The sequence below is a fragment of the Myxocyprinus asiaticus genome, chromosome 2, assembly GCF_019703515.2.
Source record: "Myxocyprinus asiaticus isolate MX2 ecotype Aquarium Trade chromosome 2, UBuf_Myxa_2, whole genome shotgun sequence".
In the NCBI taxonomy this organism is placed as follows: domain Eukaryota; kingdom Metazoa; phylum Chordata; class Actinopteri; order Cypriniformes; family Catostomidae; genus Myxocyprinus; species Myxocyprinus asiaticus.
Window position 1 is genome coordinate 47,468,509 of NC_059345.1, and position 72,089 is coordinate 47,540,597.

At 37.6% G+C, this 72,089-nt stretch overlaps 3 protein-coding genes and 1 pseudogene across 9 annotated transcripts; 2 read left to right on the plus strand and 2 right to left on the minus strand.

Annotated features, from left to right (window-relative positions):
• Nucleotides 1–6,771: 6,771 nt before the first annotated feature.
• On the minus strand, nt 6,772–30,847 carry LOC127410037 (protein C19orf12 homolog). 6 transcript variants are annotated; one of them, XM_051645049.1, is made up of 3 exons: nt 30,001–30,609; nt 28,640–28,934; nt 24,527–27,132 (listed from the first exon to the last, which is right to left on the minus strand). In XM_051645049.1, the coding sequence occupies exons 1-2, from the start codon at nt 30,254–30,256 to the stop codon at nt 28,669–28,671; spliced, it is 522 nt and encodes a 173-aa protein (XP_051501009.1). In that variant the 5' UTR covers nt 30,257–30,609; the 3' UTR covers nt 24,527–27,132; nt 28,640–28,668. The 6 variants fall into 6 exon arrangements, with proteins under 6 accessions (XP_051501019.1, XP_051501009.1, XP_051501046.1 ...); XM_051645086.1 differs by lacking the exon at nt 24,527–27,132 and adding an exon at nt 30,618–30,847 and having other exon boundaries at nt 27,199–28,934; nt 30,001–30,181; XM_051645076.1 differs by lacking the exon at nt 24,527–27,132 and adding an exon at nt 30,618–30,830 and having other exon boundaries at nt 27,199–28,934; nt 30,001–30,207.
• A 1,227-nt stretch (nt 30,848–32,074) lies between these two features.
• LOC127410070 (tumor protein p53-inducible nuclear protein 2-like) lies at nt 32,075–36,760 on the plus strand. Of its 2 annotated transcripts, none has more exons than XM_051645108.1 (4): nt 32,075–32,239; nt 33,658–33,800; nt 34,120–34,252; nt 35,846–36,760. In XM_051645108.1, the coding sequence occupies exons 2-4, from the start codon at nt 33,671–33,673 to the stop codon at nt 36,072–36,074; spliced, it is 492 nt and encodes a 163-aa protein (XP_051501068.1). In that variant the 5' UTR covers nt 32,075–32,239; nt 33,658–33,670; the 3' UTR covers nt 36,075–36,760. The 2 variants fall into 2 exon arrangements, with proteins under 2 accessions (XP_051501068.1, XP_051501079.1); XM_051645119.1 differs by lacking the exon at nt 32,075–32,239 and adding an exon at nt 32,269–32,749.
• LOC127410095 (uncharacterized protein F13E9.13, mitochondrial-like) lies at nt 36,488–43,268 on the minus strand (annotated as a pseudogene).
• Nucleotides 43,269–45,212: 1,944 nt separating this feature from the next.
• On the plus strand, nt 45,213–55,720 carry LOC127409944 (G1/S-specific cyclin-E1). Its single transcript, XM_051644939.1, has 12 exons — nt 45,213–45,639; nt 46,105–46,140; nt 46,284–46,371; nt 46,488–46,550; nt 46,908–47,071; nt 48,161–48,296; nt 48,984–49,130; nt 50,690–50,785; nt 50,914–51,048; nt 51,186–51,297; nt 51,452–51,609; nt 54,641–55,720. Exons 2-12 carry the CDS (start codon nt 46,124–46,126, stop codon nt 54,755–54,757), a joined length of 1,233 nt encoding a protein of 410 aa, XP_051500899.1. The 5' UTR covers nt 45,213–45,639; nt 46,105–46,123; the 3' UTR covers nt 54,758–55,720.
• Nucleotides 55,721–72,089: the final 16,369 nt, after the last annotated feature.

A 72,089-nucleotide genomic window follows, 5' to 3' on the forward strand; every position in this document is an offset into this window, starting at 1 on the left:
AAATAAATAAAATACAACATAACAGAACTGAACATACAGGTGCATCTCAATAAATTAGAATGTCGTGGAAAAGTTCATTTATTTCATACTTATTAGAGAAGAAGACTAAGAATGATTCTTAATCAACATATTTGAATGTATATCATATGCACGTCAGAACTAATTTATGATTCTTCTACTATGTAGCTGTCATGCAGTAGTGAACTTTCAGTATGCTGAATTGATGATGTTATGCTTTCCATGATCAGTTTAACTGATAAGATAAATAGATTATAACACAGAGATCAACATTTTGCTAATAGTGCCAAAAGAGAAAAATTACATTGTGTGTGTGTGTGTGTGTGTATTTTTTATTTTTTTGCTTGTTTGTTTTGCAACTCTGACTTGTTCTACCAGTTTGGACAGTGCTCAGAGGTTAGAATTGGCTGGCCTGTGCAAAGCCTATTGAACACTTTTGGAATCAATTGGAACAGCGAGCCAGGCCCCATCACCCAATTTCAGTGCCTGAACTCATTAATGCCATTCAGATACAGGCATCACTGAGATCAGACACTAATTTTGGGCGAAGGAACCTGCTCACAGACAACGGTCCAATTAATCTCAAAGGTGTTTAACAGGGTTCAGGTCTGTGCTTTCTGCAGGCCAGTTAAGTTCTTCACACTAGACTCATGTGGACCTCGCTTTGTGCACAGTGGCATTATCATGCAAAAAGGGCCCTCTCCATGGAAACAGACAATTCTCTAGAATGGTATGGTGTAAGAATAAGATTTGTTCTCACATGAATTACTGGAAAGGCAAACCTCGTTAATTAGAAGGAAGTGTCCACATACTTTTGGCCTTATAGTGTACAGGTGCATCTCAATAAATTAGAATGTCGTGGAAAAGTTCATTTATTTCAGTAATTCAACTCAAATTGTGAAACTCGTGTATTAAAGAAATTCAATGCACACAGACTGAAGTAGTTTAAGTCTTTGGTTCTTTTAATTGTGATGATTTTGGCTCACATTTAACATAAACCCACCAATTCACTATCTCAAAAAATTAGAATACATCATAAGACCAATAAAAAAACATTTTTAGTGAATTGTTGGCCTTCTGGAAAGTATGTTCATTTACTGTATATGTACTCAATACTTGGTAGGGGCTCCTTTTGCTTTAATTACTGCCTCAATTTGGCGTGGCATGGAGGTGATCAGTTTGTGGCACTACTGAGGTGGTATGGAAGCCCAGGTTTCTTTGACGGTGGCCTTCAGCTCATCTGCATTTTTTGGTCTCTTGTTTCTCATTTTCCTCTTGACAATACCCCATAGATTCTCTATGGGGTTCAGGTCTGGTGAGTTTGCTGGCCAGTCAAGCACACCAACACCATGGTCATTTAACCAACTTTTGGTGCTTTTGGCAGTGTGGGCAGGTGCCAAATCCTGCTGGAAAATGAAATCAGCATCTTTAAAAAGCTGGTCAGCAGAAGGAAGCATGAAGTGCTCCAAAATTTCTTGGTAAACGGGTGCAGTGACTTTGGTTTTCAAAATCATTTGTATTAGTACACAATGGACCAACACCAGCAGATGACATTGCACCCCAAATCATCACAGACTGTGGAAACTTAACACTGGACTTCAAGCAACTTGGGCTATGAGCTTCTCCACCCTTCCTCCAGACTCTAGGACCTTGGTTTCCAAATGAAATACAAAACTTGCTCTCATCTGAAAAGAGGACTTTGGACCACTGGGCAACAGTCCAGTTCTTCTCCTTAGCCCAGGTAAGACGCCTCTGACGTTGTCTGTGGTTCAGGAGTGGCTTAACAAGAGGAATACGACAACTGTAGCCAAATTCCTTGACACGTCTGTGTGTGGTGGCTCTTGATGCCTTGACCCCAGCCTCAGTCCATTCCTTGTGAAGTTCACCCAAATTCTTGAATCGATTTTGCTTGACAATCCTCATAAGGCTGCGGTTCTCTCGGTTGGTTGTGCATCTTTTTCTTCCACACTTTTTCCTTCCACTCAACTTTCTGTTAACATGCTTGGATACAGCACTCTGTGAACAGCCAGCTTCTTTGGCAATGAATGTTTGTGGCTTACCCTCCTTGTGAGGGGTGTCAATGATTGTCTTCTGGACAACTGTCAGATCAGCAGTCTTCCCCATGACTGTGTAGCCTAGTGAACCAAACTGAGAGACCATTTTGAAGGCTTAGGAAATCTTTGCAGGTGTTTTGAGTTGATTAGCTGATTGGCATGTCACTATATTCTAATTTTTTGAGATAGTGAATTGGTGGGTTTTTGTTAAATGTGAGCCAAAATCATCACAATTAAAAGAACCAAAGACTTAAACTACTTCAGTCTGTGTGCATTGAATTTCTTTAATACACGAGTTTCACAATTTGAGTTGAATTACTGAAATAAATGAACTTTTCCATGACATTCTAATTTATTGAGATGCACCTGTACACTATAAGGCCAAAAGTATGTGGACACTTCCTTCTAATTAACGAGGTTTGCCTTTCCAGTAATTCATGTGAGAACAAATCTTATTCTTACACCATACCATACTAGAGAATTGTCTGTTTCCATGGAGAGGGCCCTTTTTGCATGATAATGCCACTGTGCACAAAGCGAGGTCCACATGAGTCTAGTGTAAAGAACTTAACTGGCCTGCAGAAAGCACAGACCTGAACCCTGTTAAACACCTTTGAGATTAATTGGACCGTCGTCTGTGAGCAGGTTCCTTCGCCCAAAATTAGTGTCTGATCTCAGTGATGCCTGTATCTGAATGGCATTAATGAGTTCAGGCACTGAAATTGGGTGATGGGGCCTGGCTCGCTGTTCCAATTGATTCCAAAAGTGTTCAATAGGCTTTGCACAGGCCAGCCAATTCTAACCTCTGAGCACTGTCCAAACTGGTAGAACAAGTCAGAGTTGCAAAACAAACAAGCAAAAAAATAAAAAATACACACACACACACACACACACACACACACACACACACACACACACACACACAATGTAATTTTTCTCTTTTGGCACTATTAGCAAAATGTTGATCTCTGTGTTATAATCTATTTATCTTATCAGTTAAACTGATCATGGAAAGCATAACATCATCAATTCAGCATACTGAAAGTTCACTACTGCATGACAGCTACATAGTAGAAGAATCATAAATTAGTTCTGACGTGCATATGATATACATTCAAATATGTTGATTAAGAATCATTCTTAGTCTTCTTCTCTAATAAGAACTAAACACAATGCATATGGTAAGAGAGTAATCAAGTCTTTAAAAAAATCAAACTTTTCTTTTGCCTTTTGCTAAATTCCCACCATAATAATTCTAATGAAGCCCATTTGCACAGTGTGTGGAGAATGTTTACACAACAACTAACAAAACCAGTTCACCAGGTGAGATGAACTTTTATATGCCTCACTGGTTACTATTATTAGACACGTAAAAATAGAACAGGAAGCCCGCAAATGTGGTAAAAATGTAATCAACCAACCGTCAGAAACTTCTTTGTGAAAGTGGTGTGTTGTAAATTATTTTCAGGCTATTGCGGTATCTACAGTACAGAGACTACAACTAATTTATTTCTGTCTGAGAGTTTAACTCTTCTAATCATGTAAAGTTCAAAGATCATTTGTCTATGCTTAACTGGGCACTGAAGAGGTTTTTATGAGGTTTCTTTTATTACTACAAGATCCATTTCTTAAAGAGACAAAGTGCAATGGGACAGGCAAGAGTATAGCCTATACAAGGTAGGATAGTAAATACACCACAACTATACAGAAATTCCAAAAAAAAAAAAGAATACATAAATTGACAATGGTGAGACAATGTACACAGTAAGGTGTGAAAATGCGCATGTTAATTTTGAATGTATACTGGAATGACATGCAGGAAGATAAATTTAAAGAAATTCAACACTGTCATATAACAGAGGAATTGCATTAGTTCAACACAAGTTTTGCAACAAAACATAAATAATGACATAACTGATTTACATTTAACTAATTATGCCTATTTATTCCCTGATATGCATAATATTTTTCTCAACTAAGTTCAGTACTGTTTTAGTAAAACAGTTTTCTAACATTTTTATAAATAAAAATTGACATCAAACTTGAATCTATTGTACATTAGAGTATTTGGGAAATTAAGTGTCCTTCCATCATGGTCAATAAAATGAAATGTAATTTATTAAATTTAATGTAAAATAACGCTATATAAATTAAATGCAAATTCTATAAGTGACATTTCTAACATTGATTACCTTTGATAACATCTAATATTTCTGTAAATAGTACACATGTTGTATCAAAACATGTTTATGAGCAAATCATATTTCATTCAAACTGAACAATGAATTAAAAACTTCACTTACAATAATACACAGTATTTTTCCATTTAATTCTTCATACATTTTAATAAGAATGCTGCTTCCTGCTACCACAATTAAAATTTGGAAATTTAATTTGGAATTTAAAAAGTACCGTCATTTAAATTATGAATGGTGTGGGGTGTGCAAACCACTTAACGCATACATCAGGTCTTTAGAGACCCGGGACCTCATTTCACCCCGTGTACCTCATCCATTTTTTGGAGTTGTGATCACACCTCTTTAGTATTCTTCTTTTTTTTATTTTTTTTATCCCCTTTTCTCCCAATTTGGAATGCCCAATTCTCACTACTTAGTAGGTCCTCGTGGTGGCGCAGTTACTCACCTCATTCCGGGTGGTGGAGGACAAGACTCAGTTGCCTCCGCTTCTGAGACAGTCAATCCGCGCATCTTATCATGTGGTTCATTGTGCATGACACCGCGGAGACTCCCAGCATGTGGAGGCTCATGCTACTCTCCACGGTCCACGCACAACTTACCACACGCCCCATTGAGAGCGAGAACCACTAATCGCGACCACAAGGAGTTTACCTCATGTGACTCTACCCTCCCTAACAACCAGGCCAATTTGGTTGCTTAGAAGACCTGGCTGGAGTCACTCAGCACACCCTGGATTTGAACTCACAACTCCAGGGGTGGTAGTCAGTGTCAATACTTGCTGAGCTACCCAGAGCTATCGTTAGTCTATCTCTTACAAACAGTGTAAAAAATTGTTTTAAAAGCCAAAATTGCAAATAAATAAATAAATTAAAACCAAAAAAGTTTTATAATGTTATATAATGTTAGTTTTATAATATAACCAAATTAGAGACATTAGGTATGTAATAGTGTTGCTTGTTTTATTTTTGCACTTCCATAAACTATATATTTTTATAGATTATTTCATATATATATAAGTTTACATTTTAAATACTGTAAATAATTGACCTTGAGGCCTTTATTGTGTGCAAACCTATGTGAACAAGTTCAACTAAATGTCCAAACCTGATTTTTCAGTTGTTTGCCTACGGTTGCCTACTTTTCATGTTTGTTGCTATATTCAGCAGGAAAACAGCAAAACATACAGAATGAGGAAGTAGCTGCTCTTTTTTGCTTGCCAAAAAATGACTGTTATACAACCTTTGGCAACTTGCAGTAAAAACAAATGCTGTCAGATAAATGACATACAGTCAGTTCTGAATAAAAGGGTTTCACTGCATTTCCTGCTTCCCTAATTGTATGTATTTAATTTAATTATTTAAAAACAACCACAGTATTACCATAACATTCTTGCTTTCTTGAGAACTTGCTCTCATATTTGGAGTGTGGTTTATTGCCTCATGAGGTGGTTTTTGCCTCAGCATTTGTTTTAGTTCTCAGACTGTGTGAGATTGTGTTTGCGTAGCTTATGACATCTCATCTCAGAGAAATTGATGATGGGTCAGCTCTCCTACAAGCCATGTACCTTACATAACAAAATACAGAAAAGTGAGACACTGTGGTTTAGTAGCCAATTGTTTCTCAATTTCAATGATCTCTTGAGATGGGAAGGCAAAATGAGAACATGATAGTGACCTTAAAGTACCAAACTACATGCTTTCTATTAACATTTTCTAAATATGAAACATCCTCCTTGTCTTCCATACTCAAGAAGCATTATAGACCTTAGTCAGAGAACACACCATATTAACATTTTCGTGAACGGCAAAGCGGTTGTGAGGGATAGACATAGAGTCAGTTCAATGAGTTGTACTAAATACATGTTCTAAAATCTAGACCACATCTAATTATAACAAAATGTGTTTACTGTAGTTTTTTTTTTTTCAACAGAATTTCTTTTGACATTACATATTTTTAATGTTTCGCCAGCTGAATGTTCGACACAAAGATATTAAACAGTCCAACAACCTATTAAACAGACTGTACATCTATTCCTCACAGCCTTGTTCAAAATAAAAAAAAACAAAAAAAAATATATATATACTGTATATATGGCATTTACCCTGACTAAGGTCCATTACCAGTACACAACAACAATGTTTGGTAACACTTTACAATAAGGTTCCAATTGATAACATTAGTTAACATGAACTAACAATGAATGATACGTATTAAGCATTAATTAATCTTAATGTTAATTTCAACATATAGTAATACATTTTTTAAAAGTTGTATATGTTAACATTAGTTAATGCTCTATGAACCAACATGAACTAACAATGAGCAATTTTATTTTTATTAACTAACATTAACAAAGAAAGATTATAAAACAATGTATATTGTTCATTGTTAGTTTATACCTGTCATATGAAGGCAGTTAATAAATCTCTTAATCTTAATATGAAATGATTTTTATTGTAAATATTCTGTATCATATAATGTTATAATTAATTTCAGTTACTAAGTAAAAACATTTCTCATTTGAAAACCATCAAAATAAGCTCTTTATTCTTCTTTTTTTTATTTTACTTTTGTTAAGTAAGTTTACTTTTGTTAAGGGTGCCATTTACCCTCTTGTGATCAATCTCAATACTCTAATTTGGCTACAAGGTCTCTTTTGGCAAAAGTAAGTACAGCAGAAAGCACTCGCATGTACATAGAGGAATTCCACATTACTAGAAAAATCAGTTGAGCAAGGTCAACCCAGTCCAGTTTGCCCAATACTTCCATGACATCAGAGTACAGTTTTATCTTCTGTTGAAGAAGCAGCTCTATTATGATTTCATGAAGAGGTTGGAACTCACCACTAGTCATCCACCATCCCAAGGCACCTCCCAAAGCACCACCTAAGATATAATAAAAGGAGATTGATAGTGACATATAAAACGCTACAGATAACATACAGATAAAATGCTAAAGATAGAAAATCTCAGTTTGTAAAAGGTAGACTTGTACATGTTGTTTAATGATGTTATACCTCTCTGTAAAAAACAAATCAAGAAAAATCAAGATGACTCAACTCAAAATGTTGTAGTAACTAGCTTCTTCTTAAGAAAACTGCTTAACGTTCTTTGTTGTGAAAAACTTTAGAGTAATGGGTTGAGTAACAGCACGAGTATCAGTTTGCCCAACCAATGGTAGAGAGTTTGGGAACCTGTCTGACAACCTGTTTGTTATTATTTTTGCAATTACGTTTGGTGACGCTAATGGAGCAGAAATCGCACACTTCACATTGTACTTGTATTATTTCTGTTGAAAAAAAAAAGTGGTTCGTACTAAATGGCCTAAAAGTTGAATGTATCAATTTCCTCTTCTTCTTTTTTTTTTTTTTTTTTTACAGTGCAATACATTCTGTTGAGGAATCACAACATAAGTAACTCAATTTAAGGGAAATTAGATTTTTTCCAAATAGAAAAATACATTCATTTTTTATTGAATATTAATGGAGCAACATAATTTGTGTGAAAAGAAATAATAATGGAAGATTGTTTTGATTAAAATTATTTTTTTTTTTAAAGGTGGCGAGAGAGACTTTTACCCCATGTTTGGGTAAAAGGCCCCCAAAGAGGTTAAAGTGATATCTTGTAAATATAGGTACTATAGTTATAGGGCAAAATTTCTCAACTTACACAAATAATTTTGAGAAAGTCAGATGCTTTTTTGAGTAATGAATAAAGATAATGCTTATTCAAAATAACCGCTTCAGAAATGGGTTAACTATTTCCTGTTAATTTCAATCAGATTTGGCATTTCATAAAATCTCAAGTATTCTATAAACAAACTAATCTCCATTGTAAATGTGAGCCCACTTTAAAAAAAATGTCAGAACAAATCTATTCGCCCCACTTAAGAAAAACAATGTTTTGTTTTGTATTGTTTTTTACCCCAAATACCATCCTTTCACTTATTGGACAGTTATTAAAACAACTTTAGATTTAATCACCTTGAACAAAATTGAAAATGAAAAATAAGTATTTTGTCTCAACATAATTTGATAATTTCAGGGATTCTCATTAACTGCATAAACATGCAAGATTTTTTGTATTATTAAATTTGAGACCAAATTACCTCAAAATCAAACTCGAGACACTGCACTCACTGATCTCATGTATCAGAAATATTTTGCAGTGTATAGTGACAAACAGGTCTTAAGGAAAGTACTGTGGTGTTTTTTTTATTTTTTATTTAATCTTTTTGCTGTTTAGTGTTTTGGGAGAAAATAAAATCAAAAGTGCCTTTTACCTCGGGGGGTCTTTAGCCCCATTGTACCCTAATTCCAAAAAAGTTTAGCATGCTGCCATACAACTTTTATATATTGATCTAGATATTTTACAATATTTATACCAAGTAGCCTACTTTACCTAGGCCTACTCTTATTTTGCTACCAGGATTAGTCGAGTAATTATTAAAGGTGATATTATAACTCCACCCTGAGGTTAAGAATTGAAGTAGATCAAAGTTTTTGGATGATTGCAAGAAATCACAAACAGAACATAACCACCATACCAATAAATATTCCCAGTGGGCCTCCAACCAGTCCTCCTATAAAAGCACCTCCTCCAGCTGCTGCAACTCCTTTCTTCAAATTCTGTATTGCTGCTTTTATCTTCCTGTCTGCTGATATCCTAGAGCAAAGTCTCATTACATCATCTATTCGTCAGCTCATCATGATGTGTGGAAAAATAACCTGTAGAGAAACATTAATAGATTATGAATGTGACCTTTACTAGATAAATGCAAACAACTGAAAAAGGCAAGTGGAAACAGTCTATTTGCAACCTAAACACTAAATGGTTAATGTGTCGCATATGGTTTGTATAAAATAGTTCTATAGATTGAACTAAGGGGGCGCTCAAACCCAACGCGTTATTGGGCTACAAAAGGCAGACACAGAGAAACCAATAAAACAGCACGCTCAAGTTGTGCTTCAAACGTTCAAAGACATTACATACATGGTTACATATATAAATAATGGAAAAAGAGTTTGATTTGAACTAATTACTGCCATACTTATAATGAAAATTAAAATTCCCTCAATCCAAAGCTAAATTCATAGCTAAATAAACTAAATAAAAAAGAAATGTCCCTTTTTCAGGACACTGTATTTTAAAGATAATTTTGTAAAAATCCAAATAACTTTACAGATCTTTATTGTAAAGGGTTTAAACAATATTTTCCATGCAACAATTAATGAACATGCACCTGTGGAACAGTCATTAAGACATTAACAGCTTACAGACGGTAGGTAATTAAGGTCACAGTTATAAAAACTTAGCACACTAAAGAGACCTTTCTACTGACTCTGAAAAACACCAAAAGAAAGATGCCCAGGGCCCCTGCTCATCTGCGTGAACATGCCTTAGGTATGCTGCATGGAGGCATGAGGACTACAGATGTGGCCAGGGCAGTAAATTGCAATGTCCGTACTGTGAGATGCCTAAGACAGCGCTACAGGGAGACAGGAAGGACAGCTGATCATCCTCGCAGTGGCAGACAACATGTAACAACACCTGCACAGGATCGGTACATCCGAATATCACACCTGCGGGACAGGTACAGGATGGCAACAACAACTGCCCGAGTTACACTAGGAACACACAATCCCTCCATCAGTGCTCAGACTGTCCGCAATAGGGTGAGAGAGGCTGGACTGAGGGCTTGTAGGCATTTTGTAAGGCAGGTCCTTACCAGACATCACCAGCAACAATGTCGCCTATGGGCACAAACCCACCTTCGCTGGACCAGACAGGACTGGCAAAAAGTGCTCTTCACTGATGAGTCGCGGTTTTGTCTCACCAGGGGTGATGGTCGGACTCGCGTTTATCGTCGAAGGAATGAGCGTTTAACCAAGACCTGTACTCTGGAGCGGGTGTGGGGCGGTGTGTCACAGCATCATCAGACTGAGCTTGTTGTCATTGCAGGCAATCTCAATGCTGTGCGTTACAGGGAAGACATTCTCCTCCCTCACGTGGTACCCTTCCTGCAGGCTCATCCTGACATGACTCTCCAGCATGACAATGCCACTAGCCACATATTGCTCGTTCTGTGCGTGATTTCCTGCAAGACAGGAATGTCAGAGTTCTGCCATGACCAGCGAAGAGCCTGGATCTCAATCCCATTCAGCACGTCTGGGACCTGTTGGATCGGAGGGTGAGGACTAGGGCCATTCCCCCCAGACATGTCCGGGAGCTTGCAAGTGCCTTGGTGGAAGAGTGGGGTAACATCTCACAGCAAGAACTCGCAAATCTGGTGCAGTCCATGAGGAGGAGATGCACTGCAGTACTTAATGCAGTACCCTCCCCCCCCCCCCCCCCTTTTTGAATCTTTGAATCTTTTTATGTTCATACAAATATTTACACGTGTTAAATTTGCTGAAAATAAAAGCAGTTGAAAGTGACAGGGCATTTCTTTTTTTGATGAGTACTTCACAGCCTACAACCTATTTTTCATGGAATACCTCTGTTAATTTCTGTTACTTGTATTACAGTTACTTTCAGATTCACTTTGGGGGAAGTCATTATTGTCAGTGTCTTTTATGTATATGCACTTACATTTATACAACTGTTAACATTTTTTGCATTCCCAATAAAAAAATAAAAAAATAAAATTGGGTTCTGGCTTTTTATTTGTGTTACGCTGATGATCATGTTAATGTGAACCTATTACTTAAACACATATCATTAAATGGATAGATCAAACTTTCAGTTCTGACTGGTCGATCAGCGTTTGGCACAGTTCATCTTTGCAACACTAAACTTTGCACATTTGCAGGTTATTATTGTATGTCATAATAGGCTATATCATTTTACTGTATCATGAATCATAACATCTCGGTTACTGTCGTAACCTCCGTTCCCTGATGGAGGGAACGAGACGTTGTTTCGATGAAGTGACACTAGGTGTTACTCCTGGGAGCCCCAGACATCTCTGATCTTTGTGAAAAGGCCAATGAGAATTTGCGAGTGGAATTTGCATGCCACTCCCCCGGACATACGGGTATAAAAGGAGCTGGAATGCAACCACTCATTCAGGTTTTGCACTGAGGAGCCGAGACAAGGTCCCACCCATTCAGCGGGTAGTTCGGTGTTGTGGCAGGAGGGACACAATGTCTCGTTCCCTCCATCAGGGAACGGAGGTTACGCAATTAACCAAGACGTTCCCCTTCTGTCACTCACTCGACGTTGTGTCGATGAAGACACAACGGAAGCTGCTCGGAGCTTCTAAAGCTCTGCGTGTGATCCAAGTAGATGCACAAAGCACACACTGGACACAGCAAAGCCAAGGCTGAGTCTGCCTCCTCCTGGGGCAGTGCTTGCAGGTTCACCACCTGATCCCTGAATGGGGTCGTGTGAACCTTGGGCACATAGCCCGGTTGGGGTCTCAGGATCACGTGAGAGTCACCCAGGCTGAACTCCAGGCACAGTTCGCTGACAGAGAACGCCTGCAGGTCCCCTACCCTCTTGTTGGAGGTGAGCCCCATCAGGAGGGCAGTCTTCAAAGAGAGCGCCTTTAACTCTACTGACTCTAGGGGCTCAAATGGAGCTCCCCGTAGACCCTGAAGGACCATGGAGATGTCCCACGAGGGAACAAGGCGTGGTCTGGGGGTTTAACCTCCTTGCGCCTCTCAGGAACTTTACAATCAAGTCGTGCTTCCCCAAATACTTACCGTCAACTGCATCGTGATGTGCCGATATAGCGGCTACACACACTTTCAAGGTGGAGGGGGACAGCCACCCCTCCAGCCTCTCCTGCAGAAAGGAAAGCACTGATCCGACTGCGCATCTCTGGGGGTCTTCACGTCGGGAAGAACACCACTTAGCGAACAGACGCCACTTTAGGTCACACAGGCACCTCGTCGAGGGAGCCCTAGCCTGAGTGATCGTATCTACCACTGCTGGTGGTAGGCCACTTAAGTCTTCTGCGTCCCATCCAAGGGCCAGACATGGAGATTCCAGAGGTCTGGTCACGGGTGCCAGATGGTGCCCCATCAGAAAGAAGGTCCTTCATCAGGGGAATTTGCTGGGGGGGGGGCTGTCACGAGGAGTGTGAGGTCCGAGAACCAAGTCCGTGTGGGCCAATAAGGTGCCACTAGGATGACCAGCTCCTCATCCTCCCTGAACATGCACAACATCTGTGCAAGTAGCCTCACTGGGGGAAATGCATACTTGCGCAACCCCAGGGGCCAGCTGTGTGCCAACACGTCTGTGCCGAGGGGATCCTCGGTCAGAGAATACCAGAGCGGGCAGTGGGAGGATTCCCAGGAAGTGAACAGGTCCACCTGCACTTGACCGAATCGACTCCAGATCAGCTGTACCACCTGAGGGTGGAGTCTCCACTCTCCCCTGAGCATGACCTGCTGTGACAGCGCATCTGCTGTGCTGTTGAGGTTGCCCAGGATATGAGTGGCTCGCAGCGACTTGAGCCGCTGCTAACTCCAGAGGAGGAGACGGTGGGCGAGTTGCGACATTTGATGAGAGCGTAGACCGCCTTGGTGGTTGATGTACGCAACCATCACCATGTTGTCCGTCTGGACCAACACGTGCTTGCCCCGGATCAACAGCAAAAGCCTCCGCAGGGCGAGAAATACTGCCAGCAACTCGAGGCAGCTGATGTGCCAACACAGTCGCGGACCAGTCCAAGGGCCAGCGGCTGCGTGCCCATTGCAAACGGTGCCCCAGCCACGCTTGGAGGTGTCCATCGTAATCACGACGTGCCTGGAGACCTAGGGGAACTCCAGCCCGTAGGAACACTAGGTGGACCAAGGGCTGAACAGACGGCGACAGACCTGCATGATGAGCACGCGGTGCGCGCCGTGGCACTATGCCCATCTCGCGACTTGAGTCGAGCGTGACCGCCGCTGAGGATTCCATATGCCCCAGGAGCCTCTGAAAAGATTTCAGTGGGACTGACGACTTCTGTCAGAACGTACTCGGACAGTTCAGCACCGAATGCACATGCTTGTTTGTGAGGCGCGCCGTCATTGAGACCAAGTCTAACTCCATACCGAGAAAAAAGATGCTCTGAACCGGGGAGAGCTTGCTCTTTTCCCAGTTGACCCGAAGCCCCAGCCGGCTGAGGTGCGTGATCACCAGGTCCCTGTGTGCACACAACAAGTCCCGCGAGTGAGCTAGGATCAGCCAGTCGTTGAGATAGTTGAGAATGCAGATGCCCACTTCCCTTAGTGGGGCAAGAGCTGCCTCTGTGACCTTCGTGAAGGCATGAGGTGACAGGGACAGACCGAAGGGGAGGACCTTGTACTGGTATGCCCGGTCCTCGAAAGCAAACCACAGGAAGGGTCTGTGTCAAGGTAAAACCAAGACACGGAAGTACGCATCCTTCAGGTCTACCGCCGCGAACCAATCTTGATGCCGGACGCTAGCTAGAATGTGTTTCTGCATCAGCATCTTGAACAGGAGTCTGTGCAAAGCCCATCTCAGAACTCACAGGTCCAAGATTGGCCGCAACCTGCCGCCTTTTTTGGGTATGATGAAGTAGGGGCTATAAAACCCCTTCTTCATCTCGACTGGAGGAACAGGCTCTATCACGTCCTTCCGTAGGAAGTTCTCGCCTTTCACCGCAGTGAAGCGGACGGCATTAAACCTGGGCGGACGCCTGCCGAACTAAATCGCATAGCCGAGTCGGACAGTCCTGATCAGCCAACGCGACAGGTTGGGGAGCACGAGCCACGCCCCCAATCTCCGTGCGAGGGGGACCAAGGGAACAACCGTGTCGAGAGGTGCTACTTGTGGCCGTGCCGAGTCTAAGGACATCAAAGCACTTACCTGGCGATTTAAATTTTTTTACAGCTATGTGTGTGTGTGTGTGTGTGTGTTTTAACAGAAGAATTAATGTAAGTGATTTTATAAAATTATAAGCTTCACATTTCTGCATTTAAACCTTCCAAAATTTGGCCCCATTCACTTCGATTGTAAGTGCCTCACTGCAATCTCGATTTTTTCTTTTTTCTTTCTTTTTTTTTTTTAAGAAAGGGAGGGACAACTCAAAATATTTTTTTGTGGTAATCAATATTGTGCCACAAATGCTGTCGATTGAGTTTAACTTGTATTGAACCTGGAATAGACATACATATAGAGAACTTTTATAGAGATAGAGAAAAGTGTGACAAATAGGCCTACTGCTTAAATAATTAAAAATTACATTGTTACATTTAAAGTAATATTTCAAAATTTGTGTTATAGGCAATCCCATATTCCCTTGCTAAATCAGGATTAGCATGTAACAATAAGTGAAAAGATGCAGATATTAATCCCACATCATTGGTTAAATTTTGCATTGAAACAACTTTAATGAATATAATAGAACAACCACATAGTCACGAATTCAAGGACTTCCTCCACTCACCACCAGAGGTCTCTCTCACCCGAGTTCTGAGAGCTTCAGGAACTACACTTCCCAGCATGCCTACCTGGACTGATTACTCCCACACCTGTTCCCAGTTCCGATGACTATGGCTGTGTCTCGTTTGGAAGGCTGCATGCTAGGTAGGACGCGTCCGTTGAAGGCTGCAGTATACTGAGCGTCCTCCTTTAAACAAGCCTCGTTTAAACGAGACGGCCATCATAGGACAAATGGAAACGGAACGTAACATGGTTGCTATGACAACACGCCACACTTTAACAAGCGCGAGCGCTTTGAGTAAGATGGTATCAAAGTCCCTCTGGAAGGGAATGCATGAGGTACATTTTAGGAGAATTATAATGATGTAAAGAGAAAAGACAATAGATTTTACAGGTGTACTTTCAGTCTTATATTTTAATTATATATTAATATAATTATACATATTATATACTCTGCACCCATCTACTGAGGTACTTCAACTTGGGAATTAACATTACTTGCCTTTGAACATCATATTTACGGGCAAATTGGCGTTATTTATTTATTTTTTTAGACATTTCCGTTGAAGCAAAGAATTGTGGGTTGTGAGTGCCCACGAAGTATACACCTCATGCATCCTCCGAAGGTCGCATTCGAAGGCTGCATTCAGAGTCTCCTACTCGCTTTTTTGAAACGAGACAGCCTCGATGACGTATGCGGCTGACAAATGTGACCTCCGGAAGACGCATCCTTCCAAACGAGACAGCCTATTTAAGCACTACATTAACTCAACTTTTTGCGAAGTCTTGTTTTGCCTAACTGACATTTCTGAGCATTTATACTGTTGTTACTGCCTGCCTGTGTTTGACTCCTGCCTGTTTACCCACCGAACCTGGTTCTTTGCTGCCTACCTTTGATTACGTCTGTTTACCTGGATTTCTACTTTGATTGTTTGCTGCCTGCCCTGAACCTTGCCTGTTTAAGACCACATCTCTGATCTGTCTACGCTTTTCTATTGCTGGAGATTTACCCTGCCTGTCTGTTTATGATTTGCACTTTCACTAATAAACCGCACATGGATCTAAACCCCAGTTCTTCTATGTGTACTATTTGTGTGACCACGTGTGTGTGTGTGTGTGTGTTGGTGTTTTTACATTTATTTTACAGTGCTCATTATTCTGCTGAAACTATCGGACCTTAAAATGTTTTTGACAAATTTCGACAATGTGTTCAAGTTCTGCTTTGGCATTGTCCAGACAGTGACAACATACCATTCATTTTTATTTATTTTTTCACTTCCCAAGAAGTCAATTCATAGTACAGGTCCACTGCCTACATCATATAGTGTTGTTGAAATTGCACATATGGCAGCATCAAGAGAACGTATGTAAAACATGGTTCTTCTAGTTTGTCCCTAAGTGCTGGAACTAGTAATGTTACTAAGTAACAAACCCAGTGTTTAAAGCATCTTTGATCCCCTACCAACTGCTTTTGAAGATATCAGCATGTTTAGAACTAATAGAAAACTACTTTAAGTACCATAACACCTGCGAGCATGCTTATTGCAGAAGAAAAATTAGTTGATTGCAACAAAACAAGAAAGAGAGAATAACCATAAGCAGATGGTGCCTTCTTGGCTTAGACTAAACTGGTGGCATTCACCCTCTAGTGATCAATCTCCATACTGCACTTCAGCGTTGAGCTCTTTTTTGGTATACGTGACTATACCAGCAAACACTTGCTGGTACATAAAGGCATTCCCCTTAACTTGGCCAAACAGCTGAGGAAAGTGCGACCATCTCATTTTTCCCAATACTGCCATGATATCATAGTACATTTTCTCCCTCTGTTTATGAGGCAGCTCCATGATGATCTCAGGAAGTGGTTTGAACTGACCACTGGTCAACCAACCTCCCAGGGCACCTCTTCAAGCACCACCTGGAGAAAGATAATAGGAGATCAAAAGGGACATTTACAGAGACATGCTGGTTTCAGATGACAACTCGTATAACTTATTTTAAAAATAGAACACAATCGCATACAGGGGGATATCAAGGGACACTGGGGCTAGTTGTCACACTTTTAACTTATGTGAATACTTGTCAGGGTAGATTTATTTTTGAAAGTCATTCTTTATAGACATATACCTTAAAGTACTACAAAAAAAAAAAAAAGCTATTGAACATTTCCAACAATATTGCCCTGGAAAAAAAGATACAGTTCAGGAAACACACATTGACATCAGTATGGTTTTATTGTGTTCACTTATCAATTACAAGAATATGATGGTACCATATACTTCACAAAACAAATGATCATATAAGGTTTTGCGATATGTGTTTGAAAGCAACATACAAAACCACTGCTAGAGAAAATAAACATTTGTGTAATTGGACGTTTGAATCAAAAACCTAATGGCAACTGAAATATAGCCCTTGTGACAATTTCTCCGTGTGACAACTAGCCCCAGTCTCCCCCTGTAGCCAATATTTGTAGTGTATAGTGATATTTTACTTCTGCATTTATTTTGCAAACATTTTATAACTATAGGCTACTATCTAAATATATATCACCACCTGGTGGTTAAGAAGTGAATATTTGTGTATGGCATAAAAAAAAGAGAAAAATCAGATGTATAAACATACCAACAAACAGTAGCAAATTCTCAGGGCCATCAAAGCCTTCTCTGCTGGCCTAACATGCCAAATAAATACATATTTTTCATCCTTTCATGCTCAATCACCTTTTCCCTATGTTTTTTGATCGCTTTCCACTCTTACTTAATCTACAAACAAACAGAGAAAAACAAAAAGTTTATCCAGTCAGAATTTATTCATTGATGCTTACAAGCAAAGTGTGACAGCTGTTTCACAAATCACATGCCCGAAGCCAAGCTCGTTAGCCTAAGCAGTGCGAGTTTGAGCTCCACCCCCTCAACAGTGCAAATGAATGGGCAACTAAAGTCAGATTGTCAGATTCATTAGCCAATCAGATTGATTTATTTGTTCTTGGTGGGTGTGATCTTTAGAATATGTCCCAGTCCAGACTCCAGGCCTTCTAGCTGGCCTTTTTTTTTTTTATTTTTATTTTTTTTATTTTTTTAAACTTTTTTTTTATTACAGAACAAGAACACTTACAACAAAATATACATACAATGATCACAATGAACTCTGATACAATTATAGTAGCAACAAAAAGTAAAATTATAAAGAAAGAAAAAACAATAACAAATAATAATAATTAACCAAATAAAACCAGGGGATAACTTAAAATGAATTAACAAGAGACAAGGTTTCAAGTATTCTATACATTCGTTTTGCCTTTTTATTTCTTATATCTTTTAGAGTCTCAAAATAATGCATCAGTTCAGTTTTAAATGGTATGATGTTAGGTTTATTGTTTGCCCATTTTTGTTTGTGTATATGGTATTTTCCATATATAATTAACAGATTTATCACCAAATTTTGTTCCAAACTCTTATTCTTAAATAATAAAAATATATCTTTACCAGTTAGTCGAATCTTTAATTTTGTGTGTTTAAGTATTAAATATTCAATATCAATCCAAAAAAGTTGGGTAAACACACATTCAAAGAATAAGTGTTTTATAGATTCTTCCTCTAAGTCACAAAAAACACATGTAGTCTTCGTGTCCTTAAAAAATCTTGAGACTACTTGTCTCACTGGGTAAATTAAATGAATGATTTTATATGTGACTTCTTTAACTTTATTGGTGAGACAGTATTTACTAGGTAACTTCCAGACCTTTTTCCATTCAATCTGATTATACAATGAATTCCAATATGGTTTGCACTTAGGTAACGATGTATTTCTGCATATTGTTTTTATAAAGAAGTTGTTAAATTTTTTATCTAAAATCTCCACACCATTAATACTTATCTGAGTATTATATACAGAAATACACTCAGAGGATATATCACCCGATAACTCTTTAGCAGTCACCGGAATCTTATAGTAATTAAGGAATTCACAATAATTAAAAAGTTGTCCATTACTCTTAAATAACTGTCTCACCAGTACAATACCGTTATGATACCAGTTTCTAAAAAATAAAGATTTGTTTTTAAACACAATATTCTTGTTATTCCATATTACAGATTTGTGTGGAGAGAAGTTATGTTTATAAATGAGCATCCATAACAAAAAAGCCTGTCTATGAAAACCAGATAGCTTTATCGGAACCATGTTTACATCAAAATTACATCTAAAAAAAAATTCCAAACCTCCCAACTTTCCAAAAATCAGGTCAGGTATAATGTTCCATATTTTGTCTTTAAAGCATAAATAATTCTTTATCCATTTATTCTTAAATACGCAATTAGCAGTATTAAACTCAAGTACATTCAGACCACCTTCTTCAATTGGATTGCATAGAATCGTCTTTTTTAAATAGTGTGGTCTGTTCTTCCAGATGAAATTAAACAAAACAGTATCTACTTCTTTTATAACTGATTGTGGAACGTCTAATGCAAGAGCTGTATAAACTAAGCGCGATAACCCTTCAGTTTTAGATAATAATATTCTACCTTTCAATGATAGATCTCTCATTAACCATGAATTTAATTTTTGTTTAATTTTCCCAATAATTGGTGTAAAATTCAAATTATTTCTCTCCTTCTGATCTTTACAGATCTTGATACCTAAATAATCTACCACCTCCTTCACTGGTATACCATGTATGTTATCAAGGTTACAAGTTCTCAAAGGAAACAAAACACATTTTTTGATGTTTAAAAATAAACCAGATACAGATGAGAAAGTATGAAGACAATCAATAGCTTTTTTTATTTCAATTTCATTTTGCAAAAAAAGGGTAGTATCGTCCGCTAATTGGGAGCATTTTATTTCTTTCTTCAAAAGCGTAATACCGCAAAATTTATCTCTTTTAATATGTATGGCCATAGTTTGTGTTACAAGTAAAAAAAGAAAGGGTGAGATTGGGCAGCCCTGTCGTATGCCTCTATTGATTTTAAACCTTGATGTTGTTCCATATGTCAACTTAATTGAACTGTTACAGTCATTATATAATGTTCGAATAGCTCGTTTAAAGAATTCTCCAAAACCAAAAAAAATGTAAGGTCTCCAACATGAAATTATGATCAATAGTATCAAATGCTTTAAAAAAATCAACAAACAAAATAAAACTATTATCTGTAATAAAATCGTTGTAATCAATTAAATCCAAAATGAGCCTTATATTATTACAAGTGTGTCGACCTTTCATAAATCCCGACTGACAATCATCAATAATGGGATCAATACAATCCTTTAGTCTTTCAGCAAATATACTTGCGAAAATTTTTGCATCATTATTAATCAATGTAATCGGGCGCCAATTTTCTAAAAGTAATAAATTTTTATTGGGCTTTGGTAATAAAGTTATCAAACCTTGTCTCAGTGAACTTGGTAAATAACCGTATTGTATAGCCTCTCTAAATACAGCTAACAAAAAAGATGACAACTCGTTTTGGAAATATTTCTAAAATTCACTAATTAAACCATCATTCCCAGGTGACTTATTGTCTTTAAGTTTGTTAATACAATGAAGTACTTCATTTAGAGATATCTCTTGGTCACACATTTTCATAGAAGACTCACTTATCCTTTTAGCATCCTCTTTAATAGTATCTAAGAATGACTGTGCATTACTCGATTTGTCGTCATAAGAATACAATTTCTCATAAAATTTTGCCACATATCTTGATATTTCCATAATATTTTCTGTTAACTGTCCATTAATATTCAGTTTGACCATAGATGTGAGTTCTACATTTCTTTTTTCCATGTTAAAAAAATATTTTGTACTTTTTTCTCCTTCCTCTAACCATTTCTTCCTTGATCTAATAAAGGCACCCTTTGCTTTATATTCATATATTTTATCTAAATCTAATTGTAATTGTAATAATTTATTTTTCCCTTCTTGATCTAAATTGCAATTTCCAGAGAGATTTATTATTTCACATATAATTTTTTCTTCATTTCTTTTCCTCTCCTTATGGCTAAAGCTCTTATTTTATATTTCATTAATTCCCAATTTAAACCGAAAGTATTTGTTGAATGTGCCTCATTCCAACAATCTATAATAATATTTTTAACATCCTCTCTGAACTGCTCATCTTTCAATATGTTTTGGTTCATTTTCCAGTACGTAATTGTTTTTACATCACTGGATTTTGTTGTATCTAGTGAGAGAAAAATGCCTTTGTGATCTGTAAGAACAGATGGCTCTATAGAGACCTCTTTAACAAAATTCACTAAATACCTTGAAATTAACCAATAATCTATACGTGACTGCTGAGTAAAGTTCCTTTTACACCATGTAAATTGAATTTTATCTGGATACTTATGTCTCCATATATCAATTAAGTCAAAAGTAGAACATAAATTATTCAATTCTGGAAGAACAGACCTGACATTTGGACGAGGAGGAAAACAATCCTTTTCAGAATCCCATATTGTATTAAAATCTCCTCCAATTACTAATTTTGCATTGCTAAACTTTTCTATTATTTTTTGAATCTGATCTTCGAAATGTAAAAAAAAAAGCTTTATTTTGCGTGGTAAAGTTTGTTGCATAGACATTTCCCAAAATAAAAATTTCAGCATTCTTTTCTATTACCAATATCACCCATCGACCTGAGTCATGCAATTTAGTTTTTTCTCCCCTTAAATGTACCTTTTAAAACTGCAACACCAGCTGATCGATTATTCCCATATGACATCCATAAATCATCCCCCCATTGACTCTTCCAAAAATTATAATCTGACAAAGAAGCATGTGTTTCTTGAATATAATAAAAGTCACATTTAAATCTCTTGCAAAATAAAAATACTGCTTTCCTTTTCAGCAAATCACGGATTCCCCTGACATTTATAGAACAAACTGACAAAGATACCAATGTGCTGTATTAACAATACCTTATCAAAAGTGAAACAAAATATGTTCCCATCACCTCAATAATGTAACTACAACCCATATTGACCTTAATAATACTTAACTTAAGATCTTTAAGAACTCTGATGTACAGCATATGAACATTTTGGATATATTTCAATAATATCTGTATGAGCATTTCTGTCCTCAACGTAGTCCATTCCACATAATGACTGTACTTGTTAAAGACACATAGTCCATTAAAGTTGTGACCACATGCATTTCTTATTCAAGATACTGTATTTGCACACAATCGTATTCAGTATTTAGGCATATATCTCTTTTCCATCAACGAAGGCTCGTACGCCGATGAAGTAAGCCTTCTTTCCTACCTGCCGAGCAGCCTCCACTTTTGGCCACAGTTGTTTACGTATGGCTTTGTCCATAGTTGTTAAATCCTCTCCAAATCGTATCTCCTTTGTCTTCAGATAGGTACTCGTTTTCGCAGCTTTCCAAAGCATATCACGTGAGGATCTGGACACAAATTGGATGATGACGGTTCTTGCTTTCACGGTATTTCCTTCAAGTTTTCTTCCAAGCCGGTGTACGATATCTACATCTTGTTGAAGTTTGCTGGTAAGTTCTGGAAGAACTGCACAACAAATATCCACCACTCGTGCCTTTATGTCTTCGCCTGCCTGTTCCACTAGTCCATACAGTCTCAGATTCCATCTTCTTTTGTAACGTTCTACCTCGTTGAGCCTGGCTTCAATCTCCGACATTTTCTTACCATGTGCACCGCTGACCTCATGATTTATCTTCATCTCCTTCTTAACATTTTTCATGTCTTCTTTGACGTCTTTTACTTCATTGAAGAGGAATTCTGTCGTTTTCTTCAGAGCTTCAATGCTCACCGTATTTGCCCTTAAGAGTTCCTCTAATCCGTTGACTCATTTATGCATCACACGATGTTTTCTTGAATTTCAGACAAGGAAGGTTCATGTTTACCTTTCTTCGGATCAGGAGTGCTGGGGGTCGAATCCGGTAATGTAGCAAATGAAGTGTTATGCACCGAATATGAGTGCAATGCTTGAATGTCAGTGCCGCAAATGTGTACTTCATCATCTTTGCATTTCATCTTTGTTAGCGACTTTGTTAGGCTTTTTTCTTTGGTTTTACTTTCTCTCTCTTTCCGTTTTTCCGCCATGGAAGCTTATTGGGTTACACATCGGCGAGTTGCAAAGTTGAAGAAAAAGTTACAGCACCTGATTAACTTTATGATTAGTTATAAGACCGTACATCTGGATGTCCGTGACTGGCCAATTATTAAACAAAAAGAACGATTTAAGGTGAAGGAACAAACTTTTATCCTCAGCTTCTCAAAACAACCTCCTCACCGGTCGCCATCTTGCGCGCCCCCCTTCTAGCTGGCCTTGAGTGATGCAGTCACGCTTTAAGTGACATAATCTGAAAGCAAAGAGCACAAGATCATCATCACTTCTGCTATCGCCATTGAGAAAGAGATCCTTATGGATTTAAAAACATGCAATGTTCTGCATGACCTTGTGATTGCTTAATTTATTAAACAGGAAATGAGTGCTGATTTTCACTTCAAGTAAATTGGTAAGTGCTTTTTGCATTGTTATAGCAACATCAGGAGTTTTCTAAGTTTTGAAAAGTAGTTCTGCATTCCATTCAACTCGGAAAGTTGGATTTTACAACTTCCTACTTGGAAAACTGCAATGGAATTAGGGATTCACCGATCCGATACCTGGATCGGTATCGGCTCTGATACTGAAGCTTTTAAATGAATCGGGTATCGGTCTGACGAGCCCGATCCAAATCCGATACTGTGTGTTAGTCATGTTCGTTACTGTCAAGCTCAAACAAATGACATAAAACAACCATTAAAACACAATTAAAGTAGTTCATATGACTCGTGCATTTTATTCAAAGCCACCTGAAGACATGCGTTAGCTCTGTTAATCACAAAAGGCTGTGTTTAATAAATAAATATATCAAATGCACGTGCAGCTCCAGCGCGTTATTGAATGGCGCTGCTCTGTTTACACACACATGCGTGCCTATTTTTAGCCTTCACGTGGTGCGCAATATTTGAGCACTATTCACGAACAACATCTCAGATGTAGATGTTCAATAGTTCGGTTCACTTATTATATGCATTTAGAATGGCACTGGAGGTGTTTTTTTTTTTTTTTTTACCAGAATTTGAATAAGAAGCGAATTAAACTACTGTGAACCTGCCTACAAATAGACACATACAGGACATCCTGGAGAGTTCAAAATGTCAAAATAAAAGAGTGAGGGTTTTAAAAGTTAAAGGTGCACGATTGAGATATATTACTATATATTAATATTATAATGTATTATTATTAATATTATCATTTGTTTACAAATTATAATAGTATTTCAATTGAATGGTTTCCAAAAAAAAATCTGTGTGAATGAAAAGTGAGCTGATTTCTTACAACTAAATTGAACAAAAAGTCCAGATACAAGTTGAAAAATGTTTGCAAAAAAAACAACAAAAAAGTTTCTTTTCTACTGAAGACTTGACTTTAATTTTGCTGCTACATTATTAAGTCTTTCTTAATAAGCTATACATTTATATTGAAATAATGTGTAGTTAGAGGTTTGTGATTCTTTACATATTAAAGAGTACTCCCAATTAGTTCCACACAATAATGTAAAGATATTCTAAACTGATTATGCAAAAAACAACAACACTGGTATCGGATCGGGATCGGTATTGGCCAATACTGAGATTTCCGATATCGGAATCGGATCAGAAGAGAAAAAGTGGTATCGGTGCAACCCTAAATGAAATGCATCATAAAGTCAGAATTACAACTTGTAGGCTCCTGCAGAAAATCTCAACTCTCAACGATTTCGCCAAGATGCAGGGGCATGATGTTACACAAACATGTCCACACTCAGGGAGATATACAAAGTGATAAACATTCACTTTATTAATTAATATGAGTTCGTTTCCACATTACATGATATTAAAGCTTGTTTAACAAACGCCTGCAGAAACAGGTGTATAAAACATGGTAAATTATAATCTCTTTTGATAATCGTACACCTGAAGCACAAATGCCAGCGCTGCAGCATTGTTTATCAGTTGGGTTGCTAGGAGACATCTCTAATGAGAGTCAAACCCCTGCTAAGATAACGGGAATGTAACTCAGATAACCGCTCTGCACAATTGTGGTGAGAAGAACAGCATCTCAGAATGGCATTTTGAGATGCGGGCTGGCACAAGGGGGACCTACACAATATTAGGCAGGTTGTTTCAATGTTGTGGCTGATCGGTGTACAGTCAAAGTCAGAGGTTTACATGCACCTTAGCCAGATACATTTAAACTCAGTTTTTCCACAATTCCTGACATTTAATCATAGAAAACATTCCCTGTCTTGGGTCAGATAGGATCACTACTTTATTTTAAGAATGTGAAACGTCGAGGCCTGGGTAGCTCAGCGAGTATCGACGCTAACTACAACCCCTGGAGTTGCGAGTTCGAATCCAGGGTGTGCTGAGTGACTCCAACCAGGTCTCCTAAGCAACCAAATTGGCCTGGTTGCTAGGGAGGGTAGAGTCACATGGGGTAACCTCCTCGTGGTCACTATCAGGGCCAGAGTGGGATTCATATTCAGTCTGGGATGTCATGTCCAAGTCAGCCCACACCCAAAAGGGGGGTTGGAAGTGAAGATGATAACAATAAAACAAGATCACAGCAAAAATATACAATATATGTAATTACTTGAAAATTATTTAAGCTCTCCATGTCATTATACCACATACGGCATTCACTAAGATTTTCACTTTGTCATAAGACATCATTGTATGTGTTGTAAAAATAAGTGAATGTTAAAGGGATATTTGATAATTTCCTCACCCTCATGCCATCCCAGGTGTGTATGACTTTCTTTAGCAGAACATGAATGAAGATGTTTAGAAGAACTGTTGGTCTATTCAATGCAAGTAAATGAGAGGCGCTGAGAAACAGATCAATAATTAATCATTTTTTACTATAAATCTCCACTTTCACTTTCATAAGCACTCTTCTCTCTTGAAGAGTTCTTCTTCTGTTTTTGGTGATTTACATAAGCATATCGCCCCCTACTGGGCAGGGAGGAGAATTTATAATAATAAAAAAAAAAGTATATGTTGATCTGTTTCTCACCCAGACCTATCATATCGCTTCTGAAGACATAGATTAAACCACTGGAGTTGTATGGATTACTTTTATGCTGCATTTATGTGATTTTTGTGCCTTCTGAGTTCTGATCACCATTCACTTGCATTGAAAGGACCAACAGAACTGAGAAATTCTTCTAAAAAGCTTAATTTGTGTTCAGCAGAAGAAAGAAAGTCATACACCTCTGGGATGGCATGAGGGTGAGTAAATGATGAGAGAAATTTCATTTCTGGGTAAACTAAGTTTATTTTATAGACTATCTAGGCACATAATAACACTGTAGAACCTTAACTGTTTATAACTCTTTCAAGATGTACAGGCTCACACTTTAAATGGTCAATGCTTTGTATTTTAGAAATTTAAATAGCAACAGATCCAGTGAAACAATTAAGGTTGAGTGATTGTTTTTACATTTTTACATGCCATTCAAAAACATGCCATTTTACAATGATAAGAGTGAAATAAAAGACTAAAAATAACACATTTGTACTTTTCTTTTACTTGGAATGTAAATGTTCAGGACAAAGGCAAAATGGTTACTGTCTCTTTAAGAGAGGCTTTTATCACATGATATAACATTGAAGGCACTCTGTTTCATTGAGTTTACTCTTTTGAGAGTTGTAAAGTCCCATTATTTTCGTACCGTGTCGTGCTGTTGCATCTGTATTCATTTACTTTAAGTATTCTGTTATTTTGTGACAAAAAATAATTTTGCTATTATCATTCTGCACTGCTAGGGAAGAGGATTTCAGAGATTAATTGATTGAGACTGTGAGACTGCAGTCAGTATTAAACTTGTGATGATCTTGTACCTGAAGCACGTTCATCCATTCAGCTATTAGAAGCCTATCTGTTCTCGATGGATCTTCCGTGATCCTTCCCGCGCTGTCAAGTGAAGCACATCAGTTTCGTCTCTCACAGGCAACTCTCTCATTTGTTTGGGTGTGAGATGATAAAATACAGACTGCGTCCGTTATAATACGGAACAATTCTGATCCTTTAAATACCAGATGTTACGGACTGTTGGCAATTGTTATGCGACATATGATGAAAGTTTGTCAATCAACATGCGGACCTAACCGGCCCAATTTTTGACAGGCCCAGCGGGAATTCTCCCGATCTTCCCGATTGCCACTCCAGCCCTGGTCACTATAATATGTGGATCTTGCTCTCGGTGGGGCGCGTGGTGAGTTGTGTGTGGATGCCACGGAGAATAGTGTGAAGCCTCCACATGCGCTACGTCTCTGCAGTAACGCACTCAACAAGCCACGTGATAAGATGTGTGGATTGATGGTCTCAGACACGGAGGCAACTGAGATTCGTCCTCCGCCACCCGGACTGAGGCGAGTCACCACACCACCATGAGTACTTAGGAATTAGGCATTCCACATTGGGGAGAAAAAAAAAAAAAAAGAATGTGAAATGCCAGAATAATAGTAGAGAGAATGATTTATTTCAGCTTTTATTTCCAGTGGGTCAGAAGTTTACATACAGTTTGTTAGTATTTGGTATCATTGCTTTTAAATTGTTTAACTTGGGTCAAATGTTTTGGGTAGCTTTCCACAAGCTTCTCACAATAAGTTGCTTTAAATTTTGGCCCATTCCTCCAGACAGTACTGGTGTAACTGAGTCAGGTTTGTAGGCTCCTTGCTTGCACACACATTTTCAGTTCTGCCCACAGATTTTCTATCAGACTGCGGTCAGGGCTTTGTGATGGCCACTCCAATATATATATATTGGATGACTGGGCTTTTAAATCTTAATATTTTTAAAACATTAATCCATCCCATGATAGAGATTTAGCCCCAGAAATAACCTGGATTATGCACAAGTTTGGTAGTTTTTTTAACATTTGGTAACAAAAGGATAACTGTATATAAAAAAAAGGATAATGTTGAGATGATGATGATGATGATGATAAAGAGTCCCTACAAAAAGCAACAAGAGTTCAAGCAGCAAATACATGACATGCACCTGAGAAAACAAAAATATGTCTTTGCAATTCTTGAGATATACTGTATATCTTCCTAATGTGATGTAAACATAAAAACATTTTCAAGATCCCATCCCATTCAAGACCTATAAATAAGGTTTCTTTACTAAACCTAACTGATTTTCCAGACTTTAATGTTGTCTTGTCTGCCCAAACCCTCCTGACTGTTTATTTCTAAATTCTAAAAATATGATGATTTAATCTATATCTAGAATTAAAAAAAAAAACTTTCTCACCTTAAACTACTGCTGTTAGAACTAACCCAGGGTTTCATCCCTGGTCTCCCTTCCCAACAGCATGTGACATCAAAACACATTGACATATATAGAGCAAACAGGAGTCAACCATAACCCTAACACCTATGAGTTTACTTATGAAAAATCTGTCAAAATAAAAAGAAGTCAACAGCTCTCCCTAAATGCTTCCCAGAAAAAATTATAAATTGCATAGTTTTTCTTAAAGGTTTAGTTAACCCAAAAAAAATAAAATAAATTTAATTCTGTCATTTATGTATTTAAAGTGTATCATACACATAAGTGTCAAAGATTGTCAAATATAGCCAAATTAGATTTTGAGAGCTGTGATGGAGGGGAAGATTATCAGTGGTTAACGACTTATGTATTTCAGTCTGTTCCTCACGCAAAACTATCGTATGATTTCGGAACACTTGGAATATAGTGCATGAGTCATAAGGACTACTTTTATGACACCTTTAATATACTTTTTATGACACCTTTAATATGAATGTTTGTGGAAAACAGGGCTCTTACATTCTTTATAACTTCTCCTTTTGTTTTCCACTGAAGACAGAAAGCCATATGGTTTGGAACGGCATTAGGTTGAGTAAATTATGACAGAATTTAACATTGTAGGTGAACTAACCTATTACAAAATGACTGACCCTCTGGTGGTCAGTCTCCATACTGGACTTCAGCCCTCAGCTCTTTTGTGGCATAAGTGAGTATAGCTGAAAGCACTCGCTCTTGCAAAGAAGAATTCCCCATAACAAGAGCAATGAGGTTAGCAAGGTCAGTCCAGTCCAGTGTGCCCAATGCTGTCATGACATCAGAGTACAGTTTCTCCTTGTGTTTATGAGGCAACTCCATTATGATTTCAGGAAGAGGTTTGAATTGGCCACTGGTCATCCAACTTCCCAAGAGACCTCCCAAAGCACCACCTAGAGAAAGTATAATAGGGACATACATATACAGAGTAAGCTTTTAAATTAAAGGCACGTTGAACGGTATAATAACTAGGTTATTACAAATAGTGTTATAACACCACCCCTGTGGGTTGAAAGCAGTGTTCGAATTGAGGTGTGGGGTTACTACGAAACTAGAAACTAGACTGTTTCCCCCTGACAATGCAACACTATTCATTATCTGTTTTGATATACCATTTAATTAAAATTAGATTTTTTTTCTATCTGAAAATTCTTAACATGTCCACGCGGTAGGTTGGAGTTGGTTTCAAATGGATAATTCACCCAAAGAATGAAAATTCTCTCATCATTTACTCACCCTCATGCCATTCCATTTGTGAATGTCTTTCTTGCTTCTGCAGAACACAAACAAAGATTTTTAGAAGAATATCTCAGCTCTGACGGTCCTCACAATGAAAGTGAATGGTGACCAGAATTTGAACCTTCAGAAATTACCCAAAGCAGAATAAAAGTAATCCATACAACTACAGTAGTTTAATGCATTTTTTCAGAAGCGACATGATAAGTGTGAGTCAGAAACGGACCAATATTTTTCTATAAATCTTCACCTTTGACCAGCCCTGACCAGTAGGTGGCGATATCCACGAAGAATGTGAATTGCCAAAAAGAAAAGAAGAATGCGAAAGTGAAAGTGGAGATTTACAGTAAAAAAGAAAAGAAAAGAAAAAAAAAGACTTAAATAGTGGTCTGTTTCTTATGGATTTAACCACTGAAGTCTTTTTGGATTACTGTTATGCTGTCTTTGTGTGCTTTTTGGAGCTTCAAAATTTTGGTTACCATTCACTTGCATTGTATGGACCTACAGAGTTGAGATATTCTCCTAAAAACCTTCATTTGTGTTCAGCAGAAGAAAGAAAGTCATCCACATTTTGGATGGCTTGTGGGTGAGTAAATGAAGAATTTTCATTTTTGGGTGAACTATCCCTTTAAGGGGACAACCCAAGAGCTCAGACACAATTCCAACACTTATAAAAGTAGATGAAAGTTTGTGGATTGCAAGAACACAGATGCATGGGCTTACCAACAGCTATACCGACTGGCCCTCCTACCAGTCCCCCTACAAATGCACTCCCGCCAGCCGCTGCGGCTCCCTTTCCAGAGTTCTTCACCGCTGCTTTTATGTTCTTGCGTGCTGACACTTCACAGCAAAGACGCATGACGTCATCCATTCGACTGCTCATTGTGACGTGTAGACAAACACCCTTACAACAACAAACACGAAACTGCCCTTTCACCCATAAATGAGAAGACGAGAAAAGCACGCTGAAATACCACATGCAACAAAAACTGCAAGCACTTTAGTCAACGTGTAGCCCGTTCACTTTTGGAGACAGAATCTTTATTTTTATTTTTATTTTTTTTTTCAAATAGTTGATATTCATATAGCCTATAAATGCTCAGGTAATATTGCATTTACTTATAAAAATCACTTCACATGAGATGCCTAGCGACTATTCTTTTCAACACATTCTGTAACCCAACATTGTAAAAACGAAAGTAAAAACAGAAAAAGATAAATAATTTAGTACACAACGAGTACACAATTTCAGCCTCCAAAAACAAAACAGGCTGTACTGTAGGTAACTTATTTCACTTCGTACATTATTTGCTTGTATAAAACTTGATTTTACAGATTACCTTGTTTTCTTTAGCCGACTGCAGATGTCTGTCGAAGTTACTTTCGTAAAAATCAGGATGGAAGCGTCAGTGTGTGATGGGGTTACTCAACACTTCCGCACTCAACTCTGTTCTAAATGTGTTGTGTGATGAGACTGATGTGGTTATGATGATTACAATGTTAATATGAACTCACTATAATTTCACACTCAGCGAGTGAGCTCATTCTGACAATCAGAATTGATATTTAGCAGATCCTGTCAGATGCCAAGCTATAAACCGCGATTAAAATGAAATGTTTCTCGTAAAAGGCAGTCTGTAAAGGTTATTTGTGTTAGTTTGTTTATTCTGATATCAGAGATGAACGCGTCAAATGAATAATTGGCATTTGTAGACAGCTGAGGTCCTAAACTTCTCCTCTAGAGGGCCACATTATGTGAAAGTGTGTCTTTAAAAGGTTATTGTACAGCATGTGTATGTTATCTATGTGTTTCCGTTTGAGATGATGTTGATCTCTCATATCTGTCACACTCTATGCAATTACTAATGAGTTCTATATAGAGAGTTATAGTCATTCAAGATGAAGGTGAGATGTAAAGCTCTTTCACTGAGCAATTATGTGCAATTCACAGTCTAGTCTTTTATATTCATCCAACACTTCCGACCTCTTCTGCCATTACATTCCCTTGCACTTTATATAACAGATTTGTATTTAGATTTGCACTACGTATGTGTGTGTGTGTGTGTATATATATATATATATATATATATATATATAAACTCATCAAAAAAAGAAATGTCCTCTCACTTTCAACTGCTTTTATTTTCAGCAAACTTAACGTGTAAATATTTGTATGAACATAAAAAGATTCAACAAATAAGACATAAACTGAACAAGTTTCACAGACATGTGACTAATAATGTGTCCCTGTTAACCCTTTTCTGAAGTGGTTATTTTGAATACAAAAAAATAAATAAAAAAAAGCATCTTGTTGTCTCAAAAGCAAAGTTTGCCCTCTAACTATTGACTATTATTATTTACACTACAATCACTATAACCCATCTGGGGGACTTTTACCCCAACTGTGGGCCTGTGGGATAAAAGGCTCCCTCAACACCCTTATATATATATATATATATATATATATATATATATATATATATATATATATATATTATTATATATTATTATTATTATTATTATTATTATTATTTATTCATTTTAATCAAAACAACCTTCTGTTATAATTTATTTTCACATAAATTATGTTTCTCCATCAATATTTCATATATAAAAGAGAAAGAAAGCTTGTTGCATTACAATAATTATAAATATATATATTCAATCTGGATACACTTTGTGACCAGAAAAAAGCATATTTTCCTTAAGGTGTGCATGCCTTTAGCCCCACACCTGTTAGATAGGCTGATGTAGTAAACAAGAACATCCGCATGAGCGAACACCAGACGCCCCGCCTTATGGGTGGAGCTTGATGACGTCGGTCAAGTACAGTCAAGAACAAGGGGGAGGAGCTTCGACTACATAAACAAGTCTAGACTGTACACAGAGGGAGCAACTTCGACACAATTTATACAAAGAAAAGGCATTTCACAAACAGAACAACTTTTTCACAGCTATTAAGGTAGGCAAACGGAAACTTCATTCAGCAGCTTTCACCACATCCTGAAATGTCACATTACTTTTCGATTAGCAATAACCTGTACATTCTTTGTTGTGTCCGTGCAGTTAACTCCAGGTTGTTGTTGTTTTTAGTTTAAACACTAAATTGAATTAAAGTGAATTAAAAGGATCCCTTAAAGCTTTCTGAAGGAGAACAGATAGCTACACTAACAGGTCGATGGGGGGAAACAGTTTTATCATCGTATTGTTTCTTGATATCATTAGTAGCCTGTTAATCTGTCCATATTTATGATTATCATTATGATTATCAGTGTTCGGCTCGCAGAACTATTTTAATATTAGGAAACCTACAGTCAGCTTTTGTAAACAAGACGCTATATGGTCAGGAGTACAGCTGATCACTCCTTCCTGTCCCACTTGACGATTTCAGTGACGTACGGATGATAATTTTAGTAGGCTATCGCATTATTGACAATACACAGGCTAACAAGGTTTATTTTTGACTGATGTGGTAAGAGAGATATCAAAAAGCATACTGTGCAAAGAAACGAGCAACTTGTTTTAAAATAAGATCCGTTGAAAAAAAGCGGTGCTTTAAATATTTATCAGTATTTCAACTTAACTTAAATTGTATTGTCTTACGAGGCACCGGATGTAAAATAAATGGACATTTATGAAATAATCCGCTGGTTAAATCTGTTTATATAAATGAGGATGCATTCCTGTTTGGTTGTAGTTATGTTTTTTTAATGTTGTGTTTGTACGTTGGGCTCCTAAAAATCAGTTTGCAAAATAATTACGTCTTCAAACAACTCGCTGCCGTTTTTTTTGGGGTGGGGGGGGATGATATAATGTGCTGTTACATATATGAACCTCTACCAAGAGTCTATTAATGCTCTGATTCATGTTTGAATTTTGTCTAAATTAAAGCTAAATTAAGGAAGGCATTCCAGATAATGTTAGAATAAATCATCTGTGGAAGGGAACATTGTGTCTCCGTCTAAACACCTGATACGTGACAAGTGCATATTTGTATCAGGGCAGCAGGACATGAAGCCACATTTAAGGTCATGCAAGGCTGTCTCCAATATCTAGTGTGGCATTTTAAACATTTTGCACGTTACTCTCTCTCCATCAACAAATTTAAACAGCGAACGAAAGGAACAAGCAAGCAAATAAAAAAAAAAAAAAAAAAAAAAAAAAAAAAGAAGAAAGAAAATGAAAGAAAGAAGGAAACAAAAAAGAAAAGACAGAAAGAAAAAAGAAAAGAATGGAACGAAAGAAAAGAGAAAAAAGAAAGAAAAGAAAAAAGAGAAAGAAAGCTTGTTACATTATAACAATTATAAATATTATAGCATTGCTATTAATGTGGATTCCTCTAGAGGGCAACATAACTCTTTATCGCTTTTGTTTTAACAGATCACAATCTGAAATGTTTGGGAAACTCATCGCACAATTTGTGGGCAGCGCAGAGAAGGACAGTGATGTTGCAGTGGAGACTGATAACTGTGCAAACCTCTTTGAGTTTGAAGATGGCGATTGGGTTATTATAAAGATAAACAGTAAGTTCTTTGGTTTTGATCTACCATGGTTTAAAAAGGTTGGCAGATGTTATATAGAAAGTCCTGCAATACAGGGTTTATTGATGTTAATTCTTAACCAATACTATCCCAGATAAAGTGTAAGGATAATTTCTAATTCCCATTTGACAGATATTTATTAAAGACCGACTTGGGTCACTGTGGTGATATGGCATCTCAAGTTACTCTCTGGCTCATCCCCAACCTTGATTTGAACCCATGCTTTTGTGTTACCATACGAGTTTCTGTTGACCTTAGATTTAAGTGTTTTTGTTTAAATTATTTTCTGCTTCCTGTGTAGAGAACCAGTCACTTGGCTCAGCTGAGGCAGACATTCTTGAGAACCTGTTGATCGAGCACCCCAGCATGTCTGTATACCAGATGAGACCTGAGGAAGACCTTAGTTCTGACGAAGAAGTGGAGGACATGGCTAGGTATGTTTCAAATGGATCGTTCACCCAAAAATGAAAATGTCCTCATCATTTACTAATCCTCATGCCATCCCAGAAGTGTATGAATTTCTTTCTTCTGCAGAACACAAATTAAGATTTTAAGAAGAAAATCTCAGCTCTGTAGGTCCATAGAATGCAAGTGAATGGTGGCCAGAACTTTTAGGGTCCAAAAAGCAGCATAAAAGTAATTCATATGACTCCAGTGGTTAAATCCATGGGCCCTAACTTAAGCATCCAAGCGTTAAGCGCATATCAAAACTCATAAGTGCAAAGTCAACGGGCATGGTCATGAAGTGTTGGTATTTTCGTGTAAGAGTGCGCTAAGTCTAGGCATAAGTGGGTTTGCCGAAATCGCAGGCACAAGGTGCTAATCAGGTCAATGGAGGTTCTTCTCCGGCACCATCTTCGTCCTATTATACAGTCCATTCCCTGTCAAGCACCAGTGATATAAACAAAGACAGTACATTCATAAGAAGTTGGTGGTGTAAATAGGATCTATGCAATGAATGGGAAGAATAAAAATATGGATTTACATTATGTTGTGCATCTTTGTTAAATGGGACATGTTCCTTTTATATGCATGGAAAATGTGGTTCAGGATATGGATGTAGGCTCTGTTAAATTACAGAGAATGCAAGTATTATTAATCATTTTCTTCTACTGACACACAAATCATGGCTAGTATTAACAGTGATTGTATCGGCACGCACATCACTTCTACCGGTTGACATTGATTTTGAAAAATGTAATTAATTTATTGAAACACAAAAAAATTAAACCAAAAATACTTCTAATTTCAAATTACACTTCAAACAAAACAAAAATATAATCAAAATAATGTAGTCAAAAAAATCATACCAAATCCAAACATTTTACTCTCTCCTTCCACCAGCCTCTTTTCAGTGACTTAAACATAATAATAATAATATAATTGAAAAAAATAGACCATAACCTCTAGAAAATGTGACACAAATCTCATAAATTCATAATCTCAAAAATTGCACTTAGAATTAGCACTCTTACAAAAACTGTATTAGACGTTGCGCACAGTCTTAGCGTGTAGATCTGCGCTTTGCACACTCACGAAAATAGAGCCCCATATCTTCAGAAGTGATATGATATGAAACATCAATATTTAAGTCCTTTTTTACTATAAATCTCCACTTTTACATTCTTCTCCTGTTCAGCACACATTTTGGATGGCATGAGGGTAGGAGGAGAGAATTTTCATTTTTGGGTGAACTATCCCTTTAAGGCTGATTAGATATTTTGGGCCTTGTGCAGTATCTAGAACTCAGCATGTAATATTTATTAATTAAGCAACACTTAAGGTGTTCAGTTTAAATAAAATGTCACAGGGAACTATCAGGTACATCCTATTTTTAATTTTAAAAAAATGTAAAAAAAAATGTAGATCTATATGTATGAGATTTATGGTTTCAGACAAAAACATGACTGTCATACACAAATAACTGGAGGAAAAAAGTCTGATGATGTCACATTGACATGTAACTTATATTTCCAAGTTCTAACTGTACTTATGTTGGCTTGTGATTTGACAATCTTGCCCTTTAGGCCTGTGCCACTCAGACGTCATGTTTCTTGGCAGTTAGCTGCATGGGGCAGCCCCTTGCCCTGCAGCACCATTCTGCTCTCAGTGCAGCGTGCCAGAGTCTATAATGAGCACAGGAAAATGACCCGTGGCGCCCTCAACAGGCAAAACCTTACACAAACTCGATTTTCGCCTTCCGATCGCCGCTATGGCTACTTCAAACAGCCCACACAGCGCCTGTACAACTACTGAGATTTAGTCAAATATATATATTTGGAAAATAAATATATATGTATTTACATCTTATACCACTGAACATACAGGCTTTTGCTATATGAATTGTCTTTTTTTATGGGGTACGTTTGCATATCATGCCATGAAACCATATCCCTGTGAGACTGTTACTGTTCAAAGTTTAAATGCAGTGTGGTGCTATTTAACCTATAAAAAAAAGTCTCACTGTCAGTCTGACACTGAAATAACTGAAAACTGTGTGTTGGAAAAATACAGTAGGTTGATACAAAACACGACCTTAAAATCTTTTAGTATTTTATTTAGTCCTTTAGTATTTTGAAATGAAACAAAGTAATACTTTTTCTGTGCTTCTGGTTTAGCTTAGCTGTGACTGGTAAAAGAATAATGTTTAAATAAATAAAAAATTATGAATAAAAAAAAAAAAAAATCAGTGTTAAAGCTAGGCAATGTCATTTTTACATTAGCTGTTTCTTAATATTACTGACATGAAAAAGCTATATGTTGGAATAAGTGATTTACTGCCAAAGTGACAAAATAAGATTATGTATGCTGTGATTCATTTTGTTACACTTATTGTTATTATTTGACTTTGTATGTATATAAATGCCTTTTTTATTTTCTATCTTTAAGAATACATTTGTTAAAATGTTGTAAAACATAAAAAAATAGAGAATTTATCTTCACACAGCTGTTTTCTTTATCTATACTATTTTAATTAACAAAAAGATTTGATGCTAACACGCTCTGTCACACCACAACAATAGTAATATACTTTGTCATAAATTATCTGCCTTGTCATTCTCGAAGTTTGTGCATCTTCCCCATGAACCTTTTCACTCTGCATCCACACCATTTGCCCAGTAGCCTCCTTTCTTAAAGTGGGAGCCAGTGATCATGGCAGCTGCCTGAAGGTAGTGCTCCACATTGCTGTGAGTTACACCAGAACCGATGAGAACGGGGATTTTAACAGACTGGGTGACCTCTGATAAACAGAAAGCAGTGATAATTTGCACACAAGGTAGCATTTTGCTTCTTTACATAAATACATAAATCATTAAGTGTGTGCTCGGACAGAAACAGGCAGCAAAACATGAGTGTGAGGACATTTGTGTTTCTTTCTGCTTGATGCATGCATAAAAATACAAAAACATGTTGTTCCTTCATTGTAATGAGGATTCTGGCAGAATGCGCCTCATCCTCCATCTGACAGCTTCCCCAGACCAATGGATCAGAACTAAGGAAGGCAATAGGCAGAAATCCAAAACAGGCAGCAGGGCAGTGGCAGACTAGGCTGGGCCTGTTTTTCATGCCTATGTTTATGGCCTTCCATGATCACCAGCCATCTGGAAGTGGGATTTAAAATAGCTGGCAGTGCTGGTGTCTATATTAGCCCATACAAGGCCATTGGTTCTGAGGCAGGGCAGGAAGTAGGCCGTTTGCTCACATGGGGCAACCACCAGAGCCAAAAAAAGCACAGCATCCTTTCTTCCCCATGGAGACTACTCTCTTTAAAGGTGGTTATTTTATTTATTTATTTTTCAATGTTAAAGTAATTTCTGTCCAAGCTTAAAAGGATAGTTCACCCAAAAATGTCATAATTTACTCACCCTTATGCTGTTCTAAATCCATATGACTTTCTTTCTTTCTTTGGAAAACACCAAAGGAGATTTTAAGAAGAATGTGAGTCTCAGTCACCATTCACTTTCATCTTGTTGACTGAGGCTCACATTCTTCCACAAATCTCCTTTAGTGTTCCACATAAGAAAGTCATACAGGTTTGAAGCATCTTGCGGTGTAAATCAGACGTTTCATCACGATACGATTTTATCGATTCTCTTGGTCTGCGATCTGATTTTTGCCGATACTTCAAAGTCTGCCGTGATACGTTTTCGATTTGATTTGATTCAGGGCCCTGCGATTGATATTCAGATTTTATGTGCCTATTTTACACAATCAACTATTTATTTTTTTTTTGCCCTCAAATGCAACCAAAATATAATCTGAATATTTTATTGAGCTCTCTGAAAAGTGCAAATTTACTATCCACATTGGGACATCCACAACAACAAAAGGTACTTCAGATATATAAAAAATTATACAGATAATAATATTAAAAAAAATAATGTCACACACAAGTGATCATCAATCATTTGATTACAGCTTATTTTTCTGTTTAATCCAGTTCAAAATACTTACATACCCTTGACTTGTTTCCAACTATCCATGCTATCCGTGGTTTTCTTGGCTACAACTTCCACAGTTCTGTTACAGTAAATTTCACAATTCTGTTACAGTTAACTGAAAAGTCATATATAATTTACGAGTTGGCTATTTCATATGGTCTTACATGATGTTGTTCGCATAAACTCGTACGACTTCATCACGTGCAAATTCCCGGATGTCTAATGCGGAAGCGCGAGTTCCACGCACGAGGCGTTAAGGACATATTTATTAATATTATGCCCCAACCCAAACCCCTTATCTAAAGCCCGGTTGATGCGTGCGCACGAATAGCAGAACATCTTAAAAAAATTTCTGTATCGATATTTACGCGTTGTATCAATAACATTGGATCGATGCGTTGATCCAGATCGATGAATCGTTACACACCTAGAAGCATCCCATCCGGCCTGTCACAGTAACTTTGGCTGATATACATTGGTGTGAGTTTGGGGTAGGACTAAATATTCATGAAAAATGGTAGAGAGGAGTCTTTGGAAAAACTGTTAGAAAACGGGCATTATTTATATAAGTCCGTTTAATGCTGCTATTGCCATTAAAATTGCACACCTCACCTTTAAACGCTTACACACAAAGTTGCTAGGCTCCATAGGATATTAAAAGATTAGTTCACCCAAAAATGAAAATTCTCTCATCATTTACTCACCCTCATGCAATCCCCAATGTTTATGACTTTTTTTTCCTTCTGCTGAACACAAACAAAGATTTTCAGAAGAATATTTCAGCTCTGTATGTCCATATAATGCAAATGATTTTACAACACAAGCTTTATGTGCTTTTTGGAGCTTCAAAGTTCTGGTCACCATTCACTGGCATTGTCTGGACCTACAGAGCTGAGATATTCTTCTAAAAATCTTTGTTTATGTTCAGCAGAAGAAAGAAAGTCATACACATCTGGGATGGCATGAGGATGAGTAAATGATGAGAGTTTTTTGGGTGAACCATTCCTTTAATCTCTAAAGCACAAGGCCTTGCCTGGGCCTGAAGACTGAGATGTGATGACAAGGAGAGTTTGAGAGTGTACGTGTACATTATCAGCTGCTGAAAAATAATTATTATCAAGTATAACTTTAACATTAATGAATTCTGGATTATGCACACACATGGTTATAGTCCTGTTAACTCAGATGGCATGCTGGCTGCATGAAAGTCCTGGAAAGTGTTTATGCATGTGTAACGCTGCACACGTGTTGTTGAGCATTTATCAAAATAGCCAGAGAGCAGAATATCCTTATTCATCTCATTTAAACACTGCATAGCACAACCCCCCCACCCCCACCCATGGCAGGTTACTATTAATTATTTTTGTTTTTCTGTATCATAAACGTATTACTGAAAGATACCCGACAAGTGATGTCTATATACAGTAAGTTGGTTTCTATTTAGCAGTGGGGCTAGTGTGATTTGATTTCATTTTGTGAGATGTTAGGCAACTGCAGATAAATGTCAGGATGACATATGAGATAAAGGTTTGTTTGTAACGTAGGAGTTCTGAGTTGAGTGATTCAAGCATGCATAGCATACTATATCTCTGATCTGATTTTTTAAGGAATCAATCACTGTATGGCCTAATGCTGAACAAAATAGTGCATTCTGCAGTAAAGACAAATGTTTAGTATAGTAAAATTTGACATACTGAGCGGCATCACATCTTAATAATTGGCTTAATAATGGTAAAACCAAGACCCCTGTGATTCTGTTTTAAGTTAAATTAAGCAGTTACATTAAAGTATATTTTGACATCGGGCTATTAGATTCACCCTTTAGTTCTTTTGGATCAGCCTGTGCTCCAGTGGCAGTTCCTGTGACATTGACTCCATCAGAAAGGAAGAACTCAGCAGCTTGGGCTGTCTCAGCTATACTCACATCTGAAGTTAGGGCATGAGCACAGAAACATCATAATCATTACCACTGATCACTCACCTGAGGTGATACCAAATATAAATAGGTTCACTGCCTTTCCAATAATACGTACATTAACCACCACACTGTATTAGCCAAAAGGGCATAGTTCACCAAAAAATGAAAATTATGTCATCACTTACCATAATGTTGTTCCAAACCCTTATGACTTTCTTCCATGGAATACAAAAGGAGATGTTAGGCCTCACTCTAAAATCACTTTCATTATATAGAAAAAGATCAGTGTTAATATTCTTTGTAATTTTTCCTCGTGTTCGCAGAAGAAAGGTATGGAACTGCACCCAAGAATTTCACACACCATTGCACTTGTGTATATGATTTTGATTTGATTTGGAATGATGAGGGTTAGTACATAATGACAGACTTATAATTTTTGGGTCAGTGTTCAATACAAGTAAAGCTCTATTGACAGCATTTGTTGCATTATATTGATTACAATAGAAAATCATTTTGACTGGACGCTCAGGATTTAAAAGCAGAAATGGTTAGCTTGTATTTTCCTTTAAGCACTTACACAAATTATTCCTTAAAACATGCTATCGTCTAAGTCTACTGAAGCCATATAAAAGCTTTGTGTGATTAACAGACAATACTTCAAAGAAAATGTAATTTTGTCTATTCGTCACACAAAGTTATCGTATGGCTTTAAAAAAAAAACTTGAAAGTCATTTGAACCACTTATATGGTGCGTTTCTGTCATTTTGGTTCAGCTTGACAGTCCTAGTCCTCAATCACTTTCACATTATGGAAAAGAGATGCCAGGATATTCGTAAAAATTTCTCCTTTAAGTTCCACATACTGTAAAACAGAAAATCATACTGGTTTCGAATGAAATGAGGGTGATGACAGACTTTTTTTTTTTTTTTTACAATTTTTGGGTAAACTATTAATTTAAGTTTTTATGGCTATACTTCCATTGTAAGACCTGACTGAGTGACAAGTCAAAACCTTTTTCTGTGGTAGCTGACATTATAACACAAATATTGTGAATAGAGCTTAACTTGTTTTAACCGGAAACATTCCTTTAATGAAGTATGTTATGAGTTTGCCTGAGTCATCTGATCATACCAGTGCTTCTTCTTGATTTCTGTAAAGATCTTAATGTGCTCTGCTCCGATGCGTCTGCGGTAGCGCAGCAGCTCACCATCGCAACCATTTAATAGGCCTTCATCTGCAACATGTGAAAACAAACCCCTCTGCATGGATAAAATCCAGCCCTAAAGAGGTGGAGATTCTTTTTTTCTTTTTTTATCCCCTTTGGAATGCCCAATTCCCACTGCTTAGTAGGTCCTCATTGTGGCGCGGTTACTCAACTCAATCCGGGTGGCGGAGGACAAGTCTCAGTTGCCTCCGCTTCTGAGACCGTCAATCCGCGCATCTTATCACATGGCTCGTTGTGCATGACACCGTGGAGACTCACAGCATGTGGAGCCTCGTGCTACTCTCCACGATCCACGCACAACTTACCACGCTCCCCATTGAGAGCAAGAACCACTAATCGTGACCACGAGGAGGTTACCCCATGTGACTCTACCCTCCCTAGCAACCGGGCCAATTTGGTTGCTTAGGAGACCTGGCTGGAGTCACTCAGCATATGCTGGATTCGAACACGCGACTCCAGGGGTGGTAGTCAGCGTCCATACTCGCTGAGTTACTCAGGCCCTATAGGAGATGGAGATTCAAATATTCATAATGAAGTCAAATTCTTGATGGCTTGTACAGTCATGTAAATACCTGAGGCCAGGGCAACGGCCAGCGCTGATTGGTTCGCAGCTGAAAGAATCTGTACACCAAGCGGCCAGGATGGATAAAGGCCCCTAACAGCAGCACACACAGCTGTCATGCAGGCACACAGCACTGGACCTACCTCAAAGGTGTATGGAATATCATGCATGTTTTCAATAATCACTCCATCCTGTTATAGAGAGTATAATCTGTAATTAGCCAGAAATACAAATGAAAAAAAAAGAAGAAGAAGAAGAAACAAACAAACCTACATTTAACCTATAATTTTACCTGATAACAATGACCAAAAAGCCTGGTTTGATGTCATTTCGTCTACAGATCCATTAAGGGGTAGTTCACCCAAAAATTACAATTCTCTCATCATTTACTCACCCTCACGCCAACCTATAAACGTCGTTATTCCTCCAACGTGCAAGAAACACTTTATAATTATATTTTGACACCATAAGTGTTTACATTTCACCGAAGGGAGTTTCTGCAAAAGAAAGAAAGGAGTTCAGCAAGCTACTTCAGCTCTGCTTAATCTTACAAAGTTAAACAAGACACCACTTCAATTAATGCCTTACCTGGCCATGCTCCGACGTGAATCATGCCAATGAAATTTGATTTTAAGCGTCCGAAAATATTTAAAAACTTCATTTTCATCCGTCCAACAATACCCAGATTTGGAAGAGTTCGTGATGGTCATGTGACTGGTTAAAGGCTACACACTAACATAAGTGCATACTGTATGTTAAATCCTAAATGTGAATACATGAATGGTACAGTTTTAAATATATTTATTAAAGCTGCTACATACAGAAGAATTTAACGTACTTAAAACGTCTCGAAAAAAGAGTGAGACGCGCTTTTAAAAGTTGACGTTTTTCTTCACCGGCACCGCGGCATAACAGTTCAAGACGTCCGTCTAGCGCACGTTTACAAATAATAATAAAACATTTTTAAAGTGCGTAGACGGATACAAAAACGAGTTCCGTGTGAACGGCTCCAATGAAACTGGCAGTGTAACCCCATTACAACAACCACACCAGAAAAAATGCGCCACATCGACTTTTCCAACACACGACACCTTAAACGGTCAAAGGTACACACTAAAAACATCGCATTCCAAATATCACTATCAAGATAGCCTAATGAAATGCATCTATTTCACGCGAACACTCGGATTGTTTACTTCTTGAGGCGGCTAGCCATGTGCTCAACACACTTCCGGCGTCTCAGTACCGCCCCTGCGTGACGTCACACCACATGCTTTTTCTATCTCTGAGATTTTCTGTTTCACTGGGCGGAGCATACATGAATATTCATGAGTTTCCTGTGCCGTGTTAAAGCGACAAACAAAGTTAAACTCACAGGAAACCACTCCAAGTAAATAAATTAACCAACAACCATAAGTATTTGTTTTATATTATTCTGTTTTCCCTTGTGAGGCTTTAAAACTGTGTTGTTGGATATTTTGTCCCAAATATTTGTGGTATTTTATTCTGTGCCATTCCTTAATCTCTTTCTCATTTGGTAAATAACTTCAAACAGGCTTAAATTCAAAAGATGAGAATGTGAACCGTTTTTACTACGACCATCTGCTTTGACGACCTGGATTAAAAACAACAACAACAACACACACAACTTTAATTCAAATTATGTAAAGGTCATCACAAGATAAATGGCATTTATATTTTTAAGAAAGCAACTGAAAGACTTGTCCTAATATTAATATATTTTCACGAAAGCCAGCAAGCCATGATATTTAAATGTGTCATATGAGGACATAATATAACATGCACTTAATAGTGGCAACAAAGTGCCTAGGATGTGAAGTTGGCCCAATTGAGAGCGAGTAAAATCAGCTGTAATGTTGCCATTCAGAAAACTTCAACACGTGTTTCTAAAATAAATTTGATACCATGGTTAAGGATACCCAAATCACATAAAGGTTCACCTAACAAATATTATGTTTATTTATTTATTTATTTTATTTTTTACATTTGGATTCCTTTACACAGAAGTCATTTACTATTGCCAAGTTAAGGCTGCTCAGTGTCTTTGTAAAGAAGCAATGCCACACAAAAGCCAGACTAAATTATGCCTGCTCTGACCCACCTCAGCTCCTAGCAAAGGCAGGTCTGATGCTGTAAATGAAATGCAGCATCAGAGGAATGTTGTTGTCATGACAGAGCATATGATTTAGTTTCATATTATAAAGTGTAATTTCATTTTTTTCATTCATGTCACATTTCTATAGCCTGTTCATAATTTGATACTCAAAACATTAATCTCACAACATTATTTATGCAATAGAAATGGCTGTGTAAATGTATTTATGCCACCTCTGAGCAGCATCTGTGTAGATACACCTAAATGTCACTTCATATGCAGCTTCTGTGCCATTGTTGCAGTGTAAAGGGATATACACATTCGTGAATAAAACTTAAATACAGAATCATTTGTTCTCTTGATTCTATTCAGCAAAAGGCAACTACTCCCATGAGTAACTTCAATTTTGTAACATTTAGAGTAAATGTGCAAATTATGATATGGTCTTTTATTATTATTTTAGCCACTCGTTTAAAATTGAAACATTTTACTTGGTAAGCTCGTACAGTAGAAATGGACTAACCCATATCATTGTCAGAGTACTGTGTTGCACATTTCACAACTTGTCCAACAGACATTTGATTTCCATCAGCATTGTGACAAGCTGATTTTCATCTTGATGCATTACATGGCCAAATAAAAACAGTTCATGTTTTTTGTTTTTCCCATTCTTGCACAGTCTTTTGTCTCCAGCCATCTGGTGCATTGTGCCCACTAAATGCATCATAAAGATTGGGAATGATTATATTCTTGTTCATGCGTCAAAAAACGTTACGATGTCCCTTTGTGATTTAATAATACATGCATCAAAGCCGTTTTGAAGTTATTTACCAAACGAGCAGGAATGGCACATAATAATCACAACAGAAACTTTATAATGCCACCACAGATACATTTGTGACAAATAATCCAATGACACAGTTTTAAAGCTTCACAAGGGAAAACACATACTAATGGTTGTTGGTTCATTTATTATTTATATACCAGAAGCAAATCAATGGCTGTAATCATTCTGAAAAAAAAAAACACAGTCTATAAATTGTTATGAAAAGATGGACCGTTATATTATATTATTATATCGCTTTAACACGACCCAGGAAACGCATGAATATTCATATATGCTCCGCCCAGTGCACCAGAAACTCTCGGAGACCGAAACACCGGCGAAATGTTTCATGTTTATAAACGTTGTTTGATTGATCATTACATGTTTGCTTTATAATGTGGTTATTTCGCGTGCTCGCCTCGCACCGGTGGCAATCGCAGAGTGGCATTGATCGCAGTGTTTCGCTGTCATTGTATTTTAGCGGAGGTTTTAAATGACCCGCATTGACGGCCCCTTTTAGCCACTGCAGGCGGTTTATAAGCCAAGGCGCAAAATTACTGGCGCCAGCTCAGAGCGAGCTGACTGCGGAACACATCCCAGCACAGCCATATGCCGCCTACATACACACAAATAGGTCAGTTTTACCTAATAATGCCTGTTTAAAACCATCCTATCTCTTGCATCCGAGGATATCCGTGGAGAGGAGTAATTTTCAGAGGGCATCATATTAAGGTAAGTGCATTGCAGACTCTAGGTATCATTGTTAAAGTTCTGTAAAAGTAACATTTAAAAATGTAGGATTGTTTTCAATGGTTCGGGGAAGCTAATTTGGGAATATTGGATTGTCTAGACTTTCTATGAGTTGTTGCGACGCGGGTTCAATGAAATGAGGAATAGTGATTGGCTCGGCCATTTTCTGCCTCCCTTGGGTAGAGCATTGGGAACTTGTATTTTTTAAATAAACCACGAGCAATATCGACATGCACTGGCTTTGTATTTAAAATATAGACTGTATAGTGTGTATATATTTGCTCTTGAAGTGATATGTTGCGTTTTTCGTGTAGTTTTGACCTCTTGAACATTGTGCCCAACTCCACTTCCCCGCGCCCAACACGCTTTGTCAAGACGCGCTTGAGGGGGTTGGGATTAAACGCCACATATCGGACATTTTTCTAAAATAACACTTTTGTCTTTTAGGGACACCCGTGTTGATATCATGCCAAGCAAGAAAGTGTAAGTTTCGTTTTCGTGTCTTTTTAAGTGAGTTCTGTCAATCGAAGTGCATGGGAAAAGTTGCAGCACTGAGCTGGCCAGTAAGTGACTTGCACAGAGTTTTAGCACAATGTGGAAATGTAACAACATCGTTTTCCGTGCAGGTTACAAACAGAACAGGTCAGCAATACAGATGAAGCTCCTAAAGTCGTTTCAGTTCGCTCCAGGAAGAGGAAAGCAGACGTGGCCATTGTAAGAAACAATAATTGCTCTTTTTTTTTTTCTTCTTCTTCTTCTTCTTTTTTCCAGAGTGGAAGACATAATGGTAACTGATGTCTGATTTATTTTTCTTCTTTCTGAATTTACAGCACTTGCAAGATCCAGATGAGGAGGTCTCAGAGATGACCAGAAAGAAACCATGTGCATCTCAGGTATATATATATATGGAAGTTGGCCGATTAGTCATTCTAAACCAAATCCCTCCACTTATGACTCTATTTTAGACTTTTCTGTATGGGCTAAATGCACTGATAATATTGTTCAGTTTTACCTGGGAAGTATATACAGTATTTTTCTTTGTCATCTTTTTATGGATATCATATTAGGATTATTGTCATGGATTGACTATGCAAAGTGAGCTGTCTGTGTGATGGAAGTTCTCTTTCAAAATGGCTTTGAAGCCTGTCCTGGTTGTAGAGGACGGGATAATGTATTTGTTTATATCCGTTAGAGAGCTTACTTTTTTTTTTATTTGGTCCCTCTTTCTCTCTTCTTGTCCTCTTGCTCAGGCCTGCTGGAATCCTGACAAAGGTTACACAAGTCCATGCAGGCGGATCCCCACACCTGATGAAGTTGAGGAACCGGTTGCTGTTGGCAGCATGGGATTTACACAGTACACCTCAGAAAACATTTTCGTAACTCCCACACGCTCTACCCCTCTGCCTGCCCTCTGGTGAGTTATTTGTGATGTCAAACTGTACTTGGCTACCCTGTAGATCAAAAAGATTCGCATAACTACATTTTTTGCAAACCGAACATCTTGTCGTATGAGACACCTTTGACACATTCTTGATGACTGACTTTGTGGTATGGATCGAAATGAAAAAGTTGTGTACCGGAGAATGACATGCATGTTGAACTCTTGTCCTTTGATTCGAACTCAAGTGTGTGTGGCGAAGTCAACATACTAGATTACGATTCTTTGTTATAATGCATTTAGAGACATTGGTTAAAGAAAAAGTTCACCCCAAAAAAATATATATATTTTCCTTTACACACCCCCATACTATCCCAGATGTGTATGACTTTCTTCTGTAGAACACATTAATATTTTTAGAAGAATATTTCAGTTCTGTTGGTCCATACAATGAAAGTGAATGGTGATCAAAACTTTGAAACTCCAAAAAGCACAAAGGCAGCATTCAAGTAATCCATATGACTCCAGAGTTTAATCCATGTCTTTAGAAGCAATACGATCCATCTTGGGTGAGAAGAGACCAAATAAAAAATCATTTTTCACTATAAATCTTGACATCAGCAGTCTCTTTGGCGAACATGATTTCAGGCTCGATTATGCTCTCCACATGCATCAAGCACTAGGAAATGTAAATGAGCTTGAAATCATGATCATGCTTGGAGACTGCAATGTCATGATTTATAGTGAAAAAGGATTTTTAATTTGGTCTCTTCTCACCCAAAACGGATCGTATTGCTTGTAAAGACATGGATTAAACTCTGGAGTCATATGGATTACTTGTATGCTGCCTTTATGTACTTTTTGGAGCTTGAAAGTGTTAGACCCTCTTCACTTGCATTTTATGGACCTACAGAGCTGAGATATTCTTCTAAAAATCTTCATTTTGTGTTCAGCAGAAGAAAGTCCTACACATCTGGAATAGCATGAGGGTGAGCAAATGATGAGAGAATTTTAATTTCAGTGAACTATTTAAGGTTTACAACTTTTATATTCACACATTTTCAGTAGTGCTTAACTAGAAGTTGTGCTTCTTAAAGCTGACTTAATTCAATGTATTTTCCATAGCTGGGCGAGCAAAGATGACGTGTGGAACAACCTGCTAAGAAAAGAGAAACTTTACCTGCGAGATACACATGTTATGAAGAGACATCCAAATCTTCAACCCAAAATGAGAGCTGTTCTACTAGATTGGCTAATGGAGGTTTGTAAACATTGTTTAACCTTCACACGTTTTAATCTTATCTCATTAAAGAGGGGTGGGGATGCTGCATGTTTCTTTACTTTTATTCTTGTCTAAACCTTAAGTTGTTTACAAAGGCAGTTCCCCAAGTTCTGAAGGATTGTGGCTTCTAATCAGGGTATGAAATTAACATTTTTGCCCACCAGCCACAGTAGTGGGTGAATGACCAATTTTACTAACCATTTTGACTTTTCACCAGCCACTTTCATCTCTCTCTCTCTCTCTCTCATATATATATATATATAAAATCTCAGAAACATGCATCTATGGGGTTTCTTTTGTCTGTTCTTCGAAATACAATTAAGTTTGTTTCTTAAAGCGTGTGTCTGATGGCATTATCATGTCACACCGAAACATCTTACAGGTTGCCCACCACAATGGCGGGTAGATGAGCAAAATTGCCACTGTTAATGAAATACCCGCATTTGGCGGGTAGCTGGTGCTAATTTAATTTCCTGCTTCTGATTCTAGTATAGTATTCTAATATAAGTTTTCTTATAGAAATTAATGGTGAATACTAGTCAGTTTTCAAGGAATGGGAGAATAAGAATTGAACAAAAGTGCTTCAAGTGTGGCATGGTTTAACTTCTTTTCAGAAGAAGCTGAGATTTTGAAATTGTGACTCATTCTTTGACTTATGTCTTTCAGGTTTGTGAGGTGTATAAGTTACACAGAGAAACATTTTACTTGAGTCAGGATTACTTTGATCGTTTCATGGCCACACAAGAGAATGTTCTTAAAACAACACTACAGCTTATTGGCATCACCTGTCTCTTCATTGCAGCCAAAATGGAGGTAAGTTTTTCTTAGAAATGCCCAAGTACTGCAACCTAGCGCTAGGTGATCTGGCAAAAATAAAATTCATGATTGATTCCTTTTTTTTTTTTTTACCTTTTAAATGTACTCGACTAAAGTAATTTCAACATGATTCAAATTACTTGTTCTTTATTAGAATTCAAGGCAACCTGGTTAGAGAAATCAAAGTTCTACTTATTGTAGAAAAACATAGGTATGCAAGAAAAACACACAAAAATACAAAGTGCACTACAGAGGAAGTTGTCAACATAGGGTATAGTAAATGTAATTTATTTAAAATAACCCAAAAGTTCAGAAATAATAGTATGAAATACTATTAGCAAAATACTTCTTAGCTAATAAAGGTGTTAATGTTCATCTAAACCAAGTCTATCTAAAAGTTATCTAGAAAGTATCCATTGTGTATTAAACAATTGATTGAATTGAGATTTAAATTGCAATATGGCCTTGTGTGATTTACTAAATGTAAAATGGCTGTGTTTTAAAATCTGACAGTCTGCATTCACCACTTCAGTCAGCACTGTGTGAGCAGCGCAGCAATATGAAATGATACATGATTATCCCTACAATTTTTACAATAAATTATCACAACCTAAATGTTGGCTATAGATGCAGTACACTTGAAACACGTCACAGAACAATGCTATAATTAGCAACCTATCTGAATCATCATGGTGAAAGGAGAGGTGGTGGTTTGATTCTCCCATTTATAGCATATCCATATGATTTGATATGAAGCGCCCATAACTAACAGTTCATGATGGGTATTTAAAGAAAGGAGACCTATTTTGTTCATCAACATGCGCACTATGTCGAGGCCAGTTATGTTCTGATTAAGCCAGTGAATACATGCCTGATGGACGAATTTGAGCTACAATCACACTGGAAATATTACTGGCTTTTATTTCAGTCTCCACGTTGTTAACCTATGTTACATTTCATTTGGAGTGCGCACATATGTGCAGCTGATCAGATTGGAAGCGGCATTAAGCCAAGCGCTATGAACTCAGTTTTGGACAAATCTCAGTTGCCGAGACTGTCAATCCGCACATCTTATCACGTGGCTTGTTGAGCGCATTACCGCGGAGACGTAACGCGTGTGGAGGCGCACGCTATTCTCTGCAGCATCCACGCACAACTCCCCACATGCTCCACCGAGAGTGAGAACCACTAATCGTGGCCACAAGGAGGTTACTCCATGTGACTCTACCCTCCCTAGCAACCGGGCCAATTTGGTTGCTTATCGAGACTTTGCTGGAGTCACTCAGCACACCCCGGATTCGAACTCGCGACTCCAGGGGTGGTAGTCAGTGTCAATACTCACTGAGCTACTCAGGCCCCCAATACGTAAATTAATTAATCGATAATCAAAAAAGTCTCCCAGCTTTACTCCAACCTGAACTTTGCCAAGGGTTTTAATAACATATAAAAAAAAAAGTAATTATCATTTTAAGAACATTAATCTGGAAGCAAGTGCTGCACTTTCCCAAACAATGTAAACTGAAATAAAAATTGGACTTTGTATGATCTTTTCAAAGGAAATTTACCCTCCCAAGGTGCACCAATTTGCTTATGTCAGTGATGGAGCCTGCACGGAGGATGACATTCTTAGCATGGAGATCATCATCATGAAGGTAGATAATCTTCATATTATCATGAAGCTTCTCTAAACTACATTTGAGATACTTGCCTAAGCCTGTATAGTGTGTCTTGATATAAGATGAAGTAATGACTAATCTTAACTCGATTTCTTTTTCATTAGGAGTTGAATTGGAATTTGAGCCCTTTAACCTCAGTGGCTTGGCTCAACATCTACATGCAGATGGCCTATCTGAAGGAGAATACTGAAGTTCTTATGGCCCAGTACCCACAGGCTATGTTTGTACAGATTGCAGAGGTAGGGCTACACATTTCATTTTGTTTCTTTTCCTTTGCTTCAGTCAGGATATTTGTTCATTTTTTTTCCTATGTGTTGTTTTTTTTTTTTTTTTTTTATTTCAGTGGTATCTTATTGTTGCTTCATCTTTTATATAGCTCTTGGATCTGTGTATACTGGATGTAAAAAGTCTAGAGTTCTCCTACAGCCTTCTTGCAGCTTCTGCACTCTTCCACTTCTCTTCTCTGGAACTAGTGATAAAAGTGTCAGGTATGATAGAAACACTAACATTTGTTATGTTTCTGCAGATTGTAACAGAACGTGAATATATGAATTTTCTGTTGATGTGAATCACAAAACAAAGGCTTAAGCCAGTTCTTTAGTGTAATGTGGTTTGAAGTAACCTCTTGTTTTTGGATTCCAGGGCTAAAATGGTGCGATTTGGAGGAGTGTGTAAGATGGATGGTTCCTTTCGCCATGTCAATCCGTGAGGCGGGTAGCTCAACCCTCAAGACATTCAAAGGAATAGCAGCAGATGACATGCACAATATCCAGACTCATGTGCCTTACTTGGAATGGCTGGTTAGTAGACTTGTGTTTCTGAAAAGTTTATTTTAAATTCTATTTTTAGACTTTTGGAACAAATCTGTAGGGCAATTTTAGTCTGAACGCCTTAAAATAGCGCCACTTGCACAGTTTAATTAAATTCAACTCAAATTGTTATCAAGGGAGATAGACTGACTTTAGCCCAGGCTACCAAACGTATTGTATAGAAGAAATGTATCAGTAACATGTTTGTCTGAATGCTTAAAAAAAAAAAAAAAACACCCTTTTTAAAAAAATTTATTTATCCTCTTTTCTCCCAATTTGGAATGCCCAGTTCCCACTACTTAGTAGGTCCTCGTGGTGGCGTGGTTACTCGCCTCAATCCGGGTGGCGGAGGACAAGTCTCAGTTGCCTCTGCTTCTGAGACAGTCAGTGCGCGCATCTTATCACGTGGCTCGTTACGCATGACACCGCGGAGACTCCCAGCATGTGGAGGCTCATGCTACTCTCCATGATCCACACACAACTTACCACGCGCCCCATTGAGAGCAAGAACCACTAATCGTGACCACGAGGAGTTTACCCCATGTGACTCTACCCTCCCTAGCAATTTGGTTGTTTGGAAGACCTGGCTGGAGTCACTCAGCACGCCCTGGATTCGAACTCGCAACTCCAGGGGTGGTAGTCAACGTCAGTACTAGCTGAGCTACCCAGGCCCCCCAACGTCGCCCTTTCTAATATTTCAGTCTGCGCAGGTGAACTGTTTTTCATACACCAACCTGAAAACTCACTGACGTCACTTTGTTCATTCTTAAAGGGGTCGTGAAATCATTTTGTCTTCCGTGAAGTCCCCTGATAATGTTAATTTTTGTAAAAATTTTTTACTAAGACATAATTTAGTAATATTTGATCATTTCCCACCCTGTTTTTGGCCCTCTGTCTGAAACCTAAGCACCTCTTTAAAACTTCAATGTAAACGGCCACTGTTATGATTGGCTAACATCGTGCAGCCCCTCAAGTACAGCCATATTTGAAACTCAATCGAAAGAGAATGGAAAAAGCCCTTCAGCAATATGAAACTACATATCAGGGTTTACACAAAGCATATCCAACACGTTGCATATATTAAACTGTTTACTCAAGCACAAATGTTAACACTTGGCACCATAAACTATCAAACAGTCATGACAGTTGAAATATTCATTAATTAAATTTATGTACTGTTTTGCAGTCACATCCATGCTTCAACTGCCCCATCCTTCAATAAGTAACTTTGCAAAGCTTGAATCGTATTTTGATTGGTTCACAAGCACATACATACATAGTCCAAAGTGGTCCACTAGGGAGTGGTTTGAGAGAGAGGATTGTAAATTGCTTGACTTGCTCTTCTGTGCTCCTGCTCCAGAGCTCTCTGGCTGCCCTTCAGAGCAAGTGCTAGCCGATGAGCTGCCTGTCTTTCGTGCATGCTGAGCAGGTGCTCATGACGTGGTTGTGAGATGTACAAGCTGCCTCGCACTGTTTTTGGAGAGACTCGCCTCTGAATCCAGTGTTTGCAGCTGGGCCCGTAGAGCTTCATTTTGGCGTCTCCTTTTCTGAGTTGTAACTTGACACCGCTGCTTTTAAAAGCGACGCAAGATAAATTACAACAATCAAAGATGTCTGTGTAGTTTATATACAAAAATAATTAATAGTCCAGATGGGTTCCCTTTGGTGTTCAGGAATAGTTAGCCTGACTAGGCCTGTTTGTCCTGTTCTTTCTCTGTGAACAAACTGAAAGACAGTTGGCGGGTCAAGGATGCGATGACGCAAAGTAGACGTTGATGTTTTTTCGCTGTAGAGGTGGTCATGAATTAATGGGCCCCTTAGTGATGTAGTGTAGTCACAGAATTGGAGAACAAGGCATTTTTGCAGCTTGGTTTCAGTAAATGCTTTTATTGCATTGGGGATTAAGTTTTGAGTTCTGAAATTGACAGTATGTTTTTATGGTAGAATCAACTCTCTTATATATAAAAATATCAAGGAAAACTTGATTCCTCATGACATGACCCTTTTAAAGGTGTTCAAAAATCATCGTATTGGAGGTTGACCGATAACTAAGGTGGTGGAAAAGGCAGATAACCGATTAATTGGCCGATATATTTTAAAATCAGCTTCTTAGTCTTGCATTTCTGTGATGGGCTCAGACACTGTTGCTACAATAATCCAAAATGAATAAAATCCCAGGGGCAGTTTATTTTTCAACCAAAATTCCAAGATTTGTTGCATAACGTGGGACTTTTAACTTAAAACAAGCCTAGAACACACCAGAGACTGTTATTTTGAAATGGCTTTATTCCATTACAATGCTCTATATTTAAATATTTGTTTTTTTTAGACTATATTTTACTAGGTGAGGTTTAATGAGAATTTTTTTTATTTTATTATTATTAAAAATATGAAGTTAGAGACATGATGAATGTGTTGGAGCACATTTCCATGTAATCACATTTTACTTTGCATGCCCTCGCTTCAATTTAGAACACTTGATTATAACAAAATATGCATTTAAGTGAGGAAGTATGGATGGAAAATATTGATGAATATTTTCAATGATGAAAGCTGTAGATGCAGCATATCCCTACAAGGCGTCAGTGATTTTGATTTATTTTTATCACCTCTGCTACTGTTATAAGAACTGTAGAATCCTTCATAGCTAGCCACAATGTAACACGGAGGAATAAAAAAACAAAAGCATATCCTAGATTTTTGCCGATAACCTATAGTTTAAAAGTATCAGTAAAACCTACATTGTATGTAACTTTTGTCTGTAAAGTGATTTAAATGATTTTGACTGCCACCTCTATGCACCGCTCTGAGTTTTGCATGTAATACCTGTGCTTTGTCCTACCTGTGAGTTGGCATGTTGGGGGTTTTTTTTTTCCTCTGTGTGACCTAAGTGTTCAAGAACATTACAGAATTTTGCATACATTTTTCCAGGCCAAGCATTCATTTACTGAACACTGTCATGTGCCTTTATTTTTCCTGGCCTGAAGTTTTCTTGTTTCTTTCATTTTTATTATTTTTTTAGGGAAGGGTGCACTCCTATCAGCTAGTGGACATTGAGAGCAGTCGGAGGTCTCCAGTTCCATCTGGAGTGCTCACTCCACCACCCAGCAGTGAGAAGCCTGAGAGCGCAGTCTCTTGACTTCCTTTCATATATGGAATAGGACACAGCCCTGACTGATGAATTAAATTGAAACGCAACAAAATGATGGCATTACAGGACAAACCTAAGCATTGATTCACTGACACGAAACCAAAAATGTCATGTTTATTTTCATGTGAGACTTGAAAGACATACTTTTGTTGTATTAATGGCCCAAAGTTGTTTTAATATATATTAGAATTGGTTTACAAATGTAGACTACCTGCCAAAATCTCAGAGCTGCTGCTGGCTCTGATTGCTGCTAAAAGAGGGTGGGACTGGAGCAGATGGGACGATGACCACAGAGATCCTTACACAAATATGTGCATGGGTTTTTGGGGCTCAGGTTGCCATTTGGACCAGCAAAATCCTGACAGGTTGTCATGGGGACTCAAGGATCCAACGCCAGGAAGGACCAGAGAAATCACCAGCTTCAGAAGCTAGGACTTTTCTCTGGTTGCCTCCCTGAGTGTGTTTTTAACCAAATTTGATTATTGCCCTTTTTAAAGGTTGTTTTTAAATGAGATGCTGCTACATTTCTTTATATCATATGTCTAAATAAAGCCACTGTCTCAGACAGTTTCTAAGTTTACCACGCTAGTTTGTTTCTTAAGGTGATGTGTAATTGACTGCTAAACATGAATGCATTTGCTGTATGAGATTTTCTTGTCACTGAGATACAATATATATATCTATCTGTGTCCCTTTTCTAATGGGCTTTTTTTTAAGAGCAATGCTTTGCATTACATTTGACAAATTTTGCAATGAAATGAGGAAAGAATCAAATAAATGAATACATAGTTTGTTGTCTTAAGCATTTTTGCTATCAGTCTAGCCAACATTTAACTTTCATTTTACTAACTATACATCCAAAGTGTACAGATTTTAAACACAAAAAATCAAGTGTTTGTAATTGGACATGCACAGAAGCAGCCCATTTTGGTGTTTAGAGGAACTGAAATAAATACATTACTGTGTATGCAACCAGTTGGGGGGTGCAATTACTCGTTCTTTTTTTTTTTTTAAGTGGGAGTCACAAAAGTAGCCGATTTTACTGAAGAGCATCATCATGTTTAAGCTCTATGAAATGTCACAAAATGGTGAACAGGGCCTGTAATGGCTGTATAGCACATTTACATACACAGTGCCCTCTGCTTGCCATCTGAGATTGCGTGTGTAAATGAGAGACATAAGACATGATCCACTAGATGTCAGTGTGATGCTTTGTCTGTCAAAATCAGAAGGCTGGACTTGAGATCTGTGAGCTTCTCAACAGATGCTGCTGAGACAAGGGTAATACATTACTACACTGCACACTGACAATCGCTCTGCTGCCTATGTCTGGCAATGTTTAGGTGCTATGCTGGTGACTGGAATGTGCTCAAGGCAATTTCAGTTTTGGCTTTTTCATTTAAGATGGCATATCAGAATGTGGGACTATATGCTTTGTATTATTTCTGAGACAATGAAAAGAAATGGTACATGCTATAAGACAGACAAGGGCAATTAAAAAAATCTCACATGCTGTGGTTAGATTAAGCATTTGATAAGAGTTTTGGAGAGGGATACATGAAAGCTTCTCAACCTGCTGATCTCTGATCAACTCATTGTCTCTGCTAAGCCTTGCTTAAGTTGTCAGTGAATGGGGTCCCACATCACTATTCTGTATTTAACAGTGTGGCAGCAGGATGGCTACAATGCAGTCTCTTAAAAAAGCTGTTTGGAGGTCAACACTAAGGAGGAGGAGGGGTCTTTTCTCCAGCAGACAGACCCTGGGGGTTCGGGAGGCCCTCAGGCAAGCAACAGCTGTTGTGCTCAATGTTCCCTTTTGTTCTCTCTGCACAGGCGCTGGTGGCAGCAGCAGCAGGTGCCCATTGGATGATCTCCCAGCCACCACTGCCAAGAGTCACACCTAGTCAGAGCTGTATGTTCCTTGTCTGCCACTAATATTCATAAAGCCAGGGCCTACTATGACAAAATTCTGGTCAAACTATATGTGAAATAGAATGAGACAGACACAATGAGTAGAGATTTTCATGATGACTGTACTGTACACATTTCGAGCAATGTTGGATAAAGATGTTTTTTAAAGCAATTTGAAGCCAGTGTCCTTAGCAATGAACTGCAATGTATCCAAATATATATATATATATATATATATATATATATATATATATATATATATATCTATATCATGAACAGTTAAAACTGCCCCATTGAGCAATAATTATACGTGCAATACACAGCTTAATCTATTTATATTTATCCAACATACCATACCTCTTCTGTCATTACATTCCCTTGCTTCTGTATATAACAGATTTGTATTTGTATATTGTACAGACGTTTACAGGTACATCTCATGTCGTTCTTCTGAAAAGTATAATAATTTATGCACTCAGTACTTGGTCGGGGCTCCTTTTGCCCGAATTACTGCATCAATGCGGCGTGGCATGGAGGCAATCAGCCTGTGGCACTGCTGAGGTGTTATGGAAGCCCAGGTTGCTTTGATGGTGTCTCTCATTTTCCTCTTGACAATACCCCATAGATTCTCTATGGGGCTCAGGTCAGGCGAGTTGGCTGGCCAATCAAGCACAGTAATACCATGGTCAGCAAACCAGGTACTAGTAGTTTTGGCACTGTGGGCAGGTGCCAAGTCCTGCTGGAAAAGGAAATCAGCATCTCCAGAAAGCTTGTCAGCAGATGGAAGCATGAAGTGCCTAAAATCTCCTGGTAGACGGCTGTATTGACTCTTGACTTGAGAAAACACAGTGGACCAACACCAGCAGATGACATGGCACCCCAAATCATCACTGACTGTGGAAACTTCACACTGGACTTCAAGCAACTTGGATTCTGTGTCCCACTCTACCTCTAGACTCTGGGACCTTGATTTCCAAATGAAATGCAAAATTTACTTTCATCTGAAAAGAGGACTTTGGTCCACTGAGCAATAATTATTTGCAATAATTTGTGCAAAAGGAGCCCCGACCAAGTATTGAGTGCATAAATTAACATACTTTTCAGAAGGTCGACATTTCTGTATTATAAATTCTTTATTCTAATATTTTGAGATACTGGATTTTTGATTTCCATGAGCTGTAAGCCATAATCATCAAGATTTAAACAAAAAAAAAAGGCTTGAAATATTTCACTTTATGTGTAATGAATCTAGAACTTTTCCACAATATTCTAATTTTTTGAGATGCACCTGTATATATATATATATATATATATCCAGTGTTGGGGAATAACGGAATACATGTAACAGGATTACGTATTTAAAATATAAATTATAAGTAACTGTATTCCACTACAGTTACAATTTAAATAATTGGTATTTAGAATACAGTTACATTCAAAAAGTATTTTGATTACTGGAGAGATTACTTTGCATTTTATTGTCATTTGTTTCATTTAATATTTAGTCCTTTCAGATGGAAAACATTTATACATATAAATGATGCGATCCAAAGTGCATTTGAACAGCAGTGAAACACTTTCTTATGATGTGTTACATTCATACGAGCAGACAGAGAAGTAAGTTTGAAGTAAGTTTGGAGCAGAAGAAATAGAAATAAACCTTGTGTAAATTGTCAGCTTTACGCTAAGCTAAAATGCTATTTCTTGCCATTTTACATGCACGTTACCAGGCACGATCATATTTTTTTATCAAGAAAATTCACGTTGGATCATAATTTCTTTTTTTCTAGTAAGACCTTTGATATTAGGGCAAAAATCATATTCTTGATAATAATATTTGTATTGTTTTCCTGTAAAAATATCAAAATATCCTTAAAAGAAGATCAATTTGATTTATCTTGTTTTAGAAACAACACTGCATAAGATATTTAGGTTTTTCAGAGAATGTATTTTTAACATGTGTATTTTGTCTTACTGTACTGGCAGAGTTTTTATAGTCAAAACAAGTGAAAAAATCTACCAGTGCTGAAGAAGTAAGAAATTCGCTGTCTTAGGTCAGTTATGATCACTACTTTATATTAAGAATGTGAAATGTCAGAATAATAGTAGAGATAATTATTTATTTCAGCTTTTATTACTTTTATTACTTTCATCACATTCCCAGTGGGTGAGAAGTTTACATACACTTTGTTAGTATTTGGTAGCATTGTCTTTAAATTGTTTAACTTGGGTCAAACGTTTTGGGTCGCCTTCCACAAGCTTCTCACAATAAGTTGCTGGAATTTTGGCCCATTCCTCCAGACAGAACTGAGTCAGGTTTGTAGGCCTCCTTGCTCGCACACACTTTTTCAGTTCTGCCCACAAAATTTTCTATCAGATTGAGGTCAGGGCTTTGTGATGGCCACTCCAATACCTTGACTTTGTTGTCCTTAAGCCATTTTGCAACATCTTTGGAGGTGTGCTTGGGGTCATTGTCCATTTGGAAGACCCATTTGCAACAGAACTTTAACTTCCTGGCTGATGTCTTGAGATGTTGCTTCAATATATCCACATATTTTTCCTTCTCATGATGCCATCTATTTTGTGAAGTGCACCAGTCCCTCCTGCAGCAAAGCACCCCCAAAACATGATGCTGCCACCCCCATGCTTCACGGTTGGGATCATGCTCTTCGGCTTGCAAACCTCACCCTTTTTCCTCCAAACAAAACGATGGTCATTATGGCCAAAACATTACATTTTGGTTTAATCAGACTAGAGGACATTTCTCCAAAAAGTAAGATCTTTGTCCCTATGTGCACTTGCAAACTATATTCTGGCTTTATATGCCATTTTTGGAGCAGTGGCTTGTTCACTTTTCGCACCAAACTATGTTCATCTCTAGGAGACAGAATGCATCTCCTTCCAGAGCGGTATGATGGCTGCGTGGTCCCATGGTGTTTATACTTGCATACTATTTGTACAGATGAACGTAGTACCTTCAGGCATTTGGAAATTGCTCCCAAGTATGGACCAGACTTGTGGAGGTCCACAATTTATTTCTGAGGTCTTGGCTGATTTCTTTTGATTTTCCCATGATGTCAAGCAAAGATGCACTGAGTTTGAAGGTAGGTCTTAAAATACATCCACATGTACACCTCCAATTCAGTACACCTCCTATCAGAAGCTAATTGGCTAATTGTCTAAAGGCTTGACATCATTTTCTGGAATTTTCCAAGCTGCTTAAAGGCAGAGTTAACTTAGTGTATGTAAACTTCTGTGATATAGTCAATTAAAAGTGAAACAATCTGCCTATAAACAATTGTTGGAAAGATTACTCATGTCATTCACAAAGTAGATGTCCTAAATGACTTGCCAAAACTATATAGTTTGCTAATATGAAATCTGTGGAGTGGTTAAAAAAATGAGTTTTAATGACTTCAACCTAAGTGTATGTAAACCTCTGACTTCAACTGCATATATATATATATATACAGGTATAGAAAACATTTTGTTCTAATTGCTTTATAGGCAAATAACATAATCTGGGTGTTTAAGAGCTTTGTCTGTCTGTAAAACACTCCAGTAAACATTGCAGCAGACACAGGAACAACTTTCAATTCAAACTTACAATGGGTCAGTGTTTCCAGTCCTTGAGTAGATTGCTTGTTTGTAATTGTTGTTTGAGTAGTTCAGGTGCTGTAAGTGTTTAATTATTATTAGCAGCCTCCATGCATTAATGACTTTGTATTGTGTTGAGTCTCCTGTGTAGATTGGGTGGGAAGTAATTGTTGTAATTGAGCTAATTCCTTTAGATGACTCCTTTTTTGATCTAGAGTCACTTATTTTTAGGCAAAATATCACCTTGTGCTTTTCTCTGATTGTTAGCAGGTCATCCTATTCAAAAGCCCCCTACTGTTCTTGGAGGTAGTTGGTGCTGAAAGGCTGTTTTCATGCACAACTTTTCTTCAATTGAGAAAATGTAATCTTTTACCGAATGTTTTTCCCTGAAAACTGCTCAGCTAATTGGTCATAAGTGATTGTTTTTTTTTTTTTTTTTTTTTTTTTTTTTTTTAATAGAGTGCGTATATACCTCTGCAAATTACTTATCTCTAATGAGCCTTTACTTTTATAAAAAGTTAATCTTAATTTAAAGAATGTGTCATTCCAAAACAAGTTTACCTGCACCCTGCTTCCAATTGTTGGTCAAGAAACTGTCACAAAAGAAGAAAATGTTATTAATAAAAATAATTAAAATTACAGTAATTAAAAATAATTTAAGAAAATGCTTAAGACATGCTTATTAAACCTTGCCAATAGTATAGTCCCAGCCATAGCTGAAGTATGCATAGATGTTGCTGTTGTTTTTTCTTAATGTTTTAATATTATTTTGTATTATTGTTGTTCCTGTTGATGTTGTTTAGAGAGAATTTCTTAAGACTTTTGTAGATTTTTGTATTGTAATAAGCTAATAAATAAATAAATATAGTTAGAAGGGAGTGGCTAATACAAATGGAAATGTACTGTAATTTTAGTGCTTTTGTTCATTTTCTTTGCTTTCCTGGCAACATACGATCTCAATATTTAAGCAGACTATTTTGTTTAAAAAGAAAAGTATGCATTAATGTATACGTTTCTGTGACGAGGAGAGAACTTTCTCCTCTGAGCTGTCAAACTCAACTGTCAAAGAAGCTAACCACGTGGCAGCGATACTTCGTAAATTTGTTTACACATGTGACTTTTTGAGTGACGCCCACTTTGACGCCATCCGCGGAAGTGAGTGGAGTTTTAAGAGCTGTGGCGTCATGCGCAGAAACGCCATCAAATGGGCAGCGCGTCGAACTTAAGAAGGTTTTCACAGTTATAAAATTTGTGTGAAAATTGGCGTAACTTTAAAACATCCAAAGAACCACTTTTTTTTTTTTTTTATTTTATTATTATTATTTTTTTTTATAGAAAGCACTAAAAAAGAAGCACTGTACGCTCGGTATATGTCAAATAACGTGTCCAATAGCTTTTTTCCCCAACATGAAGATTTTAGGTTAAAATGTACATGCATACATAAATGAATATGTGTATTTTAGGTGCTGTGACAAGCCACCATTATATCGCCTTATTTTTGATTCCCATTTCTGATCAACTTTCAGCCTTTTTCTAGAAGTACAAATAAACCAATGTCTCAATTAATATGAGGTCATGGCAACTGCATGTCTGATAATTACTGAGTAACATTTTACAATATTATAATTATATTTATAATTAATAGGTATCATTAACAATGTATAATACAATTTTCCAGCATTTATTAATCTTGGCTAATGTCAGTTTATTAAAAAATACAATTGCTTATTGTTTGTTCATGTTAGTTTATATTATATGAACTAATGTTAAAAATATGTAGAAATTAACATAAACTGAGATTAAGTATTGTTCATTGTTAGTTCATGTTAACTAATGTAGTTAACTAATGTTAACAAATACAACCATAAGTGTTACCCATTAAAGTTACACAAAATAAGAAAATGCTGTTTAAAATAGTTTTAGATAGTTTTAATTGTATATGACACTGCTGATAATGCTAGAAATTCCATTTCAACTACTCACATACTGTATGTGTAAATGTTTATTTGGAGCAGCAAAATCAATGGAAACAAAAGTTGGCCAGAATGTGTGCAAAAGTTAATAAAAGTTAAAACATCAGAGAAATAAGGTGACTACAGCAATGTATAATTATTTATAAATATAATTGCATATTTTAAATAGGGCCTATAAACACAACACCTCGAAATATACATTTGTGAAAAATTTAAAGAATAAACACATCTTCGTTGATAGGATGGTTTGGATAGGATTCCAGATTAATTGCTCATATTATCACTCTGGCATGTAAGCGCTCTGGAAACCATTGGATTGTGGAGAGTTTCAAATTAAAAGTTATCAATGTTGTAAATTTTGTGGCTTGTTCAAATGCTTTTTACGTGTTCGGGGGTCCCCATCAGACACGTCGGGGCCCCAGGCAGTCACCTGTATTGACTGTAGGATGGGCCGGCCCTGAATGCAGCCATGAGAAAGTCCTATTTAAAAATACCCCTTTCTCCCTTAAAGTTTATTTAACACTTAGAGGCTCATTTAAAACATTTAGGAGAACTTGAAGAGACAAACAATGAAGCTCACATCCAGCAATGACAATGTGAATGGCATTTATTCAAGCTCTATTCAAGATTGAGAGAGTGTTTCTGAATGTGTGATATTTCTGAAAGGTTTTCTCTTAATGTGAAAGGCTTTGATGTCTTTAGTCCTATTCGGACAGGATTAGTTTTATATGGGGATGTGGGGTTATGTTATAATTACCAGAGCTTCTCAGTAATTTTAATCCCGTGCGAATCGGTTATGTCAGTAATTTTTACAGACGTTTTACAGGCTGCGCGTTCTCGTGCCAGTAAAAATTACAGCGTGTTTTACCTACTATAAAACGGCCTGTTAAAAATAACCCCTGGTAAGTAAAAAGCCAGTAAATTTGCACTTTCTAGCCATTGAGCCCTTTAAATAGGCACTATCACTGTTTCTGAAGTTCTCTGAGAGCCTGAAATGGATCCCAGATAGCACATGTACATCTCCGAGATGTCTGTTTTAGATCTTTTCATCTGGAAAGCATCACAATCTAAAAAATCTTCAGATGTAAACACACAAAAAATAGATGTCTGGATGATGTAAGTGTGCTATCAGGGATGTTGGTAAAGGGAAGACACCAGAAAATGTAAGATGTTCACAAAATGTTCACAACTTAAGATAATGCTGGCTGTTGCGTTTGCACTGTTGCATATTTTTCTGTATGTTTGGACTGCTAAGTGTTTATTTACACATGTAAAAGAGAAACGAGCATTTTTTGATTTTATTTGTTTATGATTTGAGCAGAGTGAATGCGGGAAATTGTGTTGAGCCCTGCGTTTCGGAACATACAATTACATAATGTGTGAAGGGATTGTCCATATTTTAATTCAAGAGTAATATATGATTACAGGCTTGTTAATGTCACTACTTCTGTTGTATTTGGCCAGATCTTCCAATTATTCCTCTCTCTCATATTGAACAGCACTGCCATTCTCATTCATGCACTTGTTACATCACGTATTGATTACTGCATTGCTCTCCTCTCTGGTCTTCCTTCCAAACTTCTTCATAAACTTCAGCTGGTCCAGAACTCAGCTGCACGAATCATTTCTAGAACTCCCTCTATTGAACACATTTCACCTGTTCTTCAACATTTGCATTGGCTTCCGGTTAAGTACCGAATTGATTTTAAAATCTTGCTTCTTACCTACAAGGCCTTAAATAATCTTACTCCATACCTCTCTGATCTTTTTTATATCTATACACCTACTCGTACCCTCAGATCTTCCTCGTCAACTCTTCTTGTTATACCACGTATTCGTGTGAACTCTATGGGGTCTAGAGCCTTTAGTTATACTGCCCCTCACTTATGGAACTCCCTTCCTCTGGATATTCGTAACAGTGATAGTCTTCATACTTTTAAATCTCGTCTTAAAACTCACCTATTTAAACAGGCCTTTTATGACTGTGCATGCATTGAGTTCATACTTTGTATCTTCCAATGTCTTATTGTGTATCATAGTATTGTTTGCTTAATGTTGTGCTTTCAAGGGTGACTTTTTTGTGTTCTGTTTGTAAGATGACCTTGAGTGTCGTGAAAGGCGTCTATAAATAAAATGTATTATTATTATTATTAATTCATTAATTTCTACTAATAATCACATATACAGTCTATGCTCGTGTTTAATATTTCCTGCATAATTAATCAGCACAGTATACATACACGTGACAGCAGTGTTTAAATGCTGTAGACACTCCGTCTGCGATTTTTTACAGGCAGATTATCCAGTATTGACAGTAAATGAATGAATGAAAGTTACATTTATATAGCTTCTTTCTGACACTACACTTAAAGCGCTTTACACAGTGAACAGGGGACTCTCCTCAACCACTACCAGTGTGCAGCATCCACCTGGATGATGCAACAGCAGCCATAGTGCGCCAGTACACTCACCAGCTATTGGTGGAGAGGAGAGGGTAGAGTTATAGTGCCAATTAATCGATGGGGATTATTAGAAGGCCATGACTGAGAAGGGCCAATGGGGGGAATTTAGCCAGGACACCGGGGTTACACCCCTACTCTTTACAAGAAGTGCTCTAGGGTTTTTAATGACCACAGAGAGTCAGGACCTCAGTGAAACATCTCATCCGAAGGACAGTGCCTTTTTACAGTATAGTGGCCCCGTCACTATACTGGGGCATTAGGACCCACACAGACCATAGGGTGAGCACCCCCTGCTGGCCTCCCTAATACCTCTTCCAGTAGCAACCTTAGTTTTCCCCAGGAGGTCTCCCATCCAGGTACTGACGAGGCTCTACCCTGCTTAGCTTCAGTGGGTAACCGGTCTTGAGCTACATGGTGATATGGCTGCTAACATATATATTACAGATGTCCGAAGTAATAATTACTTTACAGACATATGTCCGTAAAACTAATCCTGTCCGAACAGGGCTATACTCGGTACAGACAAGTCAGACAGGTGTTTGACATACAATAGCAGGGGTCGGCAACCTTTTTGACATGGAGTGCCCTTTTTTATTTTCCTGGTCAATGGCTGTGCCTATTTTGCATTTTTGTAATTTAATTGTTTATTTTTCATTACAAATGATATTATCAGCATAACTTAACAGTGACAATTTTGTGCAAAACCCGATGATTATGATATAATCATGATCCTGCATGTGAATTTTCACAGAGCATCTTAAGTCCTTTTTGTACAAATGAGTTAAAGTTAATGTCACAAATTTGCCTATTTGATTACTTATCACGAAATTGTGTGGAATCTTAAATATTTATTATATTATGTCATTGTAATCATGTAATCACAAGTACGCAAGCAACACAAGAGTGGAGCAAGCCATTTTATTTATAAGAAGTTTTTCACACCCGTATTCCAATCTACATCTTGATGTAATCCTTCCTCATGATCACGCAGTGTGATTTCTTCAGCTGAATGAGAGGCTAAAAACTATTAAAGTGTGACGAGATTTGTGCTGCACGTGCAAGCCATTTGCGCATTACAAGCCGATCAACTATTTAGCCCTTTTCGGTGAATCGCATCTGCAAAATCCTAAAACTTTATTTCCAGGTTTAATTTGTATTTTAAATAGACTTGAAATGTAATTTTGAGTATGACCATGGTTTAAGGTTGGTGTACTTGTATGCTGGGCTGGAAACCTCAAGGATTAATAGTGGTGTATTCCTTATTGCATCACGTGTTTTTCTGAAAGCAAAAATAAACAAATGAAGGCTGTCATCCACGCAGCCTGACTGAATTAAAGCGGGAGCATTTACTCGCGCGATTTACCGAAAGTGAAGGATTACATCAAGATGTAGATTGGAATACAGGTGCAGAATTTATATAAATAATATAGTCTCTGCTCTTGCTGTTGCTGGCGTGCCAGTAATTACCCCTCCACCCCTGCTGGCATGCGTGCCATAGGTTGCCAACCCCTGCAATAGCATATTGTACCTTCACCCTAAATAGTCTACAAAACTTAAAAATCTTTTAGAATGTCTTTTTATCTTTGAAACCGTACAAAGGCCTACATGGACCACTATACTGTATTTGGCCTACTGGTTAAAATCTCTTATATCACGGGTCTGTTGAATGCTTGATTCTGATTGGTTCACGGACGTTCTAAGGTGTGCAATTATTTTTCAAGTAAACACACGGCTATGAAGTAGTTCCAGGTCTTGACCGCATAATGGTTCCATATCACTTGGCCAAATTATTTCAGTTATTTCAAAGAGCCCTACAGGCTACCATAACAAAATAACCAATCAAAACAAAGACACTGGTTAAAGTAAATCGGTTAAGAACATCAAACAATGTCTAAAATATCTTGCATTTATTTAAATTTCGGTTAAAAAGAGCCCTCGCACTCCCTCGTCTCCCCCGCACTTACACACGCACGCACTACCTTGTTACTCCAATGCCGAAAAGCAGCGCATTCTCCGTTGGTAGTTCTAAAGGGATGTTTTCGAACTAGCAACGAAGGCTTGAGCTGTATCAAAGCAAGACGCTGAATTTGTGGCGAAAGAAAGCTGTGCGTTGTGACCGCATTACCACCTCGGGTGTGCATTATTTTTCAACAATTCAACGGCCCGTCATCAATTATTCCTTACTTATTTACTTCATCTACAGGTTGTTGGAGTGAACTTACCGTCATTTACTCATCCAACCCAACAACACCAAATGTATGTATTGGTCCACCCTGTCCTTGTTTCAATACATCTTTAAGGCATACACATTTTTTTTGTCTGTTCCAGTGACCAGTTCCATTATAGGATAGTCTTTTTTTTATTTTTCCTTTTTTTTTAGCAACTACAGTTGCCCTTGTTAACGTTCAACAAGTGAATGGGTACAAAAATTCTGAAGCTCCAAAAGCACATTAAGGCAGTATAAATGTAATTCACATGACTCCAGTGGTTTAATCCATATCTTCAGAAGCGATATGATAAGTGTGGGTGAGAAACAGATAAATATTTAAAGGTACACTCAGTATTGTTTTGAATTTGTCATCTTGGACCTACACTGACACCTAGGGCGAATTCCAAATGGAAGTGAGCATCCCTATGTGCCCTACTCCCTCCGAAGGGCTGAGCCCTTGAAATGGGAACTCTGAAGGGAGCAGGGCACTCGCGTCTCATGTGTGGCCATTTGGAACACCCTTGATGAAGGGAGTAATGAAAGACATACATCACTTCCACTTTATCTTTGCCTAAAACGTTACCATGATGATGCAGCGCAGCTATTCTAACAACAGGAATTTATTTGGTGTTAATTTTTTGTTGCAAATAAATATACTTTTTGTAATAGTTTTTTTTTTCTCAAATATTGAAATTTGAGTCTTATTTAAATTTGTTTACTTTTGCTGTTTTAATAATAATAATAATTATTATTATTATTATAGTAATATATCTGTACTACATAAATGTATATAAAATACATGAATGAACATTTCCCACCGAAAGTAATTTGACGCACGGGAGGTCTTACTAATAAATAAATAATAAACCACAGGGTTTAGCCTATCCTTCAGGAAAAAATGGACCCTGTTTTTGGAGTATCTTTCTGCTCATGTCTGTCTACTATCTTATGTATGAAGATGAATGTAAACTGTGGAAGAGGAGAAGTATCTGTTATAAAAGGGCTATAGCACTTGCCCAAGTGTTTGAACATGTAATATGTTCTGATCAACAACTTTGCCTTAAAAAATATCCCAAGGACACACCACTCAGGGTCACGTGATCATAAATGGCAAAATTACTTCCTCGAAGTGACCATCGCATGTACCCTTCGCTAACAGCCTTGTGGAAGGGCCCTCCGTGGAGGGCTTGAGTTGCTCACTTTCGTTTTGAACACCCCTTCGTGTGGTATCCCCTTCCCGCAGTGCCCTTCAAGGGCGCAAAAACACAGTTTGGAATTCGCCCCTAATGACATAGATGCATCATCATTTAAAATCAATAGTTTTCAGTTTCAGATGCCATTGTAGAAATGTAGTATTCACAGTCAGCCATGATTACTTTAATCAGTGAGTGAAAGTGTCAATTTACAGGACTGTAACTGAGATTAAGCGAGTAGTATTCGGCTGGTCATGTGATTCTGACATGGCAGCCCCCATGAGGAGACACTCTCATGTAGAATAAAACAGCTTTTAAAGGTTACTGATTTGACTGGATTCCTCATCTCATGTGATTGGTCATGATTTTATACAAATTTTTCAAAATTACTATTAATTTATTTTGGAGTAAAACTTTTTCTAATCAGGAAAAAATGACTGAGTTCACCTTTAAAGTCCTTTTATTACTATCAATCTCCATTCCACATTCTTCTTCTTTTGTTTTTGTCAATTCACATTCTTCGAGGCATATCGCCACCTACTGGGCAGGGAGGATAATTAATGGTGAAAAGGACATAAATATTGATTTTTGAAATTTCTCACCCACACCTATTATATTGCTTCTGAAGATATGAATTTAACTACTTTATTCATATGAGCTTTTTGGAGCTTCAACTTTTTAATACCCATTCACTTACATTGTATGGACCTACATAGTTTAAATATTCTTCTGAAAACCTTCATTTGTATTCAGAAGAAAGAGAGCCATACACTTCTGCGATAGCATGAAGGTGAGTAAATAATGAGATAATTTTCATTTTGGGTGAACTATCACTTTAAAAATATTTACAAACTTGATAAATCATAAACATCTCAAAGACATCTTCCTCTAAACAATGTGAGATTTAAAAACAACTGTTAAAGGTGCTGTAAGCGATTTTAGCCATTCTTCTTCCACGAGACTGAGCCGTTGAATTAGTCACACCCTCTCTTTCCAAAACCCCCACACCAAAGATAACAAATGAGCTTTACTGAGAGCAGAAACGGTTGTCAAAAACAACAACAACAACAGCAAAATAGCGTCCTCAACTGACAACTGTTGTAAACAACATGGCATAAAAATGGCATTAAGCCTCAGTAATTCGCTGCAACTACAATACAATGACAATGCGCAAAATGATTGACAGGCAGAACGCCTCATTGATCTAGGGTCCTCTTTTTCCCGGATATGTCCTCTTTTTCGGACCTTAAAAAAGCATCCGGCCGGGATTTCTAAGTTTGTCCGGGATTCGGCTTTAGTTGCATTATGATGTGCATCTGGTCTAACACTTCATTGTGTGTGCACACATATTTGCATTGCTTTAACCCCTCTTTGTAAGTCCCGCCTTCTCGCACACCAATTGGTCGATTATAAGAGGCTTGCAGCAACTATTGGCCAAACTGTTGTGAACTCTTGTGTTCGGCATCAAACAGTTGCTTGACAGTAGCAGCAAATGACAGCTGAGTGGAAACAATGCCCTAACGAAAGTGCAAATTTACAGAAGATTTGCACAAATAATTCCCATGCTTTCGTCCAGGTCGAGATCCGTGGGAAGCAGAATGTATGACATGTAAAGCTGGCACTTATGTGTCAGTTGCTAATAAAGGTGCAAGTGATTTAGAAGCACACATTAGCTCTGCGGAGCATCAAGGGTCAGCAAAAGGTGAAAGTTCATCAGGTAAATTAACGGACTACTTTTTGCGACCATGTAAAATTATCACATTGCTTCATTTTCCATGGCCATTCAAAATAATAGTAATAATTAATGAAAGTACACTCATGGCATCAAATATTTTATTTTAGTACATGGACATTCAAAAGATTTATATATATATTTATGTTATGCTAATAGAGTGTCTCTTCACTGTATTAAAGTTTGCATTCATAGTAACACTGCTTTGAACCCTATTATTCCACCCCACCCCAAAAGGTGTCCTCTTTTTGGAAAACCAGAATATGGTCACCCTAATTGATCGCGAACAGCGGACACATATTTGTTTGCCGTTTACAGAGTCTTGAGCTGTCACAGAGACCAGTGAGATATCTCATGACATTTATTTCATTAATATCTTACTGGGGGTGTGACATTTGTTTGCATATCTTTACATGAAAAATGGCTTAAAGCACCTTTTTTTAAACATGTGGAATCCTACAGAGATACCATATACTCTTGACACCGGTTGCAGGCAATATTGTATACAGAATATGGTTATGTATGCGTTTTGTCATTTCCTTATTTGCATTGTATTTGCTTGTGAATGAATCGCATATGTCTGAGTGAGTTTGTGGTTGCTGCCCCCCTATGGTTGAATAGACAAACTACTCGACTGATCCAGTATCAGCTGGGCTGAGCTCACTCCAGCTCTCTCTGGGCACTGCTCCCAGTCTATTTAAAACAAGAAGAGGAGGGTGAATATAATCAGGGCTCATCTTTGTTGTATATCAGATTAAGTGGAACCCTTCGTCTGTTCTATGGGGGTGAACAGTAATTTTGCTGGTTTGTTTGCTTGCAAGACAGCATGATATTTCAAAAGTATACAGACAATTGAAAATCTTTTGCCACAGAATTTTGAGAAAAAGCAATTTGCGGTTCAGTGTTCATCCTTGTGTTGGTATGCTTTTTTTTTAAAAGGTCTCTCCTGCATTTTGAGTAAAACGTTTTGGGTGGATGGTAGGCTATAAGTTTGAAAATAAATGATCTGATGTCTGAATGGCAATTACATTTCATGAGAATTAAATTTCCCACCGTTACGCCCAGATTACCTGATAATAACACTGGTGGAATCGTAAAGAACATCAGGAAAGAGCTGTACAATGAAATTCTGTGTGTTTTGCTGTAATTGTTGTGCCTGATAGCCCCAGAAAGACACTCTAGGCTTTTAGATTGATTTGTGTTTAGATCATTGGGGACTTCTGTTCCTTATAGGTATTAGGCTGCTTTGGGTGTGAGTGTGTCAAGTATGAGGGCCGTTTCATGTCGACTGTGCCGCATGTATTCTCTGTTCATTGTAATGCCTTTAATCAATGTGATTTTATTCACAGGCACACAGCTGGCATCGGCGACTTTCCATTAGGCATCTGAGTGGCCGCCTCGCTGGTGGGAGGACCCACACTGGGGCTGCTTCCTGGGGAACATAATACTAGTTTCATCTCCCCTCTGAGTTTGTTGTGTGTTTTGAATTTATTAATCACTGATTTTAATGCGTGCCTCTTGACAGTGGCAGCTACCCATGCATTAATTAATTCCTGAGATCCTCTTTTACAAAATGGCATTTAGAAACAATGCAGGGTCGGCCAGGGTTGCTTCTGACCTATAAAGAGATGTGCTGAATGCAAAATGTCAAAATTAGCTTTTATTTGTTCATCGTTGTGGCTCTTCTTCACAGGTTTTATTGGCTCTTTTTATATCGATGGCACAGTGATATAAAGGCCTATTTTTGTAGCTATTGAAATACTAGTAAATAACGTTCTTTTTGATTTTGCTGCACTTAGCAAGGTCGGAGGCTCAGGCATTTAGCTGAAAATGCTTCTTAAATGCACCTGCTTTGCATGTGCTTGCCGTCATTTGCCAAGCAGTCAATCCTCAAGTGAATTGTTGGTCTTAAGTTGCGAAGAAAGGTGCTTTGCTACCAACAATAGCTAGACTATGTTTATCCATTCAGGTCTTAAGGAAGTATGTTAAAAAAAATTGCCCTCTGTGAATTGTGTGGATTAAAAAGACAGATTAGATCTCAAAGGATGCATAAGGGAGTAGAATTTGAATTTGGAGCAGGATTTGAATGCATTCAAAGTAGTTTTATTTTTTTATTTATTGAAGAAGGGGAAAACACACTTATTCATCCATTTAAATGAGTAAATAGTCTGTGTGGTTGAAAAGATAAAAGGCGTACTCATAATCCGTATTGACACTCAGAGATGCATAAAGGAAGATTCCTA

Excerpts from the sequence above, each read along its gene's own strand:
- LOC127410037 (XM_051645049.1), bottom strand. The coding sequence starts at position 30,256 with ATGTGGTATTTCAGCGTGCTTTTCTCGTCTTCTCATTTATGGGTGAAA. Across the intron at positions 28,935-30,000 it reads GCCAGTCGGTATAGCTGTTG|GTGGTGCTTTGGGAGGTCTC; the intron begins GTAAGCCCATGC and ends TACTTTCTCTAG.
- LOC127410070 (XM_051645108.1), top strand. The coding sequence starts at position 33,671 with ATGTTTGGGAAACTCATCGCACAATTTGTGGGCAGCGCAGAGAAGGAC. Across the intron at positions 33,801-34,119 it reads GGTTATTATAAAGATAAACA|AGAACCAGTCACTTGGCTCA; the intron begins GTAAGTTCTTTG and ends CTTCCTGTGTAG. Across the intron at positions 34,253-35,845 it reads GAAGTGGAGGACATGGCTAG|GCCTGTGCCACTCAGACGTC; the intron begins GTATGTTTCAAA and ends CTTGCCCTTTAG.
- LOC127409944 (XM_051644939.1), top strand. Across the intron at positions 46,372-46,487 it reads GGAAAGCAGACGTGGCCATT|CACTTGCAAGATCCAGATGA; the intron begins GTAAGAAACAAT and ends CTGAATTTACAG. Across the intron at positions 48,297-48,983 it reads TACTAGATTGGCTAATGGAG|GTTTGTGAGGTGTATAAGTT; the intron begins GTTTGTAAACAT and ends TATGTCTTTCAG.